This window comes from Pyrus communis, chromosome 5 (assembly GCF_041283825.1).
Source record: "Pyrus communis isolate YQ-2024b chromosome 5, ASM4128382v1, whole genome shotgun sequence".
Classification (NCBI taxonomy): Eukaryota; Viridiplantae; Streptophyta; class Magnoliopsida; order Rosales; family Rosaceae; genus Pyrus; species Pyrus communis.
The window spans coordinates 34,758,384-34,828,926 of NC_142569.1; the positions used below are offsets into that span (position 1 = coordinate 34,758,384).

The 70,543-nt window shown below is 37.7% G+C and overlaps 7 protein-coding genes across 32 annotated transcripts in view; 4 read left to right on the top strand and 3 right to left on the bottom strand.

Moving 5' to 3' along the window:
- The first annotated feature begins 16,987 nt into the window (after positions 1–16,987).
- Positions 16,988–20,394, top strand: LOC137725269 (scarecrow-like protein 1). 10 transcript variants are annotated; one of them, XM_088695095.1, is made up of 4 exons: positions 17,057–17,617; positions 18,084–18,159; positions 18,390–18,695; positions 18,789–20,394. In XM_088695095.1, the coding sequence occupies exons 3-4, from the start codon at positions 18,449–18,451 to the stop codon at positions 20,180–20,182; spliced, it is 1,641 nt and encodes a 546-aa protein (XP_088551221.1). In that variant the 5' UTR covers positions 17,057–17,617; positions 18,084–18,159; positions 18,390–18,448; the 3' UTR covers positions 20,183–20,394. The 10 variants fall into 10 exon arrangements, with proteins under 10 accessions (XP_068320002.2, XP_088551224.1, XP_088551221.1 ...); XM_088695097.1 differs by having other exon boundaries at positions 17,100–17,617; positions 18,409–18,695; XM_088695096.1 differs by having other exon boundaries at positions 17,157–17,617; positions 18,103–18,159.
- Positions 20,395–20,776: 382 nt separating this feature from the next.
- Positions 20,777–28,001, bottom strand: LOC137725270 (small RNA degrading nuclease 5). The gene is made up of 14 exons (XM_068463902.2): positions 27,794–28,001; positions 27,334–27,390; positions 27,126–27,191; positions 26,674–26,807; positions 26,474–26,586; positions 25,512–25,619; positions 25,334–25,404; positions 25,045–25,104; positions 23,943–23,998; positions 23,096–23,156; positions 22,635–22,902; positions 22,113–22,294; positions 21,735–22,030; positions 20,777–21,347 (listed from the first exon to the last, which is right to left on the bottom strand). Exons 1-14 carry the CDS (start codon positions 27,905–27,907, stop codon positions 21,224–21,226), a joined length of 1,710 nt encoding a protein of 569 aa, XP_068320003.2. The 5' UTR covers positions 27,908–28,001; the 3' UTR covers positions 20,777–21,223.
- Positions 28,002–29,057: 1,056 nt separating this feature from the next.
- LOC137726395 (sequence-specific DNA binding transcription factor) lies at positions 29,058–34,272 on the top strand. Of its 3 annotated transcripts, none has more exons than XM_088695100.1 (7): positions 29,058–29,365; positions 31,472–31,553; positions 31,849–31,992; positions 32,301–32,430; positions 32,518–32,718; positions 33,186–33,353; positions 33,504–34,272. In XM_088695100.1, the coding sequence occupies exons 3-7, from the start codon at positions 31,859–31,861 to the stop codon at positions 34,005–34,007; spliced, it is 1,137 nt and encodes a 378-aa protein (XP_088551226.1). In that variant the 5' UTR covers positions 29,058–29,365; positions 31,472–31,553; positions 31,849–31,858; the 3' UTR covers positions 34,008–34,272. The 3 variants fall into 3 exon arrangements, with proteins under 3 accessions (XP_088551226.1, XP_088551225.1, XP_088551227.1); XM_088695099.1 differs by having other exon boundaries at positions 29,060–29,365; positions 31,857–31,992; XM_088695101.1 differs by having other exon boundaries at positions 29,078–29,365; positions 31,808–31,992.
- A 43-nt stretch (positions 34,273–34,315) lies between these two features.
- On the bottom strand, positions 34,316–43,355 carry LOC137726394 (phosphatidylinositol N-acetylglucosaminyltransferase subunit C). 12 transcript variants are annotated; one of them, XM_088695110.1, is made up of 6 exons: positions 43,180–43,349; positions 39,529–39,601; positions 37,761–37,879; positions 36,760–36,832; positions 35,129–35,438; positions 34,316–35,038 (listed from the first exon to the last, which is right to left on the bottom strand). In XM_088695110.1, coding segments are annotated over exons 4-6 (864 nt in total). In that variant the 5' UTR covers positions 36,762–36,832; positions 37,761–37,879; positions 39,529–39,601; positions 43,180–43,349; the 3' UTR covers positions 34,316–34,486. The 12 variants fall into 12 exon arrangements, with proteins under 12 accessions (XP_088551236.1, XP_088551229.1, XP_088551238.1 ...); XM_088695103.1 differs by lacking the exon at positions 37,761–37,879 and adding an exon at positions 40,783–40,965 and having other exon boundaries at positions 35,129–35,488; positions 43,180–43,348; XM_088695112.1 differs by lacking the exon at positions 37,761–37,879 and having other exon boundaries at positions 35,140–35,488; positions 43,180–43,350.
- A 1,352-nt stretch (positions 43,356–44,707) lies between these two features.
- Positions 44,708–49,898, top strand: ERS (glutamate tRNA synthetase). The gene is made up of 14 exons (XM_088695114.1): positions 44,708–45,068; positions 45,192–45,310; positions 45,512–45,633; positions 45,993–46,175; positions 46,357–46,475; positions 46,630–46,678; positions 46,787–46,888; positions 47,071–47,173; positions 47,331–47,394; positions 47,682–47,796; positions 48,138–48,238; positions 48,864–49,020; positions 49,121–49,399; positions 49,686–49,898. The coding sequence occupies exons 1-13, from the start codon at positions 44,824–44,826 to the stop codon at positions 49,349–49,351; spliced, it is 1,710 nt and encodes a 569-aa protein (XP_088551240.1). The 5' UTR covers positions 44,708–44,823; the 3' UTR covers positions 49,352–49,399; positions 49,686–49,898.
- Positions 49,899–64,877: 14,979 nt separating this feature from the next.
- On the top strand, positions 64,878–66,644 carry LOC137725803 (uncharacterized). The gene is made up of 2 exons (XM_068464597.2): positions 64,878–65,429; positions 66,197–66,644. Exons 1-2 carry the CDS (start codon positions 65,201–65,203, stop codon positions 66,514–66,516), a joined length of 549 nt encoding a protein of 182 aa, XP_068320698.2. The 5' UTR covers positions 64,878–65,200; the 3' UTR covers positions 66,517–66,644.
- A 1,824-nt stretch (positions 66,645–68,468) lies between these two features.
- The window catches only part of SEU (SEUSS transcriptional co-regulator), a 9,067-nt gene continuing 6,992 nt past the window's right edge, over positions 68,469–70,543 (bottom strand). For all 4 annotated transcript variants that reach the window (XM_068463330.2, XM_068463331.2, XM_068463332.2 and 1 more), the window contains exon 10: positions 68,469–69,623. In XM_068463330.2, the coding sequence (XP_068319431.2) occupies positions 68,674–69,623 (950 nt within the window). In that variant the 3' untranslated portion in view covers positions 68,469–68,673. The remainder of the gene's footprint in view (positions 69,624–70,543) is intronic.

A 70,543-nucleotide genomic window follows, 5' to 3' on the forward strand; every position in this document is an offset into this window, starting at 1 on the left:
CACTCCCAATCATACATAGCAGCACTAACAAAATTAGCATATCCATGGAACGTTTATATCAATAATATGACGTTAATTCCATGCTTAAACCTGCCAATTCTGAACCGATCGATTCATTCCCATATTTTGCATAATTTGAAGCTGCTAGGAACTGCCAGCTGTTTGTTAATTGTTTTCTTGGGGTTAATTGTGGGTATATATATCTGTGGGAATTGGGACATGATGAACATGCATGCATCAGCTTTCCAGTCAAATTAGGTATATATTAATTTAATTGTACAATTGCGCAGCCTTTCAGTTGAGCATTGCTTGAGAATTACCTATATATTCTGTCTTTGAAATAAATAATAAGAATCTGAAACTTGTAGATATGGCTATGTAGCTTTGTGGCATGCTTACTGGAAGTCCTATCATTTCTTTTGTTTTATTTTATATAATATCTTATTGTGAGGAATTGCTACGGTTATCATTTAGTGATACTATGACATCCTACCTACTAAATTACTAATTAAGCCAATTTACAGTTCTTTATGGCCACATAAAAAATTGTATTAGATTATGCCTCTTTAATTGAAGTGATATAGAGTGTGTTTATCATGATAAATAAAATTAAAAAAATGCATGTTTTTAGTTGTAATCTTACCCACCACCTTTAATAATTTGTTTCATGAAGCTCACTTATGGTATGTAACTTTCTCAGTATGGATGGATTATAGTGCAAATTAATATCCATAAGGTCAATTAGTTGTTAATGGTTACGAATAATATGATACAATTGAGAGAAACTTTCAATTAGAGAAACTTTAAATTTTCAGTTTAATAATATGATATAATTGAAATAAAACTTTTAAAAGTTGTTTAAATAGTTTTAATAAATCCTAGATACGAAGAAAAATTAAACGGGAAAATAAAATTCTGAAACTTGAAATGTGTTTTTGACCTCCTAAATGTTGTTAAAATGCTAATTATTTGTCCATCCATTCCAATAAATTCATTGTATCGGTCTATTCTATTCTATTTTTTTTTTTATAAGAACCCTTTATGTCTACCAATTTAGTATTGAGGGTGGGCAAAAGAGTTCTAGACCCACAGGTCGGGGTGAATCCACGTGGTTCAGGGGGGTACGGGACAGGTCCAAAATTTATATATACAAAACGAGGCAGGACGGGTAGGGGTGGGGAAAATGGCGGGCTGGGGTGAGTCCAAAAAACTGAGGCAATGATGCCCTAGCTCGGACTGTTGCTACATATATTAGTGATTTACTTCGTCCTATGATGGCTCTGCCTCTCATGAAGAAGGATGACGATTTTGCAGTGTGCTTGATAAATGTTATGTTGCAGAATCAAGATCGTGGATGAACAAATTAAAACTTGTTCAAGTCCTAGCAGCTAGAAAAGCATCGTGACAAATGTACACAACATTTGAAGGTTAGTGTAAACTCCCCACCCACTCATGTAAATACCTTTTGCCTTCTCCCAATTCTAATAATTGAGATACTTCAGGAGGTTGCAACACGCCCTCTCTCTCTCTCTCTCTTCTTTATTGTGACTCCAAATCCTTATCCCTCGCTCTCTCAATGTCGCCTTCCGCCGCCTCCAATCTTAAAACTCACAAACTTCGTCGAATCATATCAACGACTGATCTCGCTCTCTCCCTCTTTATTTCCTTGTGCGACTCCAAAACTTTCTCCCTTGCCCTCTTAATATCGCCTTTTATTGCCTCACATCTCAAAACTCATAATCTCTGTTAAGTCCAGATTGACGACCGACACTTTTGGCTTCAAAATTGAGAAGAAAAAAAATTTTGGACCCGTGAACCTGTAGGAACCGGCCAGTTAAAAAGGGCTTGGTTAGGGGTGGGCATAAAAACCGCCAAACCGCAAAACCGCATCGAACCGTAAGAAAAAAAACCGAAAAAAACTGTGTTGACCGGAAAAGTCAACTTTGAGTAAAAAACCGAACCGAACCGTTCAAACCGGTTCCGGTTCCGGTTCCGGTTTCGAATGACCAAGAACCGGCCGAACCGAACCGAACCGTTTTATTAATAATAAATAAATAAATTATATATACACACACATGTCATGGTATAATAGGTTGAAAAATAGGTTGAAAAATTGTGTACAGGAGCTGCTGCTTCTTGCTTGCTCTCTGAAGTCTGAAAACTTGCAATTTGTTTCATCATTTTTTTGTTTGTTGACTGATTGACCAGTGCATATGTATTTTAGTTGTCTCTTTTTGTTGACTTGGTGCCATTACCAAAGACATTTGCATTAAAAAAGATGTGTTGTATGCAACTTTATGTAATCAGTTTTAGAAGATGTATTTGAATGCATGATGATTTGGTGTTCAAATAATTTATTATTAGGAACCGTAAACCGGCAAGAACCGAATCAGAACCGGTGTAGACCGAACCGTAATGTTCTAGTCATAAATTTAAGTGGAACCGCACCGAATCGAACCATTAATATATTTCGGTTCGGGTTCCAATTTAGGGGTGGAACCGCACCGAACCACACCGTGCCCACCCCTAGGCTTGGTTAGGTACAGTTTCATTTTTGAAAATATGATGACCCATCTTGTAATAACCCGTCCCTAATTTTACGATTTTATTAATTTTAAATGTATGAATTGACCAAAATGCCTCTAGAGGCAAGATTGTTAACTTTTGTTGACCGTTATTTCGTAACGCGTATGAGCTATTATTTTACCATATTCTCGAAGTTCTCGACTAGATGTGTGGGTGCAAGTGGTTTTGTGAGCCAATGGGGCCTACACCACATTCTCTCCCATCTCCCCCGTGTCTTCCAATTTATCGGATTCCCTCTCTCTAACTCTCTCACCTTTCTAACTCACTCTCCTCCTTAACTCTCTCCGACACCGTCTTTCCTCTGTGACACAGTAAACCTACCACTATCCTTATGACCTCAAGTGTTCGCTTTCAAAATCCTCAACTTCCTCTCGTTTCTCTCTTTTGCAAATGTAGAAAATGCACAACTGCAGAACCGTTGTCGACATGATTCACGATGAACCACACAGTACCACCATCTGTGTGCCCTCTCCTTTCTCCTTCACATCACTCGTTCTTCCCTGAGCTCAAGAACCATCACTAGCGTCATGTTTTTCGACGAACCGCAACAACTCGATCATGGTGAGCCTCCGGACCCCCAACCTCAAATCCTTCTTATTTTGAACTCCTGATAATGTTGTCAACCTTGAAAGTGTGTTTTGGGGGTGATTTAATGCAGGAAGCATCTCGAGGAGTTTTCCTCATATTTCTGGAAATTTAACCGTGGCCATCAGGCTGTTTTTTTCAGTTGTCTCCAACCACGTTTTGGCTTTGTGTTGGTATGATTCTATTATCCTCCTTACAAGCTTAAATTCCATAGGTAGAACATTGAAAAGGGTTGGGTATCGAGCTCGGAATGAGCTTTGGAAGTTGGAGAAAAAAACTGCAAAATCTGGAAATTTGTGAAGAAGGCGCATGGGCGGCACGTGCAGTGTGTGGGTGCTTGTACAACCACCTCATGGCTGCACGTGCGGCAGCGCATGGAAGAACCCAAGGTCTCTCCTTAAGTTTCTCGACGCGCCGAACCCGAATCTGCACTCCGTTTTTTGAAATTCGACCGTTTTAAAATAGTTTCTATATTAGTCGTACTTTGTACGAATACGCGAATTTACGTTAGTACATTATATATTTATGTAAATGGTTTTGTTTCTAGGTGAAACGCATCGCAAGGATCTTCGATGCCCGCGATGCGGGTTCGACTCGACGACATGATTTGTGAGTAGGCCTTTACTTTTAAATATTATATAATTATTTAGTTTCCATTTATATATTTAATAAAGAAGTTTCTACGTTATGGCTAGATTAGATTAACGTTTATGAGAATTAGCGCATTGATGGAATTTATGAAATTATGCTACGTCCTACGGGATGCATAGGTATGCATACTATTATGGGATGCCTTAATTATATTTACAATCACGAATATTATTATTTTAATGTTGTGAATTAAATTTCCATAGCATGGTCATATTTATATTACTACTCATCATGCATGATACACTAGTGTTTGTACACGCTCGAACTAGGCTAGTCTTTACGTGTATGTTCACATCCCACCGATACGCTCACTTTGAATCCATTATAGATGCCAGTCTTGTTTGCTATAGGCAATTAGGACTCGTATGTGACGTGCGTCAATCTTCACATGATTGTAGTACTATAACATAAATCATTATTACACCCAATCCTGTTGAAATTGGTACCAGGTGGAATAACTTGCAATTTAAAATCTATATACATGCTTGTTTGACTAGTCAGCAACACTCATCAACTAAGATCAGATATGTTAGTTTACTCACAACGAAAGTAGTCAATTCAAGGCTCAATTTACTGAAGTGTTCCTAGTTAACTAAGATCCAATTCAGTGCACAATTTAACTCTGACAATCTTAGTTGCATGGACTTATCTATTTGCTAATAATGATGAACATATATCATAAGCCAAAAGTAAGATAAGTAAACTTGAAAAGCGATAAATTGCATAGGATATTTTTGGCCAGAAAAACCCACCTTTGGCTTAAAAAACCTAGGACTCTCCACTGAGTCCAATCCATTAGTGTAAACAAAGTTGATACAAAGATCGCACAATCTCAATTCCTAGATCCCTATCTACGGAGCAGCTTCACAAGGAACACAAAAACAACCTCATCGACGTCGATCCGTGCATGCAAAGGTTAGTTTGAGAGTTGTCCGTACAGTTGTACGGAAATGGAAGAAAAATCCGAGAGGGAAGTAGAGAAATAGAGGGTCAATAAGTTGATGTGTGTGTATGAGTGTGTGGTCCAGGCTGCAGCCAACCAAAAACAAAGAAAATCTAAGTTCTAATTAGGTCCAAACCATTAAGACTTAACATATTTGGTCCACATCCAAAGATTAAACTATACAACACCACATAACGTTCAAGGGCAAAATCATCATTCCACGCTAGCAAAGATAAAATAGATTGTATTTCGGGATGGGTTGTCACAACCTACCCCCTTAAGAAAATTTCGTCCCCGATATTACACAACAACAACAACAAACAAACCACTAGTGATCATAAAACAGGCGTGGATACATCTCTTTCATCTGTCTCCCAGGTAGCTTCCTCCACTGAGTAATTCCTCCACAAAACTTTCACTAAATGCACGGTCTTATTCCTTAGAACTTTATCTTTCCAATCCAGAATAGTCATTGGCTCCTTATCATAAGTCAAATCTGGACTAATTTCCAAAGGTTAAGGAGGTATCACATGTGACGGATCTGAAACATAATGACGAAGCATGGAAACATAGAACACATCATGCACTTTAGACATCTCTAGAGGCAACTCAAGCTTGTAAGCAACTTCATCGACTCTTTCAATGATCACATACGGTCCGATGTACCTAGGACTTAGCTTACCTTTCTTCCCGAAACGTACCACACTTCTCCACAGTGAAAGCTTTAAAAATACACAATCACCCACTTTATACACCCTGTCAGTGGCATGTTTATTTGCTAAACTCTTCTGTCGATCATGAGCCGCTTTCAGATTAGATTTAATCACCTGAATATTCTGAGTAGTCTCCTCCACTATCTCAGGGGCCCACCAAAACTCTCTTGCCGACCTCTGACCAACACAAATGTGTATGACAAGACTTGCCATAAAGTGCCTCAAAATAGGTTAGCGTGACAAATATACAATTTTGTCGCGCAACTTCGTCGGAAATAATTAAATGGGACTAACAACTTGCGCGACGCAATCTTTCATCACACAAAACTACTTTGTGTGACAAAAAAAAACCTTTCGTCACACAAAGGTTCGCAGAAAAAGTGTGATTGCATGTATTTTGGCGCCAAAAACAGATACAACGTATGTCACTTTGCATGACCAATATTTTGTCGCGCAAAGGTTCACACATTTACTAGATTTTCAGTTGTTTAGCAAAGTGTTGAATGCGGTATGGCTCCATGGTTTTGCACGACGAAGGTTTCGTCGCGCAAAGAAGCCATAATTCCTTTAAATTGATAGTTTCGCTTAGTCTCAACACAATTCAATCTGAAAACTCGTTACCTTCACTGAATTATTATTCCAATTTTTGTTTGTTTTTTTGTACGCGATGGCAGACTTTGGTAATCCTTCGTAAAAGAGAGTTCAAGGCGAAGGTTCTGAGAAAGGTAATATGTGCTAAATTTTGTTGGTTGTGTAAATTAATTAAATATTTGAGTAACTAATATAAGGTTTTATTTTGTTGGTAGACAAGAAAAAGAAGAGAGTTGTGACATGCATTTGATACATTTCTTCTGCTAAGAGCCGCTACTGAATCACTTACGCATAATTAGTAGGATATAAGAAGTCAGATATAGTGAAGAAGTTTAGGGGCGGCGTTGAGGTATTGGTGCGTGACCGATACGGAATGAATTGGGAGTCTTGGGAAGACGTCCCCGAAGAGATAAGGATGGTCATGATCGATGCGTTAGCAGTACGTGTAAATTATTAATTAGTTAAATAATAATTTAGTACATTAGATAAAATATAATAGTGATTTGTATAATTTATTTATTTTTGCATATCAACTTGATTGGGACATTGACAAAAATGACACAAATCTGATGAAGTGCATCGATGTTGTGTTCAAGTATCATTTTCAGGAGTTGAAGTTTGATGTTGAATATCACGCAGAGCGACACGGAGTGGCTGGACCAGCAGATGATTAGAATAAATTTTTTTATTAGTCTATTTATGATTTATTAAATAATGACACTAAATTATTATTAATTTGAAAGAATAAATTTATATGGATTGTATTTATTTTGTTTCGTGTCAAGAATAGATTTCTAAAATACTATAATATTAACATTAGTATTTTGAGAAACTCTTTTTGAAAAGGAATAAAATAAATATTTATGTCGTCACGCAATGATTTACACGACAAAATGTTTGTTGCTAACCTTTACAGGGCGAGATTTCGTCACGCAAAGACAATGTAAAATGGTCAGTTAGCATTTAAGTCGTCTTATTTACTATATATTTACCGTTTAATTACACGACGAAAGTATTGTCGAGCAGAACATTGAGGGATGAGATTTCGTTGCGCAAAGTGATGGTCGGTGGTGTTGAAGTCATGTCATTTATTGCGTATTTAATTCGTATTTATTTTGTACTTTGTGTGACGAAAGGTTCGCCGCATAAAGGTTGTAGTCCTCAACGCGTGACGAACAGTTCATCGCATAAAGTGTTACGTGTTCTTTATAAGCACATATTGTGTTGCAGTTTTCTTCACATTTTTTTGTAGACATGATGGCAGATAATAAGAACAGTAGGAGAACAGCAGTTTAGGCTCGAATGGAGGAAAGAAACTGGCAGCAGAGCATGCCCCCCGGGCCCTATGATATGACGAAATATGTAGAGTTTGGGCATGCGATTAGTGTAGCAATGCGGAACAATTGTCCTTCTACTAAGTGGCGCACTTGAAAATATGTGTCCGTGGACGTGAGGAAGGCGGTGATGGATCAATTATTAATAAGTGTGACAAATGTTGAAAATAATTAATTGTGTGAAATTGTTTGTTATATGTTGTAATTAGTTATTTGCATATATGTGTAATAGTGTAACTATACTCTTGATGATACGAACAAAGAGTTGATGAAGTTGATGGAGGAGGCATTGAAGAAGGGTTACAAACAGTGGCTTTATGACGTGGAGCAGAATGGAGGACCATCGGAACAGTAGTTTTACATTTATGTTTTTTAGGACAATATTTAATTTTAAGGTTTTATTCTAAGTTATGTATTTGGACTTAATTAGGCTAAACATGTTTTGTTGTTTAATTAGGTTTTATTCTATGTTATGTATTTGGACTTATTTAAGTTTCCAATTATTTTTAGAATAAATTTGAGGGTAAATCTCAGTTTATTACCCTCAAGTTTAGTGGTTTTCAACATTTGGTACATGATTTTTTCATCCCTGAATCATACCTAAAGTGTTAATTTTGGGACAATCTTATACATCCGTTTGTCCAGCTGTTAAGTCTCCCGTTAACTAATGACGTGGTGCCTATGTGACAATGATTGGGCGCCACGTGTCATTAAGGGGTCCATGTGGAAATTAAAATTTCAAAAAAAGAAAAAAAACCCACCTGTCTTCTACCTGTCCCAACCCCTCCCTCCCTTCTTTCTTCTGCAACCCCCATCCATCCCCCCTCTCTTTTCTCCTCTTCAACTCTTACCTTCCCTTCTCTCCTCCGCAACCACATTCTTCATCTCAGCCCTAATCTCTCTCTTGCCCTACTACTCTCACTCTTTGGCCGCCTCTCTTAACTGTCTCTCTTGCAAATTGCCATGGCCATCATCTTCTCAGATCTCTACACCGATGCCGATCTCAAAGCCCTCGACAAGTTCCAGAATCTTCTTCACCATTGACAGAATCTTCTTCATCGTTGACAACCCAACCACCATCTTCATCCTTCTTCCTCTCCTCCGAACGTAACTCTCTCAAACTACCCATTTCCAATTCCTCCCCACAAGGTTCCAAACTCAGCCATGAAGGTTGCACAATTGAAGTAGTCAGGTTATAGTAGACCTGTAAGTGTGTTGTTGTGTGGGGGAGAGATTTTGATCTTCAGGAGTTTTAATTTTGCAAAGAAAAAATGAGGAATTGATGGGGTGAATGTTGCCCAGCTCTGTCGCTTCACCATGGTTGATTGGATCCGAAATGGAACATGAGAAAGAATCGATGGGAATTTTTTGGGTGGAAAATTAGGGTACAAAAAGGGCTGATTCAATGGTGGCAAGTGGGTATCAGGGAAGGGAAGGTGGGGTGGGTGAGGGGCGAGATAAAGATTTAACCCAATTTTTTTTAGTAAAACTAATGAAAAGGGCTTGAAAACTTTGAGTTGTAACGATAAGGACAAAATAAAGGGTAAGGTGAATAGTATCAAGATTGACTTTTTAGTGTAAAAATGTGGTTTTTCGTTAAAGTGAACAATACCGGGACCTCTTCGTTAAAGTTCCCTTTTTTGTTCTTTTTCTATTTTTTGAATTTTTTTTTTTTGCATTTTTAATTTTCACATGGACCCCTTAATGACATGTGGCACCCAATCATTGTCTACATGGGCACTGTAGGTATGACTCTGGGACGAATGTATGAAACTTAATAGCCAGACTAACGGATGTATAAGACTGTCCCAAAATTAACACTTTAGGTATGACTCTGGGACGAAAAAAAACTTCATGTACCAAATGTTGAAAACCACGAAACTTGAGGGTAGTAAATTGAGATTTGCCTTAAATTTTATAATTGAATATTTGTTTGTAATTATGAAGTTTACGTAAATATAAATACTAAAGATCTATGTTTATGTAAACTTCATAATTATAATCAATTATGTATTCGTTCGTCGCTATAAATTTTGCGCGACGAAAACTTAGTCACATAGAATTTATGCGACGATCTCCCACAAACACACTTGCATGATGAACATTTTGTCGCGCAAATGGCGTAAAAAACGCAATTAAGTTTACCACCATATTTTGAATCTATATGTTTTGCGCGATTAATTGTTCGTCATGTAAGGTGTAAAAAACACGGGTATATTTGGTGCCATGTTTCGAACCTATATGTTTTGTACGACAGCTTGTTCGTAGCACAAATTCTTCATCTTTATAATGAAATTCTTCAAGTGCAGAGGTAGAAACTACAAATTTTGCAACTGCTACCTTTGCCACCTTTCCTTACTATTGTATTCAGTAAGTGTTTCCGTAATATATGTCAAAAATTTGTTGTGAATTCAAACTAACGCCATTAAATTTGTTGTGTATAGGGTTAGTGTGCACGATTATCACTCGGTGAACGACAAAATTAGATGTATATAGTTTGGTTTTTAATTAGGAATTAATTGAATTTACAACAAATTAGATGTGTTGTTAATGAGGGTCGTTAATTTGTTTGTTAATTAGAGGTGTATTGTTTGTATTTCGTTTTTGGATGAAAACCAAAAGTGTACGTCCCGTACAAAATTGTTTTGTGTTGTACTGAGTTAGTCATAATTAACTCTGTACACGTATTTTCAATAAAAACGTAGTCTCCCATTCGACGATTAGTTGGATTTCGTGCATGCATGCGAAAGCATGACTGCGGTCCAGTTGATTCTTGAATTGTCTCATTATTTGGACAATTTGGGAATTTTATAGAGCGTAGTTTACGGTTGAAGGATTAGGTTTCGATCGTGGAATTTCGGTCACATTTCTTTACGTTCTTCAAGTGCCGAATAGGTATTTTGATATCTACATTGGCCACTTGAAGAACTGTAAGGAAATGCTGCCGAAATTTTTACACATCGAAATCTAATCTGTTGGAGTCGTAAATTGCGTCACATAACTGTGCATTCTCGAATGGGTTTAGGGCCCTAACTAGAGACATAAGGTGACAATATCTAGCTGGAGTTATGTATTGATTGCAATTTTATTATGCTTGCAAACATCATGGACAGACAGTGGATACAGAATCTAACTAGACGTGCACTCGAGTACTTAGATGGAATAAATGGGTTTATTAAGTTCGCATCTAGACACAACACGAGGGGAACTAGAATCTGATGTCTATGAAAGAGGTGTAACAACACCTTAAAGAAGACTTTTGAAAATGTTTGATTCCTTTTATTAAGAAATAGGATGAAAGACACATGTACGACTTGAAATCACCATGGGCAACAATTAGACTACGCTTCGTCGTTAAACGTGACACGAATGGAAAATGTTGAACCTAATGTAAATCCTAACGAACAGGTTATCAATATTATAAATGACACTTTTCCATTCCCCTCGATTAATACGAACGAGGGAGGAGATGATGATGTGCCTGAACCAAGGGACAGTGAAGCTTTCGAACAATATGAAAAACTGTTAAAAAGTGTGAACCAAGAATTTTACCCGAGATGTGAAGACTATTTGGTGCTCACAGCCATTGTGGAGTTGATGCGTGGCAAAATAAAGTATCGAATTTCCAACCAGTGCTTAGACTATTTTTTTAGGGGTTATCAAGAGAATGCATGGCAAAATAAAATTCACGCTTCCAAAAACAATTGTATAGTGTTCTATAAGAAGAATGAAACGTTGGATATATGCCCAGTATGTAACGAGTCGAGGTTCAAAATGATATTGCAGAATAGAATGACGAAGATTCCACATAAAGTTATGCGTTATTTGACACTAAAGCCGAGGTTGCAACGATTGTATATGTCAACACATACTACAAGTGACATGAGATGGCATAAAGAAAGTCGGGTGGATGATGACATGATGAGGCATCCTGCAAATGGAGAGGCATGGAAAGATTTTGATTGGATGTACCTTGATTTTGCAGCTGAGACTCGTAACGTTAGGTTGGGACTTGCCACTGATGGATTCAATCCTTTTTGGGTTCTAAACCAATACCACAGTAGTTGGCCGATATTTTCTTTTTTGTAATTATAAACCTGGATAGATTAATGTTAAAATGTAATATGTAGGATTGATATGTGATTCAATCCTGGTTCTTCACAACAAAAAACAAAACACAACAAATTGAGAAAATAAACGAAGACAAAGTATTTGTACAAAATCTTGCATGAGGAAAAAACCCTCCACACAGGCTCCTCATTTAACGCAAGCTCCAACCTTTGCATGTTACAATTAATCCTAAGACTAGAAATAACCAACATACAAACTCTTTACATTTGCTAGGAAATAACCAACTTAATTACACTTTCATTTTTCCTTATAATTTGTCGCCTTGGAAATGCATGAAGAAAGAATATATGATGATGTCTATTTTGATCACCGAGGATCCTGGTAAGTCTATTGATGTTTATTTGCATCCGTTGGTTGACGAGTTAAAAGAATTATGGGAAAATGGTGTACACCCAAACGATAAGTCCGCTGGGAAGATGTTCACAATGCGGGCAACTTCTACGTACATTTGTATTTGATATATAAATGTCATTTTTTTTCCTCCATTCATTATAGTTGCAATTTTAATAAATAAATAAATAAATAAGTAATTATTATTTAAATAAATTATGGAATAAAAAAAGAGAATAAATTAAATTAAATTAACAAAAATAAATTCGTCGCGCAAACTTACAGGCCACCAGACCTACCATCCCATGTATTGTATCCCATCCAGCTCACTTTGTTGCATTAGGTTACGCGCGACAAACTCATTTTGTTCCCTTAAATTTTGCGCGATAACATCTCTATCGTTGCGCATGTTCATTCTTGCGCAACAAATTTTTTTTTCTCATCACGCAAAGTCTGCTTTCATGACCCTTGCGCGACTGCGCAACGAACTTTTTGACGCATAAATTCCATTGCGACGCTATGCCACTTTACGCGACGAATTGCCCTTCGTCGCGAAAAGTGTTAAATGTAGTAGTGTCAGTACAGATACCCCGAATGATTAACATCTAGGCATTTGTTTGGTACGGTGAATTGGATTGTAATGGATAAGTAATTTATTTTTAAGGTATGCTAACAGAAGAAATGAAAAATTTATGACTAACTTGGAGATAAAAGATGGATTACTTAAGAAAAGTTATCTCTTGCAATTCTCTTCAAAATAGGAGAATTAGAGTGCGATACCGTCATTTTCTCACCTACAACCCCTTAACATTTCATATAGGTTGCGAATCTAACGTCTAATTTACCCTCAAAGTTAACTTCATACACAATTTCTTTATTGGTAAACCCTCCAATGTGTATCACATACAAGTAACGTGACTTAAATTGACATAAAATTGAATATAGTAACTTCAAATCTAATATTAGGGATGTAATTGGCAAATTTTTATAATTCAAAGACTGATTTTTCTGATAAAATAGTTTAGGGACATAATTTTCACTTAGGTGATAATTCAGGGATTAAAGTGACAGTTCATCCAATAATAAAAGAAGAGAGAAATTTAAGAGAAGCAAAAAAAACGATGACATACGAAACTTAAAACAAACTATTTATTAACATCTAAAACTGAAGATAAAAGATATTACGTGTGCAAAAATCTAATCAAAATAGGAAGAATTGCTCTTGAACCGGCATGTGGGACTCGAAATTCATATTCAAAAGAATTGTTAAGACTCCAATAGAATAAGAGGGTACCATATGGACGAAAAAATTTATGCGAATAATTGCTAAATGTATCAACCTCCACATGTCATACTGAAAATCTTATATTTAAATATGGATATTTTATCTTCAAAAGTTTTAGAAATTGGAAAAGGATCATTTTCCTAAGGATCTCGCGATCGTGACCGTTCATCATATATCGTGCGGTCATAAATCATTTTAAAATTTAAAATTAAATATAAATAGCACTTTACAAAAACTGACCGCATGGTGTACAATGAACGGTTACGATTGCAAGATCCCTAAGAAAATGATCCGACAAGGATCCTTGTCCTTAGAAATAGGACAAGGTATAAATGGTTGTTTAATCAATATAAACAATATACTAAAAATCATACAAGACATTGAAGAAAAAGTAAGAAAGGTTCAAACAAAATGGTTTGTGATAGGGAGGAAAAGTAAAGTTCAAAACCCACCAAACCTCAACTCTGATCAGTTTGGAAAAGGGATCCTCACCGGATCCTTTTTATGAGGATCCGGGGAATCCCGTGATCGTGTCTGTTTATCGTAAATTGTGCAGTCAATTTCCATTAAGTACTATTTATATTTAATTTTAAATTTTAAATTTCAAATGATTTCTGACCGTATGATATACAATAAATAGACATGATCATGGGATCCGGATCCCTAGGAAACAGATCCGGCGAAGATCATTTTCAGCCCATTTTGTCTGATTAAACCCTGGATTTGTTGGTCTTTTTCTTTTTGGCCTGGATCTCCAGACATCTTTGGGCCTTATTCTACTACTCTTGGACTTTATCAATGTACTTCTAAAATGCATGTTGCTTTCTACGGCCCCAAACTAGCCCAACTTAACTTTGGTTTAGAATCTGACCCAATATGACTATGTAATTGGGCTCCAGCTCAACATACTTTAGACCAATTTATCAGAAATCCTTGTTCGGTCAGTTATGTATGTATGAATAAACTCCGTATAGTAATATATGTCAATAAGTCCAAACAATGCCACAAATAATTGTTGAAGTCAAAATATCTTTAACTTCTCAAGCATGTTTACATTTTTTAGTCATGGGATTAAAGGGACTAGGTGTCTCTCGTCTGCTACTGATGTAGTTCTTTGTATCCATCCAACTTTTTTATAAGGAAACTTTAACGAAAAACTTCTGGTACTGTTTATTTTAACGAAAAACCACATTTTTATACTAAAAAATCAATTTTTATACTATTCACTTTACCATTTATTTTGTCCTTATCGTTAAAGCTCAAAGTTTTCAAATCATTTTCATTAGTTTTTTTTTTTTTTTTAAAGGATAACTAATTGTAAGTGTCGATACACTATGATCGGTTTATTTTTTAAAGATGAATGTCACGTCCAGAATATCTCATATGCGTGAAAGCAGCACGTTCCTCAAGAATCCTAAGAATACAAGGCTCACCTATCCAAGCATTGTATTCCCGAGTGTTTTCAAGATACGTTGTTGAACCTTTTTTGTTTATATTTGATCAAAGTATTTCAACAGCAGCAGAAAGTTTAAACAATAAAATAATACATGTTTAGGTTCAACAGACCTCAAGCCAGAAGACTCGTTTATGTTTTACAAAGTACAAGAGAAGTGATCAAGTCTCAAAAGTTGATACACAACCAGATTTCCGAAAGAAAAAATAAATACTAAGAAGCTTATTGATCTGCCCTTAGTATTATGGTCTAATCGTATTCATCTTCACTTATAAGTGAGATATTTTAGATTCGATTCTCGTCAAAGGTGAATTTGAATCACATTATTGCTAGCACATTATGAGGCTTAGCTCATTCCCTCACCCTTTATGATAGATAAATCGTTTTCTCCAAAAAAAAAAAAAAAAAAAAACAAAACTCCTTGATCTGCTCGAAAACATGAAGACAGTGTAGTATCAGACTAGCATGGGGGATTGGGATTATACTTCCATAATGGTCCCTTACTCACGAAAACAAACTTAAGACATTTTGTTTATAAATAAAGAAAAGATGAATGTTAAGGAGATTATTTGTCATCTTATAGTTTAACCTTAACTTTTATGCCATCATTATAAATTAGGTTTTTTAACCAAAGTAGTTCCTGATATTTGCATAACTCATCACTTTGGTTCCTGAAATTTGAAATCAATATAAGTGGTCTCTGAGTTTGTCCACAATCAATTATTTTGGTCTCTTCATGAAAAATTATATTAAATAAGGACCAAAATAACAAAAACACCCTCAATTTAATAAACAATGGGCCAAATGATTTGACAAAATTTGAGGGCATTTTTGTCATTTTAACCTTATTGAATGAAGATTTTTCATAGACCAAATTATTGATAGGAGACAAACTCAAGAATTACTTCTATTGGTTTCAAATCTCAGAGACCAAAATAAAAAGTTATACAAATCTCAGAGACTATTTTAGCTAAAAAAACCTTATAAATTATTGTGCCAAAAGCATAAAATCCTAAAAAACGATGAAGAATTTCATTTTTAAAAGAGCACTTCTCATGAAAAAAAAGAGTAACTAATTAGTATTAAATGACGGAAACAACTTCAATTCCCATGTATCTGAATAACTGTAGTAGTTATGTCTTGGATAAGATAAGGATGATAAGGAGGAAGTATTAACATTGTACAAAACATTGAAATGCATAGTTTTACTCCACTAGTTAGTACCCAACCCCATGATTGATGACACGTATTTGATTCCTTTCTCATTCTGTAGTGAGTATTTTTGTTTACCACCTTAAATGTTTATTATACAACTAATCATCTGTCATGGGTCATTTTATTTAACTTTGGTTTTTTTTTTTTTTTAAATTGAAAAAGTAACATTTCATGTGAAAGTTAGCTGGAATTAAGTGAAATGACACATGACAAATAATTAGATGTATGGTGAGCATACATCCAAAATGCTCCCATACAAGTTTAAACTGATTTTCCTATTGTTATTATTGGACTATTTTTTTTTATACCAAATTAGGTAAGATATGGTGTATAATGAAGGAGACTTTATGCTTTAATTACACGTCTTAGAGACGTTTTAATTGATTTTTTTAAACACTGTTTGCAACAAAAGGTCCGAATATAAACAGTAATGTTAGGGAAACTAAAATTTTAAACCAAATTTTACAAATCAAATGATGTGATTGTTGTTTATTAAATTATTACTTAAGTGTTGATTAACCTGCTTATTTTTTATTAATGATACATCATTTAATTTAAAATTTTGATTTCTTTAACATTATTAGAATATAGAACCTTTGACTGTGTCATACAAAAGCTATAGTTCTTCCATGCGGAATGAGAAACTGAGAAAAGCAGCAGCCCCACCACGAAGTGTTTTTTCTAATTATGTACCGATCAAACATCACTAAGGACTAAGCACAACAAAACATGAGTACCATATTTTTCAACCGCTGCCGTACAAACAATTGTTCATACGAGTCTACACGACCACAAGTCCATGTACTTTTTAGCCAACTCGCTTAGACTTTTGAAAAATCATTCTGCCACCCTAGATACATTCATTGGTTTCCACTTTGATGCGTCAGGATTTGAATTCCAGCGCTCTTCTATTATCAAATTAAGACTTAATTTTACTAACATTATCATATCAAGAGTTCGTTTGTGCATAATATTGAAGAATGCATTCTACGTACGAATTTTAACACTACTTATATCGTTGTCGTCCTCTTCAAAAGCTAGTGCTCAAACACCGTCAAGTGGTTAAAATTCTAAAGGTAAAGAAGGATTCAAAATCTTTTAACACATCAAAATTTTAACAACTTTCAAAAGACCCCATAATTGTGGTTTTGAATCAAGCAATGTCACAACAAGGTTAGTCAGACAAAGTAGTCAGACAAAGTTGGCATAAACATGCAGACTGACTGATGAACAGAAAATGCAAAAACAAAAGCTAAAAGCAAATTGGAGGGAAGTTTCCTCTGAACTCTGAAGGGAATTGTTGGCTGGATTTCTCTTTCCTTACTGCCTTTTTTTTTTCTTCATCAAATTCCAGAACGTTGGAATTTTCTGCACCAAAACCAAAGTCTCCTCTCAACAAATGGGTCTTTAAGGAACACTATTTTCTCTGGTCAGATGCTTCAAATAGGTGGTTAATATCCACCCAAATCACACACAGTTTCTTAATATTTAATTCTTACTAATCTGGATCATTTTTCATTTGTTTATGTTTTTGGTCTTCAAATTTGCTTTTTGGGTTGTCTTCTCTACCTTGTTTGTTGCTTCTCAACCTAACTACCTTCCTCACAACAATCTAAAAATTGTTTAATTATTTATATTATATTACCAATAACCACAAGGAGGAATTTTGGCCCCCTTCCTTTGTCTTAATCCCAAGGTCAAATCCTCAACTCTTTCCTCTTTCTTCAAAGTTCAGACCAAACCCTCAGCTTCCTCTTCATTTTTGTGTTCTTCATCTTTCACTTGCAGCAAGCAGAGCAGGTACATCTCTCTTTTTTTCCCCTCCTATTTTTTATATTTATTTACTTTTGTTTCTTAAATCTCTCCTCTTATATGTGAACTTAATTGTCATGAATTATATTTGCATATATATTATTGTATTTACAGATAGTTAATTGTTTATGAAATCATTGGTTCAGGTAGGCATGGATCTCTGTCTCTGTCTCTCTCTCTCTCTCTCTCTCTCTCTCTCTCTCTCTCTCTCTGTGATGACGATGACGTTTATGCATGTTGTTGTAATCTCAGAAAATTTCTGTCATGATGTTTTGACAACTTTGTTCCTCTGCAATTGCCAGCTGCCATGAAACAACAATTTTGTTTGTTTTTTGGGTTCCTTTGGAGTTCCCATGTTGTTTAAAAGTTTTCTTATTTCAGAATCAGTTCAGCATATTTCAGAATTTGTTCAGCTCGTTCAAGGTTTTCTTAATTGCAGCTTGTAATTGTTTAGGCTCATACAATTTCAACAGTTTGATACAAGCGATATTGGGGGAGGGGGAATTGAGCTTGGGACCTCGAGCGCAAGGGTGAATGCTCATACAATTCCATTGATTTTTCTTTCTTGCACAACTTTTTTTACCTGCTATTATTGTTCTATATGTATGCCTTCAAAACGGTTTGGTAGACATTACTAATTTGATGTAGTATTACTTGTGTTTATGTCTGCGCGTAATTTCTATCTGTTGGGTCAATTTTGCTAGTTTCCAGGTTTAATGATTGTTTGAAAGTAATTTACCCTCTACAAATTGTAATACAGAACTCGAATTGTGTGATAGAACTTGTCTTCCTCAACGACCGAAGAAGTAACCAAAAACCATGTCTTTAGTTCGGCCAGCAGAGCTCTCCACATCGTACAGAAATCCCAATTTCTACTCTCTAAAGGGCAGCAATGAAAGTTCCAGCTTGTCAACTCAAATATTTGGCTCTGATAAGCCCAAGGTGGTGTATTCAGATGATCCCTACATCGCTGAGAGTTATGAGAAGTACTTCCTTGACTCCCCAATGGAAGAAGTTACACATCCATCCAGCTCCGGCGTTTCTGGGAGTTCAACTAACCCACAAGGTGCCTCATCTTACCAGCTAACAGCTGGATCAGTTTCCTCCTTGAATACTCAAAATCCATTTAGCACTTCTTTAATGTCCAATTTTGAATCAGATTACTTTGAGAGTCAAAGCCCCGATGCGGATAGCTTTGATGAAGATAAGATGAGATTGAAGCTTCAAGAATTGGAGAGAGCACTCCTTAATGACAATGCAGATGAAGACGATGGGGAGAGAAATTGCAGTAGTCAAAGCATGGAAGTGGATGGTGAATGGATTGATCCAATCCAGAATGAATTGCTCCATGACTCACCCAAGGAGTCTTTGTCCTCTGACTCTAACGCGAGCAGTACCAGCAGCAACAAAGAAATATCACAGGTTTCTCCACGGACACCCAAGCAGCTGCTTTTTGAGTGCGCTGGTGCACTCTCGGAGGGAAATGTCGAAGAAGCATCAACAATGATAAATGAGCTCCGACAGATGGTATCAATTCAAGGAGATCCTACACAGAGGATTGCGGCTTACATGGTGGAAGGCCTAGCAGCTCGTGTGGCTTCCTCAGGAAAATTTCTTTACAAGTCTTTGAAATGCAAGGAACCCCCGTCCTCTTATCGCCTTGCAGCCATGCAAATCCTTTTTGAGGTGTGTCCGTGCTTTAAATTTGGATTTATGGCAGCAAATGGAGCCATCATAGAGGCATGCAAAAATGAAAAGAGAGTTCACATCATAGATTTTGACATAAACCAGGGGAACCAATACATAACCCTCATACAAACACTTTCGAGTCTGCCAGGCAAGCCACCACACTTGAAGTTAACAGGGGTGGATGATCCCGAGACAGTTCAGCGTCATGTTGGAGGCCTAAAGATCATTGGACAAAGGCTTGAGAAGCTAGCAGAAGCGCTGAAAGTTCCATTCGAGTTTCATGCAGTAGCCTCGAGGACTTCAATCGTCAATACCTCAATGCTTGGCTGCAAGCCTGGGGAAGCACTTGTGGTGAACTTTGCCTTTCAGCTTCACCACATGCCAGACGAAAGTGTTTCAACAGTTAACCAGAGGGACCAGCTTCTTCGGATGGTGAAGAGCTTGAGGCCAAAACTTGTTACAGTTGTAGAACAAGACATGAACACCAATACGACCCCTTTTCTCCCAAGATTTGTTGAAGCCTACAACTATTACTCTGCTGTTTTTGATTCCCTTGATGCAGCTCTCCCCCGGGAGAGTCAGGATAGGATGAATGTCGAAAGGCAGTGTCTAGCACGGGACATAGTGAACATTGTGGCGTGCGAAGGAGAGGAAAGAATAGAGCGGTATGAGGTAGCTGGAAAGTGGAGGGCAAGGATGACCATGGCAGGATTTACTTCATGTCCTATGAGCACCAATGTGAGTGATTCGATTCGGGATCTTAGCAGACAGTACAGTGAGAGGTACAAGGTGAAGGAGGAGGCGGGGGCTCTTCTTTTCGGGTGGGAAGAGAAAAACTTGATTGTTGCTTCAGCGTGGAGGTGATGATCTTCGGCTCCTAACTACTGCTATGCTTTCATTCAGTTTTGTACTTTGATTTTGTGTGGGGATCAAGACTTATGGCTATATATCGGTAATTTCGGAGTGTTTATAAATAAGGAACGTAGGGAGCTGCTAGTTTTCTAACACTGATAAACGATCTCGATGCTTGTAATAGAATAACTTTATATAATCTCCTATATAATTTTGTGTGGACATGTCGCCAATGTGTCGATACTGTTTGATATTGCAAATTTAAAATTCTCAATATGTTCCGCGATTTTGTATTCATAAATGGAACAAAAGGTTAGATTGACGGGGATTCTCAAATTTTGCAAAATAAAATGTGATTAAGATGGGATAGAAACAAAGACTTCAGATATAAATTTGCTTTTAACCAACTTAGCTACAATCCCTCGCATCATTTGGTCATTCTTAAGGAGTCATTTGACCAAATGACGATGGAAGGGTTGTAGGCTTGTAGCTAATTTGGTTAAGAACAATTTTACATCCGAGGCCCTGAGTTCAATTCTCGTGCCCCAGGATTGCTTCTATAAAAAAGAATGACCAAAAACTAGATAAAAGTATATATACCATGAGTTTCTGAAAACCCCTGGAATGGGTATGCTAATAGAACACTATTAATCATTTCTTTCTTCGTATATCAAACAATTGACTTCAAATATGATGGATCGTCAAAATTGTGAACACTAAATAAATTACAAGATCAGAAAATACAATTAGGACTTCCCTCTGGCAAGTAAGCGAGTTAAATGCTCCGACATTTCTACAACTTTCTCGTCCCCTCTTTTAAGAGATATCCTTGTTTTCTTCCCATGCATTCCTCCTTACGTTTGGCGGGTTTTTGTTATCTGTCCAAGCCTCCCAACTAATCATTCCGACAATAATGCTGTTTGAAAATTGTAAGACACCAAACCGCCTTGCTCTTGTGAGCGAAGTGGTAAAAGCAGCCGGAAAGCTCAATTTCGTCCAGCTCTCCTCACCTAATACTTGCTGGAAGTCACCCCTACTAGCCCTTGAGATTACTCAACTCTTCACACCAACAAAACACAATGCTACCTCAGCTTGGGCTTGGAGCTCTTCCAATACCTTTACAATGCTCTCACGGCACATTGTTGTTTCACTACGATCCATAAGCATTTTCTTTAATCTTTGTCCATGTACAAGAAAAGTTAACAGGGTCAGATGTGAATCAACTCTAATTAAGCAACTTGGCACGCAACAATCCAGATAAATCCATATTATTCTATTACATGTCAACCAAATAGCTTCTATCAAAGCTTTAAACTCCCTCGTAATAAGATGTCCTAACGACGTTTGAGTTTTTGAAAATTCACACTCACGTTTCATATAACAAATTACTACTTATAAGTAATACCAACATTCAAAATCACTAACAATCTGACAGTGGCAATAGGTAAATTCCACAAGCAGAGTCAACTAGTCATCCATTGCCCTATAAATATATTTTCAAGGAACAAAAGAACAATAACAATGTAAATAATTAATAATTATCGAAGTGAAATGTAGTACATACCTAGAGACAGTTGCTATATCTCCATGACCAGTGCAGACAATAAGCATGGCATTAGTGGGCAATGCGGCATACAAGGTACGTATTCTAGTATCCAGTCGCATAAGAATTTCCTTTAGTTCAGACGTTAAGCTGCATCTAATACCTTTTTTATTTCCAGAATTCTTATGACATGTAAGCAAGGATATCAACTCCGCAATTTTTCCATTCAATTTCTCTGCATCCTCTGCTTGTTTAGTGAAATAACGATTCAATTCAGAAAACTGGGTCCAGATGAATTGCACTTTCTCATTCCTTGCCTACAATCAAAAGTAAATGTTACATAGCCAAGCCAAATGATAAAGACGAGAAAATAAGTGACCACAGCAGTTACAAGTCTACCTCCTTTTGAGCTTTGGAAAGAGCTTCGTCATCAGAGAACACAGGCACTGCATGGGATAATTCAGAGGCATGACGCTTCACAATGGAAATATCATCAATGATAGAAGAGGTATTTCCGCTCTCACTCAAAACAGTTAGGAGCCTTTTCCGTACCAGTGATGGTGCTGTACCAAAGTCAGGTCCTAATCCAGCAAAAGAAGCATTCTTATAACAGACATCAACAGATTTAAGGACATACTAATTATCAGATGCAGAACTATACCTATTTACTATTAGTTATTTAATTACTCTTTCCACCTCAGGCTCAGACAATGTATCAAATTCTGACATCTGGAAGCCACTAAACTTTTGAACCAACAGTGTTCTATTTTTCATATAAATTAAGAATAAATGTATGCTGGCAATGACAAGGTTCAATATAAGTTGTACATTAAGGAGGTGATAGATACCACACTAGTTGAGTTCCACTATTTTCCATAAATTGGTCAATCATACAATGTAATGCAAAAGATAGTCACGTACCATGTCTAATCTTTAAAAGTGCCAGGTCCATAGCAGCTCTTGCATCTTCAATACTGTCATGGCCAAGCCCTGACTGCTGTATCTCTTTAGAAAGAAATTTCTGGGCAAGATCTCGAAGTTTAGATTTGTAAGACCTACCACGGGGGTACTTGTACAACACTGCAGTATCGATCACTAGATTGTGGGAGATTTTTAATGCTAACAAGTCATTTTCCAAGGAATGCCCCACTAGCACGGTCTCTTTGTGAACCAGCTTTAGAAAGTCCTCCTGAGCATGGAAAGCAACTGTTATAAATTAGAATCGAAGAATTTCTAAACGGGAAATGATGAAATTAATAGTGAAGCAGCATCTCACGAGTCACAACCATGGAAAACACAAAGCGCAAATGTAACACATTTATATATATATATATATATATACACACACACACACAAATAGCGAACAAGACCCAAGGATTAACCTGAATTTCTTTAAGACTTGTAGTCACCCCATCTAACATCTCACTTGTGATTCCGCTAAACCTGAACAGGAAATTGATTGTTATTCTTTTAATCTTTTTAAAAGAAGCGGCTTGCCGTTCATACCGCAACAAATTCAAATATTAAATCTGCAATCAAATTACAGGGATGAAGCTTATCCAGAGAGAGCATCAACACTAAGAATCACCTTTATCCAGAAATAAATCATGAAAAGTGATGATTTCTTAAAGATTTACAACTTTCCCAGAAATGTTTTATTTCTCATAGAGTAGAAAACTACTAAAAGCCCAAGTGTGGTTGAGTTATTAACGTTTAAACTCACTCCACTTCGGGATTCCAACCTTGCAAAGAAACTAAAATTGATTTCGAGCCTGCTGCTAGGGTTGGGTCTCGTTGTAGAAGACACCTAGGGGATCATCATTTTAGTTTTTTGAGTTGAGATGTACTGGTGGGACTCAGTTGGAGAAAGAGGGGGTTTTTCTGGAAGAAACTTAAGGCTGCAGTATTGGATGGGATTTGATTAGAGATGGAAGAAAAGATGTGGACACAAACCCAGCATGTGATAGAGGGTTTTTTTTTTTTTTTTTTTTTTAATTTTAGAACACTAAAATTGAGTTGCTTTAAAATATCCTTGGGCAGCTAAGGCAAATTGATGTATGTTGCATAAAAATATATAAAAGAAGAAAAAAAAAAAAAAGCAGAGCTGCCACTGCAGCGCCCCAGATCACGTGACAATAAGTATGAATTCCAAGAAGCAGCTCTAACTGCTTCAACACATAGAGCAACATATCAAAGGAAGGACTAATGCAAGCTAAAATGATAACATACCTGGTATTATAATCAGTGATAGGATTTGTTGGTTTAACCAATTTATCTAGCACAACCTGAGATTCATTAAAAGAAAAGTTCAAACAATGAGAAGAAAAGTTATTTAGGTGGTAACACAGTCATTTATACAAGACCATGTAGAAGAAATTTAAGACTCTAGGGGTCGCATAAAAGTTTCAAAGCATTCAGAATCCCAAACACTAGTAAAAAATTCAGACAAAATCTTGATAAGCAAGAATTTGATATCATAGATATGAGGATTCAAAAAAATCTATATGATTCAGACGTGGATAATATGTTGACCCTAGTGAACCAGAGATTTCTAGCTTCAAGATTGTGTCATTAGCGGGATGGGATAAGGTGTGAATTAGAAAAGAAGCTGAAGCCCTGATATTTGGAAATGATAATCTAGCAACACTAGGAATGAGCATCTCCAGCAGTTTCTTTAAAAAAAATATTTAGTTTAGCTAGTGTAAGCAAAAACCATTTTAGCTTAGCCCAATAATTTAGTATCTCCAACACTACAAGCTCTAAACAACCCATCTTTCTCATCATTCTTATCCTTTGACATCTCTCTCCAAAATTAATAAATTTTTATGTTTAGCTAGCTCTCTAAATTCTCTCTCCTCTTTAAAGTTAAGAGCAAACATTCACAAAAACTAAAATAAAGAGTGGGATATAGAGTCTCTTGCAGCTTGATTTCATTGGTTTGGCTCTTTAAAATAGCTATCCAAAGAAGTTTAAAAGTCTATCGGAGATGCTCTACAAGTGGACCAGAGAAAACCTAATGTTCAGGGATATTGACAATGGTTTAGGGACTAAAATGAGACAAAACCTAAGTTCAGAGACATTAGCAAGATTTTCTCAAACAAGAAAGTTATGCATAAATCACTCAGATATTAAGTTTTATTCAACTGAACTTACAAGTTTTGAAACATTCAAGTATAAATAAGACCACCAAACCATTGCCAAGTCAGAAAACAAATGCAACTTGTCCTTTAAATAAATTCATAAAGAAAAAATTGCATGAAACTCGTGCATCCTTACAGATTAACATCCAGTTCCTTTTGCACAATTAGGAAACAAAATAGTTAAAACTTACATCTCCTTTCATAGTCACCAGCGTTGCTCTTGTTAGCTCAAAACCCTCACTTGTGACACACTAACAAAACAAAATGGATCAACCAAGATGACATCAGTACACGGCTACTCTGTGGGAACAGAATAACAAAAATGAACTAAATTTACCACTATCCGAACAATTCAGCTGACATGTATGACGAATACACCTCAACAATGAACTTCCCACAAGATAACAGTTATTTAGTACTATATGTCAAGTTGTTAACAAACTTCTTTCTTATCTTCAGAAATTGATATTTAAGGATTACCATCTCGCAATCAAGTGCCAGCATTTGATAGTGGGATGATCCTGAAGGGGCCGGAAGAGTAGAAAGAAAACCTGCATTGATAAAAAATAATAATCAATAATAATAAGAGTTTAAGGAACTAGTTAGAAATTAAAAGAGAAATTATAATTAATAATCTAAGCAGCATTTGTCTTGTTACCTGGCAAATTGAAGCAATATCCATTATCTTCAAGTTGTTTTGTTGTAAGCGTGTAAAATGTAATAGGGAAAGGTAGATCTTTCATGAGGTCCACTGAGGATAGATCATCTAAACCAGAAAAACATGTAGACATAACCCAGAAAAAAAAAATTAAAAGGATCCTCATGCAGTGTTAAAATAATTTTACAGGACAGATGGGACGCATACTTGTTATAAAATTAGTTTACAGCTTAAGAAACACAAACTGTATGGCTAAGCAATCAATACAAAACCGATATCCAAGATATGAGAAAGCTGGCAGAAATCTTGATTCTATTCATGCTGACAGAACTGATGTTGTATCAAGTGCATGAATTACAAAAGGCAAACCTTTTCTAGACTTCCATATGCAAAAACTTTTACGGTCTACTCCGATGTTGCACGCTGCAACAACCTTGACGCTACACTCCAAACTTTTATGTTGTATGCATGCAAAGACTTGGTAATACTAATATGAGAGTGAAAGTTGACAGCAGGAAGACAACAACACCAGCTCTGGTAGCAACAAAAGTTGTTCTGCAAAATCTAGCCCCATCTAGATTGGCATGCAGCATTTGCTTTTGTAATTGTTAATCACAACATTGTAGATAGTTTCCTAAAAGTTCGAATCCAAGAGAGACTCTCCAAACGTAGGACATTTTTCTGCTCTTACCTATTGGTAATGAATTGAACATGGATACACCCACTCATATTGATTCAGAAAAGTACAAGAAACTAAAACAACCAATGTTACCAAATAAGGACCGCTAGCCATAATGGAATGGAGAAGTTTATAAATACACAGAACTTCAGGTTACTTGTGGCTCTCCTAGTAAAGTATCCTTGATTTCCGTACAATTACTAACTTTGACATGCAAATTAGCAAAGTTACGATAAAAGCAAGAAATTCAGTATGATCAATGTTCTGCGAAGATGTCACATACCTTGTTTAGATGCCAGGTTAGATTTCTCCACAGTTAAACTACTTTCTTCCCTCTTTCTTTTCACTTTGCTCGTCAGGAGTGCATCAATCGTCTGCATCCCATCTGACATACAGCTAGCATGGGCAAAAACATATAGCCATATAAAGTGGAAGTACAGGGAAATTAAAGGCAGATGAAGCAAAATCACATCTGTGACAAACCTGAGAGCTAAAACTGGCCTTGGCTTGCTACATAAAGCTTTGAGACTCTTAAGAAGTTGACGATGTGCTAAGTACAATGCTGCATCCAGTCCTGGGACATAAAGCATAACCACTTTGGGAATGAGGGGCTTGTTCTGCAAAGTGTAAGGTTACAGTATTAATAACTATAAGAATTCATGTTTCTTTCAACTTCATGTCTATAAATTAAGCACGGAAGCCAACAAGATTGAGAAACATACATGGCTCCGTAACAGTTTCACAAATCTGCCTATTTGTGAGATGTTTTAAGATTATCTATGGTTAAAATCCCCACAACCATTAATGGATATAATATTTTTGTATGATCAGTATCGAGTCTTCCACCTGTTTTTAGGAATACTGTTTGTTATGGTTTCATTGATCCATAACCATACATGCATTGGAATTATTAGAAAAGAAGATACTCCTTTTACCTTAATAAAAACCCATGACGGCATGAAACCTTCAGCAAGCACCCATGTCACCAGTTCTTGAACCTCCTGCATCACAACACAAACTCCATCACTCACTCACTCACTCTTATTTCTGTGACAATAAATGTTCAAATCGAACAAAATTTCCTATCACCTCTCAGAAAAAGAACAAAGAGTTCATAAATTAGGGGTGAATAAGAGTACCCACTTGGAAATTCAGAGTTGTGTTGGCTTCCGGTGTCTTAAAAATCACCTCTGCTTTACTCTACAAGGGAAAATAAGATTAAATGTAATGCACTAGAGTTCAATTGTTTCAATAAAAATCCCATCAGACCGCACAAAGTATTTCGATGAACAAGGATTACTGGTATAAACCAAAATCCAAGTGATACATACATATGTACGTAGTACAGCTAACTTAACCATCCATGAATCGAATCGAAAGCTATAAGTCAGCAGACTTGTTCTTCATACAAGAATACATGGTTTGGCCAACATCACCGAAATTCGAAACAAAACTAAAAGATTGCAACTTTCAATGCTAATGCTAATACAATTAAAGCATCAAATACTTTTTAGCCGCAAAACGAATTCATGGCAAAATATAGAAGGCGATGAAATTTAAAAGAAAACAAAATTAGAGAGAGAGAGAGAGAGAGAGAGAGTACTTGAGGGCCGTAGACATCGAAGAAAGTGGAGCGGTTGCTATCATTTGCGTTGCTGCTTGAGCTCACTTCTTCCTCCGATGCTAAAGTTTCGATTTTAATGGGGGAAGAAGGCATGGCCTCTGCAACACTGTCTCTGTGAAGCTTTACGAACCCAGAGAGAGGACGGGGACAGGTTATAAACCCTTTTATATCTTTTGGGCCGACCCATGTACCCAAATAGGCTTACAATTGAGAAGCCTTTTTAATACGAGTAAACCGCCGATTCTCTGTGAACTTTTACTTAGTTTTTTATTTTTACCTCTGAATTTTTTAATTGAAAAATTAAGGATTGAAACTAATGTTTTTGTCCAATTTCTCCTTGTTGTTAGTTTTTCATTCGTTCTATCTAAATTTATGTTAAATGAAAATATGTGTACAACATATGAGAATAGTTTGGTCGCTTCGTTCTTTAAAATAATTAAAAACCTTCGATTATTAAAATGTTGCCTTGTGCAAATTTATGTGAATCTATAGCTTTTGTGTCTAAATGTCTAATGATGTGACGTTTTTGTTATCAAAGAGAGTCAAGTGGTATGCACGTGATAAAAATTAATATTAATTTGGATTGAATTTAAAAAAATAAAAAAATAAAAACTATGGGTGGGGGAGATATCGGCAGACAAAAAAAGTTTAAGTCCTTATTTTTTAAAATTTAAAAGTTTAGGGTTTAAATCAAGAATTGGGTGAAGGTTCAAGAAAAAAAAAAAAGGCCAATTTCTCTTGTTAATATTTGGGTAAACCAACTAGGGATGGAAAATATTACCGAAAATCTCGAACTGAATCGAAAAATACCAATCCCAAATTAAAAATGTCCCAATTCAAAATTTTCGGGATGTTATCTCGAATTGATTCTGAAATTTCGGAACGTGATTCAGGATTGTCTTTTCAATATTTCGAAAATCTCATACCGAACCAAAAATATATATTATTAATTATTATTATATATATGTATACTGTTGCATTTATAATTTACTGGACAATTATGGTTCGATATAGAGAGAAGAGAGATGTTTAATTGTGAGATATGTACCATTCCACTCCGGTTATGCCTTTATTTGTTGTGGAAGGGAAACTTAATTTTTTACCCTTTTAGGGTTACAATTCTAATAGGATATTAACTACTAAAGGAAATATAAAAGATATCTCTAAATATGTTAAGATTTACACAATCACATTCCTATTTGGACTGCAACATATACATATATATTATTTTTTAATTATAGTTAAAATTAATCTGTGTTGTCCATTCATTGTTAGGTTTCTCCAGGCTCCAGCCTTCGTTCATTTAATTTCAATTGAAGCCACTCTCAGCCGTCATCCCACCAAGCCCTCTCCTCCTCTCCGGCCAGTCACCGGCCCACCACCACACGGAGTCACCGCTTTCTCTCTCCGACGGTGGAAGCTTCCTTCACCACACAGAGCACCGCTCTCTCTCTCTCTCTCGTGATTCCCAGATTTCAGACACTCAAATTCTGATAGTCTTCGACTCTTCATCCAGTGCACTCACTGTGCACCGATTCTCCCCCAAATCAGGTAAACTTTGGAATTAATTTAAGGTTTGTGAAATTTAATTTTCAAATTCTAGATTAGGGTTTGTAAATTTAGGGCTTGTATAATTTAATTTTCGAATTCTAGATTAGGGTTTGTGAAATTTAATTTTCGAATTCTTGAAATTTAATTTTTGAATTCTAGATTAGGGTTTGTGAAATTTGTTCATGTTTTGGATTGGATGTTCATGATTGATAGCAGCCCTAATTTAATTTCTATATTTATGCTTACAGTTTACCATTAGGAATATAAGGAAAATTGATGTTCGAATATTTACAAAATTAATGTTTTGGATTGAATATCAACTGTAACAAGCTGAATTTATACTCAAATCTCAATCTTAATCGTTAAATCCAACCCCTTTGTAATAAAAATAAAAAGTTGGGTCGAGAGTTCGGACTGGCCTTAATTGGCCGCATGCCAAATGATGATGACTCATTGTCAAAAGCACCGGTGATCAAAACAACCCCACCACCAATCTATATTCTATTGTCATATATATGACATAATGACCGTAAAAAGATAGATTAAAGTTGAGCATTCCTAAATCCTAGGATATGTGGATGAGTTTGGCAGGTTAAAGACTTTCAATTGAGGTTCATTTAGGAGTTTGGCAGGTTAAGGACTTTTTATGAATTTTTTTTTCGTTTTAGGAGTTTGGCTAGATTTGGCAGGTTAAAGACTTTTAATTGAGGCTCATATATATGTTAATCATTTCGGCATTTTATATGTTTAATCATTTCGGTTTTGTAGTGTATTGAATTGTGCATGTTTTGATAGTTAGTACAGATACGGTAGCTATTTGCTCTAGAATTAAGTAATTCACTTCATCAAGAATCGCCACAAGTCCTTTAAATTATAATGATACAGTAGCTATTTGGTCTACAATACAGTAGCTGTTCAGATGAGATTAGTGGCTTGTTTTTCTTCCCTTTCTATAAGAAATGCTCATGATTTCATTTGAGGAGTTGAGTAAATAAAAATGTATGTTGATCAATGTTTTAAAAAACTAGCCTCGGGGCGCGCCTAGGGCGCCTTTGAGGCTGGGCGCTAAGGCTAACGCCTATGTTTTGCTGGAGTGGGCGAAAGGCTTCGCTGGAGACGCCTTGTCTGCCCTTTTTTTATTTATTATTATTTTTTTTTAAACGCTGTTTTGGTAAGGGTTTTTAGTCCAGATTCCACTTTTAATCCACATTCCACCATACCTTCGATCCTCTGCCTTCTTCACCCACTTCTCCCGTGCGCCAGAACACACAGCCGCCGTCACCCTAGTCGATCGTCCTCTCCCAGTCGCCACGCCACCGTCATCACCCTGCCACCGTCACCCCAGCGTCGTCAGCAAGCCCACAAATCCCCAATTTTAAAGATTAGGGTTTCTGAAATTCTGAAAAAGTTAGGGATTTGATTTTTTGATTTTTTTAAACTGGTGTGAACTGTGGAGCATTCTGGGATAGGGCTGGGTGCGATATAAATCTGGAGCAGTGGATCGGGGAAGCTTTTCTGGAGTAGGAAATAAATCTGGGCGATAAGCTTTTCTGGGGAAAGCAGAAAAACAGAGGAGGGAGGAGGCTAAAGGCTTAAGGGGATGGGAGAAGGATACCAATTTAATGTGGGTTTGATGTTGGAATGTGGGACCCGAGTCGGGACTTGTTTTTTTTTTTTTTTTGTTTTTTTTTTTGTCAAAGAGTCGGGACTTGTTTGGAAAGTTGTCCAATGAGGGAGAGGAGATGAAACTGACAAATGAGGTTGCCTATTTAATGGAAAATGGGATATAGGTCTTTTTGTTTCAGATTTATAGTAAGGTTTCCAATTTTAAACGAATTTGGATGATATTACCTTTGAATGATGAATTTAGATGATATTATCTTTTGAATGATAAAATTGAGAATGGATGTTTATTTTACATAGTATTATTTTTTATACAATTATATGTATAATATATAAATCATATATATAAAAAAAAAATTTAATCCTATAAGGCTTCGCCTCACACCTCACGCCTCACGCCTTACGCCTAGGCTGGGCTTCGCCTCCGACGCCTTCCTCACGCTTTTAATACATTGATGTTGATTCACTTTTTCTGTCATACAGGTTGTTGCCTCCGCAGATTGTGCTGGAGCCTTGGACGTCACCTTAGGGATCGCGTAGCGTCTTCAATTGAATCCATAAACAGGTATGTTTTCCTGTAGCAGTGACACTATTTTTAGTGCAACGGGTGACACGATTTTTATCTCACTAAAAGTATAGTCTCTTTATGAATAGATATGAATTCTCTAATTCTTGATAAGAATGGTGGCTAAACTTTTAAATTGCCAAATATTAAAAAGAGAAATTGCAGATTTTTTTCTTGAACCTTCACCTAATTCTTGATTTAGTCCCTAATATTTTGAGAAATCGGCAATTTCTCTTTTTTAATATTTAGTGCAGGTTAATACAAATCCCAATTCCTGAACTGCAATTTGTGTTAGTTCTGCAGAAATGTCGAGATCACTGGTGCAGCCGGTAGGGCAGAAGAGGCTGACAAACGTGGCAGTGGTGCGTCTGAAAAAGCGCGGCACCCGCTTTGAAATTGCCTGTTACAAGAACAAGGTCCTCTCATGGCGCTCTGGCGTGTAAGCTCCCCCTCTCTCTAACTCTAATCTCTTTTGTTAGAAATTTGTATTTATATGCGAAATTAATATCAAACCAAGATTTTCTGCAAGTGCTTTTGAATACTGTGAAGAATAGTGTTGAGAAATATGTGTAATAAATTTGCATAATAGTGTTTTGTTTATGCAAATTTGTTCATGTATATGTGAAAGTATAACTGAGAAAACAAAGAACGAAAATGTCAGTGAAAGTTTTGTAGTTTGAATTTGAAACATCTTGCAGGAATTAATATGTATATATGAAAGTTGTGATGTTTTTTGTTGTGGGACAGTGAGAAAGATTTGGATGAAGTACTGCAATCGCATACCGTTTACACAAATGTTTCAAAAGGTGTTCTTGCCAAGACAAAAGACTTGAAGGCTGCATTTGATTCCGATGACCAGAGCAAGATTTGTTTGGAGGTCAGGAAACAAATTTGTTTTGGTTGTTTATCTGCTTGGTTAGTTTCGTAAATGTGTTGTTGAGTCGTAAGCTTTTTCTTGTTGTAGATTTTGGACAAAGGAGAGCTTCAAGTGGCTGGGAAGGAGAGGGAATCTCAGTTGTCCAGTCAGTTTCGGGACATAGCCACCATTGTTATGCAGAAAACCTATAATCCTGAAACCCGACGCCCTTACACTATTAGCTTGATTGAGAGTCTAATGCATGAAATTCACTTTGCTGTAGACCCACATAAAAGCTCGAAGAAGCAGGTGATTGAATCTCTCTTTCCCTTCATGTTACATACGAATATACTTGTTTGGAGTTCACTAGATGCATGCATCCCTGATAGATGTGGTTTTTGGCACTTTCGCTTGATATTTAAGTAGATTATCTTAACAGTTCATATGTAATTACGATAGATATGACAGATTGGTGGATTCTAAAATGAGTCTCCCAGCTTGCAAATTTTGTTTCACGGTGTCATGTTGTTGGAAAATAAGTATGCACATAGTTTATGTGTGTGCACGTGCATGATGTTACCGTTTGGCGACTTATATGTATAATAAGTAGGCTTATGTATGCATGTGCACATTTCCGCAGGGTGTTAACCTCTGTAGGTTATCCAAATATATGTGGAGGTATATCTGTGTGTGTGGAGTGCAACATATGGGATTTAGGTTATACTGTGCATTGTCTCATTGTGTTGAATATGTACACTATACCATTTCTTGTGCAGGCTCTGGAAGTTATTCATGAGCTTCAGAAGCACTTCCCAATCAAACGGTCTCCAATGAGATTGCGACTCATAGTTCCTGACCCTGAATTTTCATCTCTTTCGGAGAAGCTGACTGCCTGGAATGCTAGCATAATTTCTAAAGATCAATCTGGAAGTCAGATATCTACTGTAAGTCGAAGTACTTTGTCCGCCTTATTTTGCTTTGTAATCCTAAAGTACAATAGAGGTTGAAGTACTTTTTAAGCATTCTACTTACAAACTACCATTGTTGGAGTAATCATGATCTTCCTGTTTAATCTTGTGTTTTATGTTGTGCAGATATGTGAATTGGACCCTGGTTTTTATCGTGAATGTGAGGGATTGATGATGAAGTTGCATGGTAGATATGAAGTTCTTGCACTCTCTGTGCATGCGGAGGGTGACACTGTTATCGATCAATATGATGATCATGAGGATGAACCGTCACACTCACTCAAAGATTCCTCAAACATCAGTTCATTAAAGAAAAAAGAATGTACTGATCCTGACTTGTCGAAAAAAGAGTCGGCTGATCCTGTGCTAAAATTGAGCGATGATTTGCAGAAACAGAGCATCTCTGCTGGGAGTGGAAATGCTGCAGCGGAGGGAAAGCAGAACAGATGCAGCACATGCAATGCATTCGTGGGCGATTCCAAGCAGTATAGGGATCACTTCAAGAGTGAGTGGCACAAGCATAACTTGAAACGCAAAACCAGACAACTTCCTCCCCTTACCGAAGAAGAGTGTGCAGCTGACATGGAAATGGACGACTACAAAGCCGATTTGAGGGATTATTCCTTCTAACAGACTTACATATTAAAGTCGAAAGACTCGAGTTGATTGAGAAAGATCCGACTAGTTTTGGATAAATTTTGATTAGAGCTAATGAATGATTTCGTAAACTGTTTTACAACTGTTTGTGAATAATTTTTTTACCCAATATCGTGTATTTCGGTATGTACTCAAACTCAAATCCAATGTATTAAGGCTGTGTTATCTACGAACTGAAAGTCCCTGGACACTGTATGGCAATATTCTCTCATATATACATACGATTCTCGATTGCTTAGCCTTCAAATCTCTCCAAAGCAATGGAACTTACACATTCGTAGTTGTATGCTAGCGAATTAGAATAACCTAACCAACGCCGATAACAATCAGAATTAACAGCGGTAACAACCAAACGTATGATAGTTCTCCAGATAACAGCCACTCGCTTTAAGTCGTAATCCTAACAACGTAATATGACAATGTTCATACTTCATAATATAAAGACATCCGGCTTATTTTGCAGCATATTCATAATTAAGCCAATGGAGCTTAATGCCGGGATCTTTCATGCATGCGAACATCTCTCTCTTGCCTTCAGACAGGAATAACTGAGTTGTAAAGAACCACAATTCGCTCCCGGTCTCTACCCCCGGTAAAGCTCCAACTGCTTGCATCACTTCGGCAATGCTACTGCCATGTGGACCACCCTGTGATATCGGTGTTACAGAACTACTACTGTCAACTGACTCCGCAGGTTGGTCATTCTGTTGTGACAATTTTGCAGCACCTCTCACCTTCCCCCTACCTACGGCGACTACTTTTACCTTTCCTTTCCTTCTAACTTGAGTCTCAGGTTCTTCAACTTTTCTTCGTTTCCCCCTCCCTGATGACCTTTTTATGGCTTGGGTCATCACAATTGGGATTGCCTGATCTGCATCGCCACTACCTTTGAGTGTAACGACATTATCCCTGTTGATTGTGGTGTTCATGAACATCATATCTAGCTTCTCCTCCAACTCTGGATTAATGCCCTTGTTTCGAAATTTCGCATAATCACAATCCAGCTGGCATTTTAGAGAGATATGACCTATTAGAAAGGACTCATGATGATATAATAAAATACAACATTAAAAACTAGAGGGAAATTTGCAAACCTGAATTTTACCATGCCACCATTCCTTGGATGCATCGATGGTATTCTTGGCGGAATTCCACCCCAGACCAGATTCCTTTCCAATCAGCTCCTTCCACATTTTCCATTCAACTTTAAGTGAATCCCACTTCTTTTGCAGTTGTACGATGTCACACTCTTTTCCCGTCTCTTTACTGAAGTTCTCAACCAAACTTTGCCATCCAAGTTTGTTAAAGTGAGTGCGGGAACAATGTCCTGCCTGAACCTCCTTAATACACAAGTCACAGAATATACCTGCCCTTTGATCATTCCATATGGTTGCAGCTCGTGACCTAGTTCCAACATTTTCAGCACCCTTGAGCTTATTGTTCTTCTTTCCCATCTGTGTGAATGTGTATATATACATGTATACAATTGTAATTAAATGTGTTTATTAAGAATATCATGTATATACGTACAACTGTATACATGTGTATAGTCAGAAAGTGATATGAGACAAACATTACAGCTGTAAAGGTCCTTTCCAACGTTGGTTGTTTCTTTCTAAGTTAAACAGTTTTTCTTGTACTAAAGTCGCAATGCACTGCTTTGTAATAAACAAAATAATTATGCTCATCACATAATTGTTCCACCTTGCAATAACATTCGGCCCTGCGATCTCATTTTGCAAAAGTAGTGAAAGAGAAAAGAAAAAGAACTAATCACACCGTCTAAGATGGACATCTGCAAAGTGTTATGAACTTATGATTGGTTTCAACGAAATCTTTGCATTTTACTATTCAAGACTGGTGGCTTCCTTCTAATGTCTAGGACACTTACTTCTTCTGCAGGCTCATGACAAAAAGACCTGAGCTATGTACTACGTCTGAGCAGGGAATTGCTCACGACAGATAGTGTTAACATAATATCTGCTATTGCTAGATCAAAAAAAGGGCCACAGGTAGGGAAGGAAAATAAGTTCTTGAAAAGAAAATAAGGCATTTATTTCAATTCAAAGATGAGACATATTAACGTTTCATTAACGGAACTCAGTGTTAGCATGAACTATTCCAACTGAATGTGATTGCTTATGGTTTATAAGAGAGTGGAACTGTATATACCTTTATCTAGCTCATGCGTTCTTGAATACAAGGGGGGCAATTTCACTTTTGAATTAACCACGCTTGAACATTGTTTCTTGCTACTCTATTAAGCGGAAAATTAAAGTAAAAGTAGCAAAGAACTTTAACCCTTTTTTTTTTTAATCTGGATAGATCAGTTCTTTAACTTACTGCAACCAGAAGGAGCAGTAAAAGTTTTTGCCGAGCAGTTATCAACTATACTAGCTTTATTCACTTTAGAGAACAAGCATTGCCTATAAATATGAAGATTTTTCTGAGGCCATGTATTTTGTTTCTCGACTGTCCAAGTTGAGAAAGGGATATACGAACACATAAACTACAGGAGCCATAATTTACACCAAGATGAAAACTAAGACTTCATATGAGACAGATATGATCTTTATGGTCATGTAACATGTCCAAAACCACAAGCAGTATGATCTTCCTGAGATCTATCGCATTGCAAAAGTACTTTTAAATTTTAACCTACTGTTACAACAACATTAACCATGCACAATTCTTTTTAAGGACACAAAAATACCAAGGTACTTACATTTGTTGGGTCCCAAGAATAGATGAGTACGTTCTTCGAACCAGAAGAATAGCCACTTCTTTAGCTCACTTACCTAACATTAAAAATCAAATTCAAAATTATAAGAATCCCTATTCTGGAACTTTCATTTTAAACACTAAAGCAACTTTAAAGCATCCATCATAAAAGAATTCAGATATGGTGGAAAAATCCCAGAACAGTTTGGGTCATCAGCATTTATTTTTCTTTTTATCTTGAAAATGTTGGAGACACAACTTCAGAAAGAAACATTGCATAAAATTAAAGGGAAAGAGAATAAAACTGTACTCAAACTTATTTACAAATTCGTATTAACTGTAATATCTCGGTGAAAGAAAATTGGTCCAGGGGCCATGGCACTGCTCGACTTGGTTCCTAATGATTTCTTTACAATGTTCCTTCTACGTAATAACTAGCACAACCAAAGAAGTATTTGCTAAAGAATTGCAGAAATCTGGGACTTAAGCAAAAGCAACGCACCAAAATTTCAAATTTCCATAGTTTCATCATACAGGGGAAAAATACTGAAACTTTTGCAAGTCCTTATGCCTAATATCTAAACAAGCCATAGTTTCTAAACCTCAGAGGCATTTACTTGCTAATGAAATTAGCTTCTAATCTAAACCTCAGAGGGGACTCAAACCTGGAGTTGTTCTCTTCTTGCTCTAATCTTTAAAGCTAGGAAGTAGGACCCTTTGCAGCATGAAACAAATTTCAAGTAACAAAATGTGACAATCACATCCTGCAGGGGAGAGGTACTGGAAATCAACACTTGGTATTTTTATGTTCGTTCTATATTTTCTTATGGTATGAAACGAGACTGCCATTTTAAAAGTAAAAGGTAGGAATCGTTTAGACATCCCCCAAGTAAAAGGCACATGAAATATGGTATTGACTTCAGATAAGTAAAAATTTAGTTGTAAATTGTTGGACTGTTGTACAGAGATGTACATATTGTATAAAACCCAATATTGCACACATACAAATGTTATTGTTAAATTTGTGATATCCCCAGAAAAGACTTCCTATTTCCCAATGGCTTTTTGTTTTCTATTTTTGTCTTTGAGCTCCTGCTTCTTGGCATTTTTGAATTTATTGGTACCTACCAAATAGAAGAGCTCATCAAAAGGTTTTAAAAACAGCATAGCTATGAAAACTTTGTGATGCATAAATGCTCACAGCCTTAAATTTTAGTGAAATTTTATTTTGCACACAGAATAACAATCACATTTGGGAGGGAGTAATCATAGGACCAAAACTGAGCTGAGAATGAATTGGATTACAACTACTAAGATGGAAGATGGATAGATGTTGTATGCAAGTTTTCAAGAAAATGGTATTGAGAATCTGATAATTTGGTAGTGAGTAATCCGAGGACCAAAAAAAATCGGAATTGTTATTTTTGACAACACTTCTTTATTTCAATTTCAGGCCTTTCCTAGCTTAGAATATTTCTTAAGAACCAAAATGTAGTTATCGTTCTTAAAATATCGTTCTTAGAAGATGCGACTACGAGACAGAGGTCCACGGCCGAAGGGGTAGAGAAAGACCTAGGAAAACTTTGGAAGAGACTCTAAGAAAAGACTTAGAGTACTTGGATCTAACAGAAGACATGACACAGAACCGAGCGCAATGGCGTTCTAGGATTCATATTGTACTAAAGTCGCAATGCACTGCTTTGTAAATAACAAAATAATTATGCTCATCACATAATTGTTCCACCTTGCAATAACATTCGGCCCTGCGATCTCATTTTGCAATACTAGTGAAAGAGAAAAGCAAAAGAACAAATCACACCGTCTAACATGGGCATATGCAAGGTGTTATGAACTTATGATTGGTTTCAATGAAATCTTTGCATTTTACTATTCAAGACTGGTGGCTTCCTTCAAATGTCTAGGACACTTACTTCTTCTGCAGGCTCATGACAAAAAGACCTAAGTTATGTACTATGTCTGAGCAGGGAATTGCTCACTACAGAATAGCGTTAACATAATATCTGCTATTGCTAGATTTAAAAAACGGCCACAGGTAGGGAAGGAAAATAAGTTCAAAGTTCTAGAAAAGAAAATAAGGCATTTATTTCAATTCAAAGATGAGACAAATTAATGTTTCATTAACGGAACTCAAGTGTTAGCAAGAACTATTCCAACTAAATGTGATTGCTTATGGTTTATAAGAGAGTGGAACTGTATATACCTTTGTCTAGCTCATGCTTTCTTGAATACAAGGGGGGCATTTTTACTTCTGAATTAACCACGCTTGAACATTGTTTCTTGCTACTCTATTAAGCGGAAAATTAAAGTAAAAGTAGCAAAGAACTTTAACCCTTTTTTTTTTAATCTGGACAGATCATTTCTTTAACTTACTGCTACCAGAAGGAGCAGTAAAAGTTTTTGCCGAGCAGTGATCAACCATACTAGCTTTATTCACTTTAGAGAACAAGCATTGCCTATAAATATGAAGATTTTTCTGAGGCCATGTATTTTGTTTCTCGACTGTCCGAGTTGAGAAAGGGATATACGAACACAAAATCTACAGGAGCCATAATTTACACCAAGATGAAAACTAAGACTTTATATGAGACGGATATGATCTTTATGTTCATGTAACATGTCCAAAACCACAAGCAGTATGATCTTCCTGAGATCTATCGCATTGCAAAAGTACTTTTATATTTTAATATACTGTTACAACAACATTAACCATGCACAATTCTTTTTAAGGACACAAAAATACCAAGGTACTTACCTTTGTTGGGTCCCAAGGATAGATGAGTACGTTCTTCGAACCAGAAGAATGACCACTTCTTTGGCTCACTTACCTAAGATTAAAAATCAAATTCAAAATTATAAGAATCCCTATTCTGGAACTTTCATTTTAAACATTAAAGTCACTTTAAAGCATCCATCATAAAAGAATCCAGATATGGTGGAAAAATCCCAGAACAGTCTTGGGTCATCAGCATTTATTTTTCTTTTTATCTTGAAAATGTTGGAGACACAACTTCAGAAAGAAACATTGCATAAAATTAAAGAGAAAGAGAATAAAACTGTACTCAGATTTATTTAAAAATTCGTGTTCACTGTAATATCTCAGTGAAAGAAAATTGGTACTGCTCGACTTGGTTCCTAAGATTTCTTTACAATGTTCCTTCTACGTAATAACTAGCACAACCAAAGAAGTATTTGCTAAAGAATTGCAGAAATCTGGGACTTAAGCAAAAGCAACGCACCAAAATTTCAAATTTCCATAGTTTCATCATACAGGGGAAAATATACTGAAACCTTTGTAAGTCCTTATGCATAAGATCTATACAAGCCATAGTTTCTAATGGATGTCCCTTCTAATCTTCTAAAGATCCATACAATCAAGTACACTAATTATAACAACTGGATGCTTCCAAAATCTCTCATCCAATAATACATGCAGTACAATACCACAGTTTGGTCATGCTATCTGATCAGAATTCCGAAATGACGTCCACTGACATGCTTCCTAATATGGTTGCTCTTGAAACTTTGATTGGTTTGTCCAGTTAGTGGATATCTAGTGCATCAGATGGGCGATGACAAGGAGAAGGTACTTCTGCATCCTTGTTTTCAACTGTTTTGGTGGAGTTAAATTCGATGATTTAAGCAAAGACATGGTTTCTATGTCGCATATAAAACATATTGAAGTTCAGTTGTACAAGTTGTAGTACGTGACTGAAGGGAAAACCAGATGAATAGGTGGAGAATATTACTATGAGGCCTTCATCGCTCTTAAAGATCTGACTAGTCTCATCAGATAATCTTCATCATCTAGGCAAGAACTATTTGTATTGTAATGGACTGCTTAACCAAACTAGTAATAAAAATTTACATTAAGAGAAAGAAGAAAAGTGCAAAGACTTTTAAACTTTAGAGGTTTAGGGAAATCATCTCAGATAAATACAAGTAGCCCAACAAGTAATGGCAAATACTGATATATTTCTAATTATTATGCATCACAATGAGGGCAAACCTTGGCACAATGGAAAGGTAGCTTCTTTGTAACCGAAGGTCATGGGTTCGAGTCATGGAAACAACCTCTTTGCAAGGACGATAGACGTTATCCCTCCACCAAAACAACAAAGTGGGAGCCTTGTTGGCTCAGGGTCGCCTTTTTATGTTCAGAATCTATTTCAATTCATTTGTCTGCTTCTTTCTTTGGCCAATGAAAATTAACAAGTGATGGTCAAAACTGATATCAGCACAATTACATGTGTGCACAGATGATTAACAGACTGACTGACTTTTATCTTCTTTATAAGAAACAAGGATAATATTATTAAAAAGCAATGATAATGTACAATCACACTGACAAGTAAACACACTGCACTCAAAACAACAAAACCCATCAGACTTCTTACCATAATACAAACCCCGTTTAAAACTAAACTATTACATAACTGCTGCTATCCAATCTGAATTGTAAAAGAAAGTGGAACAACCTGCATATGGATGAAACTAAAGCCCAAAGTCAAGATCAAATGAAACTCCACCCCAGCCTACTCTAATTCTCAAAAATCCACTTCTTACTATCCAATCAAATCACCTAATTAACCATCAGCACACACCAGTTCAATGCCACTTTTACCTTTTTCCCGCCAGCCACCACCTAATGCCTCTCACAAAAGAGAGAATAGCATCCATCCAAAATAACCCAACCCAGATGTACTTCTTTGAACAACCTTACACATATTGTACCTCCACATTGATTATTGGACAGATGGTATTCAAAAGATTAAAGTTTTATAGAAGTATACTTTTTACACTCTACCATTGAATGTCTTTCAACAAAAGTACAGCGAATCACATCATGAAGAAAAACTAAAGTGCCCACCAAAATACCCCATGAACTATGAACATAATGGACTATATCAAATTACCGTGTGAACTTTCCTGCCATTGTAATGTCCTTCCAGAACTTTAGATTATATCCCAGCCCCAGGCCACCAAAAACAGAGCACAAGTGTGCATGAATCACTTGAAAGTAATGACTTTATTTAATAACATCAATCTAACTTATCCCAACTTTAATCTCCTTGAAAGTAAAGATATTTGAATACTCGGAAGTCTATCGGCGACAAATGATAGAATGCATGTTGCTATGCAAATTAAAATGGCTGAAGATAATGAGTCAATTGCTTCCTTTATTGATCTTCAAAAGCTATCAGAAATACAGCACAAAAGTCTCAATCAGTTATATCAAAACAAAGTTTAGCCTCATCCCAAGGACCATTGATCTCAAACTTGTATTCTTGCATCCGTATAAGCCAATACGGACAAACCACAGTTACAAAAATCAACAACCCTAACAACATCACAAAAAGTAACAGATGCAAGGTATAAACAAGAGTCAATGTCGCAATCATCAGACCAAAAGAAAACCAAAGGTGCAGACAGAAGGAATACTTCTTGATACAGTAAGTAACCAAAGGAGCGAAAAGGAAAACTTGCAAAGAGAAAAGCATGATAGCGAAAACAAGCAGCCTTGACCGAAGGCACGAAGCAATGAATACTGAGGCCACAACTGAAGCATTCAAAGAGATGCAACTCGTCAAGGTTGGATTGTGTAGAGCACCGGGAGCTCTTACGGTGGACCCAGAATAGTCATGGAGGAAGAGATGGAGCACAATGAGTGACACTGTTACTGCCCAAATGGAGTTTGAGCTGATGGATGTGGTGAGCGTTTGATAGATGGGAGCTAAAACATATAAGCCACTGATGAAAAAGGAGATATTGAGCAAGTAACGAAAGAAGAGACTAAAGGAAAGCATTTCTTTAGTTAAAAGGAGAACAAGAAACCCCAATCCAAGAAGCGTGACATCGAGAAGCAAGAGCGAATTCTCATTAAGAATCGATCTGAGAGTGTAGGTCCAAACCAAACCAACAAGAGCAACAATGCAGAGGTATTGAGATATCGAAACGGAATCCAGCATGACTTTAAGAATGTCCCTCTTAACAACATTGGCATTCATAACCATATCTTCAAGAAAAGAGTCATCCGTGTGATTGTCATCAAACCCAGGTTGCATCCCTCCATACGCCACTTTTCGCCATCTGGGTCGCGTCGGAGACAGGATTTCACTCATGAATGCATCCATCACACTCGTATTTTCTGAGCAAAAACCAAATCTTTTCACTCAAAATCCCGCCTTCGAACTCTAAAGTGTCAAAGTGGGGTTCTCCTCAACGATCAATATTATAACAAAACAAGTATGTGCAATCTGGACAATGGTGAACAAAATATGCGAAGCCAGACGCAAACAAGAGAAGAACAAAACTCAAATTTCAGAGTTGAACAAAATATGGAAAGCATTGTATTTCATATGGGAAAAAAAATGAAGGTGGTGGAGAGAAAAAGGAAAGAAAATACCTTTAGAGAGGAAAAGTCGGAGTGTTGGTTGTGGATGAATGCATCTCCACCGGGAAAATCTCGTCAGAAATGAACAAGTCTGTCTAGGTTGGCGCTGAGTTGGGATTCTGAGTTTCGCAATGTTCACTTCGTTTCTTTCCGCCAACCAGAAATATGAGCATGGATTGATTGATGGGGCTTTTAGATCTAAGTCCAAAAACGTAGAGTATTTTTAGGAATGAGTCCAGTTATTTAATTGTATGTTTTTATTTCTTTTATACTCATTTTATATTTTCTAAAAATATTAAAAATCAATTAAAATCTCCTAATATTATGCATTTTCCAACTCCAAAAAAATATATTTAATATCTTATAACAAAAAAAACTAATATACTAACATAAATTTATCTGTAAAACATTCTATCCTAACTCAAGTAACAAATATATGAATATATATAATACCTATACATGAGATATGAAACCTAACTAAAAGGTAGAAAAAACATAACATACCTACAAGCAAGACACATTAATCTGTGACGGGTTGATTATAAAAAAAAGAATGTGTCACATAGGTAGATAAATATAATTAACCTGTGATATAGGTTGATTATAAAAATTAAAAATAAAATCTATAAACGGGGTTTAAAGCAAGAGGAAGAATGAGAAATAACAAAAAGATAAATAAAAAAAATAAGTAAAGAGATAATTGGGAAGAAATTTGATTTTTATAATAAATCTTATTATTGAACAGATAACTATTGATAATTAAATAATTAAATGTAACAAATTGGATTTATTTTAATAAACTGGACTATTTCTACTATTGGTTCAAAAAATTAGACTTATATTAAGTTTCCCCTTGATTGATTTACCAAAAGAAAAAAAAAAAAACAACTTTATTCAGTAAAAACTTAATGAAATCTTTCTTAATTATATGTAGCTATAAAAATTATTTTTTTGTTATTTGTAGTTTGTTTAGAAATGCTTTTCAAATGATAAAAGCATTTTTAGTGAAATGTTTTTTATAAATAAAAAAAAAAACGTTTTTAGTTATTTTAAAAACATTTCCAAACGAACTATTAAAAAAAACTTACTTTAACCCTTTTATTTAGAACAAAATTTGATATGAATCCAATTTGATTAATGGATTAATGGGTTTTGCTCATTTCCTTTTGATTAATAGGTTTAGTCCAGTAATTAGGCTTTCATGTTTGATTTTAGTGTGATGATTCATTTAATTCTTTTTTCAATATCTAAAATACTCTTAAAGCTTTTTTAACCTCGACAGTCCAAGCCACTTAGTACTGTAGTTTGCATTTGAAAGATGTTAAATTCGATTTTCGTCAAAAATTTCAAATATTTTGATAGAAGTACTTATGAGTCAATAAATTGGTATCGCCCAGGATTTCAAATGCTAATAAATCCTCCAGTCGGAGTTTAAACTCCGGGGTAAAATTTACATACGTGGCACCATCAAAACGGTTGTGCTTATTTTAAGGGCTGGGATTTAAAATCCGGTAAAAACTGCTTTCCATTCCCCTACATGGACTCTGTTGTCAAGAATCAAGAATCGAGATAGCTTGCTGAGCAAAAGCACAAACAAAACGAAGGCCTTCACTGCATCTTCATCTTCATCTTCATCCTCCAAATTGCCGATTAAAAATGGCAACTTTGGTTGCAATGCCCAAGATCCGGATGAAGATTAGAGCTTTCCCAGCAGATGTTTTCCCTCCATTTTTCCCTCAATCCCACAACAAATCCTCAGTCTTCCATGGGAGGAGGAGGAGTTTCTCGGTCTCTGCTAAGTCGACCCAACACCCAGTACGCGTACGCTTCGCCCCTTCTCCCACCGGGAACCTCCACGTCGGTGGAGCTCGAACTGCGCTCTTCAATTATCTGTTTGCCAGGTTCCTTCCTCTTTTTGTTTCCCGTTTGGTTTCAGGTTTCGATCCCGAAACGTTTCGGGTTTTTGCTTACTTGGTTGAGCATTGATGCGATATGAGTATCTGTGTTGTGTTGTGTTGGGTCAGGTCCAATGGAGGGAAGTTTGTTTTGAGAATTGAAGACACTGATTTGGAGAGGTCTACTAAGGAATCTGAGGAGGCTGTCTTACATGATCTCTCTTGGCTTGGCCTCAATTGGGATGAAGGTATTGTTAACTTTTTCTTGTTTGATTCTTCTCCTGTTCTTAAATTCCTAAATTTTGATCGAACCCGGTTTTGTGCTCCTCTGTATATGTGAAAGCATTTGGATATTACTTGAATTATAATGCCTTATAGTTTGAGCTTTGAGATGGTAGGATTAGTACCTTTCTCAACTGGGTCATTTCATTTTTCGGTTAACTTTGCAGGACCTGGTGTGGATGGAGAGTATGGTCCATACCGACAATCAGAAAGAAATTTGTTGTACAAACAGTATGCTGAGAAGCTTGTAGAATCTGGTCATGTCTATCGCTGCTTTTGCTCTAGTGAGGTGATTCCCTTCTATAGTTGAGTCTTGAAACATGTCTTCACTTGCCAATTATATGATCAGAAACTGCCTAGAAACAAAACTATGCTTGTAAGAGATTTTCAAATGGAACTTCAGATTATTAATCATGAATGGATTTATTACTTTTCCTTGCCTTTTTTTTTTTATCTTTTCCTTTAATTTATTCTGTATGTCTTGTTTTTGGCTAAACGAGTGCGAGATTATTGTTCAACAAAAAGACTTTGCTTCATATATTTTATGGGGCTTTTTTAGCATTATGAATCCTTTTCTTTTCTGATTCTGAATCCCTACTAAACCACAATGCTATTTTAAGTAAGCATTCTTAACATTGTTCTATTCAGGAACTAGAGAAAATGAAGGAGATTGCAAAACTAAAACAACTGCCACCGGTGTACACAGGGAAGTGGGCCAATGCAACAGACAAAGAAGTACAAGAAGAGCTGGAAAGAGGAACTCCATACACATATCGTTTTCGTGTGCCAAAGGAAGGGAGTTTAAAAATCAATGACCTTATTCGAGGCGAGGTTAGTTCATCTTTTTGTTGTTGTTGTTGGGTTGGGGGCGCTTAGGAACTCCTAGTATGGTAAAGTGTGCTGTTCACTATCAAAGGAGGGAACTTCTAAGAAATTTTAATTAGCTTCAACCACTATCAAACTTTTATTCAAGTACGTGTATAGAGTGTTAACTTTATATGTTGTCATGAAGGTCAGTTGGAACCTGAACACTCTTGGAGATTTTGTAATTATGAGAAGCAATGGTCAACCAGTGTACAATTTTTGCGTCACAGTTGATGATGCTACTATGGCCATCTCACATGTTATTAGGTAATATGAACAGCCTATTTAACATGGTTAGGATGAGCTTTTTGCCAACCTCGTGGTTTCTTCATTCACTACTATTGCTTCTTGGATTTTTGTTTGATGATTTTTTGTACGTCCATTTATTAATGTCGTGTGATCTCTTAAAACTTGCATTCAGAGCAGAGGAGCATTTACCAAATACTCTAAGGCAAGCATTAATATATAAGGTAATTTTTTAAACTCATGCCCTAATTTTTATTACTGGTAGGGTTTCAAATATCTTTCAACATTTACAGTGAAGCTGATATTGTTTTATGAATGCCATTGTAACACAGGCTCTAGGATTCCAAATGCCAGACTTTGCACATGTTTCCTTAATTCTTGCCCCTGATCGGAGTAAGCTGTCAAAGAGGCATGGTGCAACTTCTGTAGGCCAGGTGGTTATCTATAAATATGCTTATTGTTACTTGATAAATATGTTGGACTACAGGATGTTTCATCCATGGTTTCCTAGAGGTCAAGCCCCACCGTTCTCTGTTCTGATTTCCTTTATTTAAGAGTTTCTTTGTCAATATTGATTGATAAATAGTCTTGACATCTAATAACTAGAACACAACAGTACAGGGAGATGGGCTATCTACCCCAGGCAATGGTGAACTACTTGGCACTGTTAGGTTGGGGTGATGGCACTGAGAATGAATTCTTCACCCTTGAGAAGCTAGGTTAGTGTACCCTTTTCTTTAATTGTCACTTTGTCACTCTCTTGCTCTCTATCATTCTCTCCTCAGAAATCACCTGCTCACCTTCTGCATGCTGTTTAAATATCCTTGTGATTTGTTTGACTAATTTCTTACTTGAATTTTATCATGCAATTCATAGTTGAGAAATTTACAATTGGTCGCGTCAACAAAAGTGGTGCCATTTTCGACTCGACCAAATTAAGGTAATTTTGGCTTTTAATCTACTATATACCGAGAATGGTTGCTAATTATTGCTTCTATGTAGCATTCCCCTCCCTGGAGAAGCAGATTGAATGAACATTTTTCAGTTGCATGGTTGTTTTGCATTATATCCCACATCTAGATTTTTATTTTTATGATTTTATGATTTTAATGTGGATCGTGTCTGAGAGAATTTTGGCTGCTTATTGAATTCTTGAATTAATTGCGTTGTTGAAGAACTGACATTTTTTTTTGATATTTTCCTCTAACATATGCTTACAAACTAAAGGTGGATGAATGGTCAACACTTAAGAGCACTTCCATCTGAGGAATTGACAAAGCTTATTGGCGAGCAGTGGAAGAATACTGGCCTCCTTACTGATTCAGAGGGCTCATTTGTTGAAGTAAGACTCATTTAATCCACATTTTCATTTGGCAGCTTATTTTTTGTTTTCAAGATTGATTCTTCCGCATTGCTGTAGATGATACCTCTCTTACAAACAGAATTGTTTGTGGTTTACGATCTTTTAGAATAGATCTGCTGTACTGAGATAGTTCTGTTACAAAGAGTGGATGCATATGCCTCCAGAGGAGGCTCGTTACTTTCTGATGATTTCTATATTAGTTGAAACTCTCCTTAAATGAAAAGGCGTGGACTGCTTTTGCTATACGTTCAATTTGACTTCTCTAGAGATATTCTATATTCATGACAAGTGAAGCATGTGTGCACTTTGCAATTTTGCAGGAGGCAGTAGAGCTGCTCAAAGATGGGATCGATTTAACACCAGATTCAGATAAAGCCCTCTTTAACTTGTTATCTTATCCTTTACATGACACTTTATCCAGGTGATTTTTAATTGCACTTAAACTTTGGCTTTATGTTTTTATCATTCTGCAGCTCACTGAAAAAATCAACTTGTGAATGGTACTGTGAGAATTTCCTAAGCATTTGAGATATAATTTTCTCTAATCGAATATGAAAAAATGCTTGCCCACTTGTCAACTTTGATATGCGTTTCCTCACTTTTCGGATAACCATTGATTTCCCTATTGAGTGGTATTTTTGGAAATTATGTTTTGAATTGGGTGAAGCGAAAATGACTTAGAGTGCTCCATATGAAACATTGGCATCAAGCAACAGCTGAGTATTGTAAAAGTATACAGTTGAATTTATGATCAATAGATGACATCGCTCTTTGGAACCTAGTTGGGCTAGGCCATATTATATCTTGTATAAGATTTTGCTCTCACTCAGATGGGAAAAGATATGGATTTATTTCAATGGAAGGGTGGAAATTCCTAAATCGAAGGTTTCATTTAGGTTAAGCCACTTCTAGTTGTATAAATTATGGCTTGCTGTTCATAATATTTGGCTTTCTTGTAACTTGTAAGTTAAGCTGGGGATGGTTGTTGGCTACTGATGTTAACAGAGTGCTGTATGATAACTAGATTTTGTCTGTCCTGGCTGCAGTGCTGAAGCCAAACCAGTCTTAGAAGACAAACTTTCTGAGTTTGCTGCCAGTTTTATAGCTGCTTATGACAGCGGTGAGCTCGTTGGTGCACTTGAAGAAGGCCATGCTGGTTGGCAAAAGTGGGTTAAGAGCTTTGGCAAATCACTGAAGCGCAAGGTGACCTCATTTTCATTCATTTTTTTTCACCTTTGGTAAACATTTTTCCATTTCTGGGAAATGGACTGAAAGTTTTGTTCATTTGAAATTCTAATTGCAGGGAAAATCACTGTTTATGCCTCTCCGAGTGCTGTTAACAGGAAAGTTCCATGGCCCAGATATGGGGACTAGCGTGCTTTTACTGCACAAAGCGGGAAAGTCTGGTATTATTGCACCTCAAGCCGGGTTTGTGACAATAGATGAAAGGTTCAAAATATTGAGGGAAGTTGACTGGGAAGCATTGATCAAGGATCAGCCTCTCCAGGAGACTGCCACCATTGTATCAAACTGAGAGTACGCAGTTTTCACCGGCTTTTTTTTTCTTTGGCTTCAAAAGAGGGTAACTATCACATTCCTATTGTTAAGAAAACACGAAATCTTTACTCAGTTACATGAATTTTACCCAAATCTGGGTGTTTCTGTGCTTGCTATGAGTCTTATGACAAGTACTTTGGTTGTAACATAGACAATGAAGAAAAGCCAGACTTAAATAGAGTTTTACGAGGTCGTCTCCTTGGTCGTGTGTTTGCTCCACATTGAATTATGTCTTTATTTTCGTAAGAAATTTGGTGGGATGATGGTACAAAATCGGGTTCCAATTTTGCTTGGTTTTCACTTTTTATCAGTTTCGGTGACTCTGTTAGGAAAAGATAGCGTCTTCCCGTATCAGCACAATTCAGGGAAGCCACAAAGCCCTTCACAGATCCGATGGAGCGATGTCTCCTCGTGTATGTGCTCGATTTCCGTCGTGTTATATATTTGTGAAACAGGTACTGCACCAATAGCTGCATAAAAGGATCTGAACACAGATAGAAATTGTAGAGAAAAAGCTTTATCTACTGCTGGATAACTTCAATTTTTTGAATTTAAAAACATGTTCACTTGCTAAGTTACAAGATTGAAAGTTGCCCACTTAGAAAAGAATTAAAACAACAAAGTCTTATTTCTCTTATTTGACTAAGTGGGGTCAATTGTATGATGTTAGAATGCCACAACGCTAAATTTTGCATTAAGTCTTCTATTAGCTCCATGCCTCTTGATTTTCCCTACTTTTAACTATTTTTATGCCTTGTTTTCATAGGATACAAGATATATAAGTTGTCATTTTGATGTCCAATTTTTGTAGCTCAATTCGAAGCAACCTCTCCCAATATCGCTTATATCAAACAAACAAAAAAACTAGGGATCTTGGTACGTATACTCTTCAAACTCCAAGCCTCTCTCTCCTATCCCATTAGTAACTAGTGCATGAACAGTAAAAAGTTTGGCTACTATGAGTGCCCAACATGGTGCCCAAGCCTGCACCAAAAACCTTGGATTTGTTCGGTGTCGAGGCTCCATAGTTTCCGGCCAACCTACGAGCTTTGACGGAGGAACCTGATACAGTGAAAATCCGGCCCATGGTATCGTTTTATCCTTCATGCTGGATTTGGTTGACGACTCCATTGTTATTGTGAAAACCCCACCCCCATAATTAAATTGTAATTCCATTTTGCCCCTGAAAGTTTATAAAAATGTGCAATTTGGTCCCTTATCCTATTTTAATCTAGACCCTTAATCTAGATTCTCTTTCTCCCCCGCGCTGCCACGTGGCAACCCCTAACTCCTCTCTATCTCTCTCTCCTCGGATCTCACTCCCTTATTCTCTCTCTCAACTCTCTAACCCTCTCACCTCCTTCTTTCGCACACCCCCCCCCCCCGTTCGACACATGCACGCACGCCGAGGAACACCACCATTCCCGACGTCGACAACACCATCACCTTCAACATCGCTAACACTCCCTTTCACTCTCCCTCATCTTCGTGAAGCACATGACACCCAGAGCTCACTCAAAAACCCCGGTGCACCCCAAGGCTTTTGAGCCCAGATCTCTACCACTTACGGGCTTCCCACGGTGAATTAAGGGTGAGAAAACATTTCCCCTCACCTTGCACTTCATTTTTATACCTAAATCATAGTCTAGGGATAAGTGTTGGCGGTGACCGGAGCTCGGAAGGCTCCGGCCTTCTTCCCTGGCGAGATACCAAAAACCTAGGCCCTTTTGGGCCATGGAAAATCTAGGCCCTAGGCTCGTTGCCCTAAAAAGCCCGGCCTGTTTCCTTTTTAATTTAAATTTTATTTATTTGTTTAAAGCCCAAAAACAATCGGGCCAGGCCTAAGTGCCCAACCAATTGGAAACCCAAAACCCCTTTAGGTCTTAGGCCTTAAGGCCAGTTGGGCTTAGGCCTTCGGGCCTTGGCATCCAACCCACCTAAAACCTAAACCTAGCCCACCTAAATTCCCAAAGCACAATCCCAAACCTAACTAAACCCTAAAGCCCGAAACCCATAGGGCCCTAACCGGCCCAACCCAAACCCTAGAACCTAACTCGGATCCAAACCCGGCCCAGTTGACCCGACCCGAGCCCGTTGACCATTGACTTTCAGGTTGAATTTTCTAGTTTCATTGGGAACTTCTCCTAGGCTAATTTCGACGTCCTGGACCCGCTTTTTATGTCCATTTTCCCAAATTCAACTGTTTGGATATAGTTTTTATAAGGGGGTAGATTGTGAAACCCCACCCCCATAATTAAATTGTACTTTCATTTTGCCCCTGAAAGTTTATAAAAATATGCAATTTGGTCCCTTATCCTATTTTAATCTAGACCCTTTATCTGGATTCTCTTTCTCCCTCACGCTGCCACGTAATAGCCCCTAACTCATCTCTATCTCTCTCTCCCCGAATCTCACTCCCTCATTCTCTCTTTCTCAGCTTTCTAACCCTCTCACATCCTTTTCTCGCACACCTTCCCTATTCGACACATACACGCACGTCGAGGAACACCACCACCCCGACGCCGTCAACACCACTACCTTCACCATCATCGACTCTCCCTCGTCTTCATGAAGCACGAGACACCCGTATCTCACTCAAAAACCCCCGTGCACCCCAACGCTTTCGAGCCCAGAGCCCGGCCACTTACGGCCTTCCCACGGTGAATCAAAGGTGAGAAAACACTTCCCCTCACATTGCACTTCACCTTGGTACCTAAATCATAGTCTAGGGAGGAATGTTGGCGATGATTGGAGCTTGGAAGGCTTTGGCCTTCTTCCCTGGCAAGATACCAAAAACCCAGGCCCTTTTGAGCCGTGCCAAATCCGTGCCATAGGCCCGTTACCCTTAAAAGCCCAGCCCGTTTCCTTTTTAATTTAAATTGTATTTATTTGTTTAAAACCCCTAAACAATTGAGCTAGCCCTAAGTGCCCAGCCCAATTAGAAACCTAAAACCCCTTTAGGTCTCAAACCTTAAGGTCGGTTGGGCTTAGGCCTTCGGGCCTTGGCATCCAACCCACCTAAAACCTAAACCCAGCCTACCTAAATTCCCTAAGCCCAACCCCAAACCTAACTAAATCCTAAAGCCCAAAACACATAGGGCCCTAATCGGCCCAACCCAAACTCTAGGACCTAACCCGGGTCCAAACATGGCCCAGTTGACTCGGTTTGACCCGACCTGTTGACCGACCAGACCCGTTGACCGTTGGCCGTTGACTTTGACTTTCAGGTTGACTTTTCTGGTTTCGTTCAAAACCCCTCCTAAGTTAATTTCGACGTCCTGGACCCGTTTTTTTACGTTTGTTTTCCCAAATTCAACTGTTTAATTATAGTTTTTATAAAGGGGGTAGATTGTGAAACCCTACCCCCATAATAAATTGTAATTTCATTTTGCCCCTGAAAGTTTATAAAAATGTGCAATTTGGTCCCTTATCCTATTTTAATCCAGACCCTTTATCTGGATTCTCTTTCTCCCCCGTGCTGCCACGCTGCAGCCCCCTAACTCATCTCTATCTCTCTCTCTCGAATCTGACTCCCTCATTCTCTATAACTTCTTACCTTCCTTTCTCGCACATCCTTCCCGTTCGACACACACGCACATCAAGGAACACCACCACCCCAATGTCAACAACACAACCACATTCACCATCACCGACTCTCCCTCGTCTTCGTGAAGCACAGGACACCCAGAGCTCACTCAAAAACCCCGGTGCACCCCAAGGCTTTCGAGCATAAATCCCAGGCCCCCACCACATCCCGAGCTCGACTCTACTGTAGCACGATATTGTCCGCTTTGGGTCACCCATCATGGGATTTCTTTCGCGCGAACTCACTTAACTTCGGAGTTCCTATGAACTCCGAACCTAGTGAGCTCCCAAAAGACCTCGTGCTAGGTAGAAATGGGAATATACATATAAGTCTTACAAGATCCACTCCCCTGAGCGATGTGGGATGTTACACTTGTGGCCCTCCCACTGTGAATCAAAGGTGAGAAAACACTTCCCCTTACCTTGCACTTCATTTTGGTACCTAAATCATAGTCTAGGGAGGAATGTTGGCGGTGACCGGAGCTCGGAAGGCTCCCACCTTTTTCCCTGATGAGATACCAAAAACCCAGGCCTTTTTGGGTCGTGCCAAATCCGGGCCCTAAGCCCGTTACTCTTACAAGCCCAACCCGTTTCCTTTCTAATTTAAATTGTATTTATTTGTTTAAAACCTTAAAAAAGTCGGGCCATGCCTAATTGCCCAGCCTAATTGGAAACCCAAAACCCTTTTAGGTCTCAGGCCTTAAGGTCGGTTGGACTTAGGCCTTCAGGACTTGGCATCCAGCCCACCTAAATTCCCTAAGCCGGACCCAGACCCGGACCCATTGACCGTTGGCCATTGACTTTGACATTCGGGTTGACTTTTCTGGTTACGTCCGGAACTCCTCCTAGGCTAATTTCAACGTCCTGAACTTGTTTTTATGTCCGTTTTCCCAACTTTAACCGTTTGAATATAGTTTTAATAATTGTAACCTTTATTGCTTAGGTGAAATTACTAGCGGCAATTCTGGTATTCCTATTTCATACGGCTCATCTACGACGGAGTATTTGTGAGTGGACCCTTTCTAAAAATGCATACATGAAAAGCATGATCTAATGATTACGTGTTATGAGAAATTGATTATCATGCTACACTGAGCTTATTTTGGAATACCATATTTTCTATCGAACTCATGTTCTTGTAGAATATCTGATGGATGACAATATAATATTTAGAACATGTTTTCACACATTTCTTTATAGTATAGATGATGGATGACTTTGTACTATGAAGTTGCGTTTGAGATATATGTACATATGTTTGGAAAGATTATGTTCAATGGCTTTGTACTTACCTAGTGGTTCCTATTGTGCCTGCGGATGAGGTTTACAGTGTTGGCATAGGGCCAAGAGAAATAATCTCTAGCTACGGGCTGAAAGGCACGCAGCTGGCATATGGCCTGAAGCAAGTTCCTTTGGCTACTAAGCAGGGACAGGAAGCGGGCATAGGGCCTGGAGTTGAGAATGGAGACATACACTAGTGATTACACTTTTTTGAGATGGCTTTTTGTGATGTTTTATGGCATGCTAGGGTTTTTAGAAACCTATCACATATTATGCTATTAGTTAACTTTGGGGGTTAGTATTTTGATAACTGTTTCAATATTACACACACGCGCGCGCGCGCGCGCACGCACACACACACACACACACACACACACACACACATATATATATATATATATATCAACTTGGTCCACTCATGTTTGTTTTACGCCCTCATCAAGATATAGGAATGAAGACTACGATCCGACGTACAAGGCATTCCCATACTAGTGACATCGTGCTAGATCCTCTCTGCTTTGGCCTTTATTGTAATATCACTATTTATCTTACCTTCCATTGTAATCTGATTTATAATATGCTCTGAACATGCCATGCATCTTTATTAATTTATTGTTGATAGTTGAATATTATTTTAAGTATATTAGTATTCGTATGAAATTTATATGTATGATTCCACATGTTCCTTAGCATTTACATTCAAAAATGGCTTGTGTCACCTTCGGGTGTCGGCCAGCACGTGACCATCCCAATGTCATGTGAGACACCGGGTTCGGGGTGTGTCAGATTGGTGTCAAAGCATATGTAGGATTTCATTCTTCCATTCAGTAATCATAATCCTTTTTGTGCCTATAATCTTCCGTTCTTCTAAATCTTGTTTGTTTCTTATCAGAATCATGGATAATCCTGATGAGCATGTGCCTCAACGAGCTCGTTCTGCTGTACTAGGGGGAATCCAACAATTAACTGCCATTATGCGGAATGCCTTTTCGAGCGGTAACAGGCCTAGCCACACCTATATGGAAATAGCTTGTAGCCATGAAGTTAATGAACTAAGGGTGGTTGGAGCATGTGAGGAGGCTGAATATTAGCTAGAGCCAATGAAGGATACTTTAGAGGCCAAGAAATGCCTAATGACTGAATGGGCGAATACAGCTGGTTACTTTCTGTAGTGGGACGTGAGGACTTGGTGGAGATCAGCAAATAACTCTCGTCCACCTGGTTCTTATATGACATAGGCTACTTTCAGGAGACTATTCAGTGCACATTTTTTGAGCCCCAGCTATAAGTTAAGGAAAGAGTATGAGTTTATGAAGTTTCGTCAAGGTGACTTGAGTATCATAGAGTTTGACAATACTTTCCGACGCATGTCGAGACATCATGAGGGAACTTATGGGAATCCGCTGGAGATGAAGATTCAGGCGCTGATTGCGCTAAACCTGGACTATCGCGAACTTGTAGCCGTGATAAGGCTTATATCCTACGAAGATTTGATCGAGATGGCCTTGAATATGGAACAGACAAGGTAGGATAGTCATATTTAGGATCAACTTCAGTTTCAGAATCAACCCTAAAGACAGAACCAACCTCAGAATTAGAATCAGCGGGGTCGTAATTTCTGATCTCGGAATACGAGGGAATCAGCTAACTCTTCTAACCCATTTAGCCCTAGACCCTTACTTTCTTTCAAATGTCAGGGCCAGGGTTCGGGATCATCGAGTGACAGCTCAGGTAGTGAGTCAGCTAAACGATCGTTCAGTCACTTTGGTTCAACGGTCGCGCCTTGTGTGCATTGTGGGTTGCGTCACCGAGGAAATTACGTAGTAGTTACAGCCACATGCCACATATGTGGTAGCACTGGGCACTATGTTTGGGATTGCCCTTTAGCACCACCACTTGAGGATTTTGCTTCTAGATTAAATTACAGTGGGCGTGGCTTTTTGACCATTCAGAATTTTGTTGGTAAACATAGTTATAGCGTTAGTGGAAGTAGTAGTCAAAATTATAGCGGCAGTGGTAGTTAGAACTACGGCAGTAGTAGTAGTCAACACTATGGTGGCAGTAGTAGCCAGGGTTACGGCGGAAGTGATAGCCGGAGTACCCAGTTTTCTGCATAGCGACAACCACAGTAGTCCGAAGTAGCTTCGAGCAGTCGTGCACAGGGAAACAAAGTGGGTCGTAACAGCCAGGGCCCTAGGACTCGTAGGGGCCGAAACAGTGGTACAGGACGACAGATCCATAGGCGTGTCAACGCCTTGACACAACATGAGGCTGAACAGGATCCCCGAGTCATTACTGGTACGTTACTCATTGTGGTATTCTAGCTAGAGTTTTGATTAATTCGAGTGCCACATTTTCGTATCTCCATCATTTGCACAAGTTATAAATTCGCGACCTTCATCGCTTGGTTATGATATGCTAGTACAAGTAGAGCACATGGAGATCTCTTCTGTGCACAGTGGAAGTATAAGGATTGCCCAGTAATAGTTGAAAGGGAACTCATAGCTGCTAATTTAATTCCCTTCCAACTTGCAGGATTCAATGTCATTTTTGGAATGGACTGGCTATCTAGGCACCACGCTTATGTCTCATGTTAGGAAAAATTTATGACGTTCATTAGCCTGGACAACCGTCAATCACATTCCAGGGTGAACGACGAATCCTTCCTAAAAGTATCATTTCTACTATCTGAGCTACTAGGTTGTTGCATAAGGGATGTGTGGGATTCTTAGCCTATGTAGGGACGAAGGATAAACCTTCATTAAGTCCTAAAAATGTGCCAGTGGTGAAGAAATTCACTAATGTGTTTCCCGATGATTTGTCAGGGTTACCACTTGCGAGGGAGATTGAATTCACCATCGATTTACTTCCAGGTACAAACCCTATTTCTTTAGCACCATATCGAATGACACTAGCAAAGTTAAGAGAACTGAAGATTCAACTCCAGGAGTTAGTGCATAAGGGTTACATCTAACCCAGCGTGTCTCCCTAGGGCGCTCTTGTCTTGTTTGTTAAAAAGAATAATGGGTCAATGACACTTTGCATCAATTAAAGACAGTTGAATCGGTTGACGGTGAAGAACTGTTATCCTTTACCTCGGATCGATGATCTATTTGACCAGCTGAAAGGTGTTCAGGTATTCTCTAAGAATGATCTTCGATCGGGTTATCATCAATTACTAATTCGTGAAGAAGATGTGTCAAATACTGCATTTTGCACCAAGTATGGACATTACGAGTTCTGTGTCATGCCTTCTGGTTTAAAAAATACACCTGCAACATTTATGGATTTGATGAACAGAGTTTTCAGACCGCACATGGATTGGTTTGTGATTGTGTTTATTGATGACATTCTAATTTATTGCAAAAGTGTTGTCGAGCACAAGGAACATCTAAGTGTGGTGTTGGAAAGGTTAAGAAACAATCAGCTATATGCCAAGTTCAGTAAATGTCAATTTTGGGTGAACCAGATCAATTTTCTCGGACATGTAGTTTCGGCTGAGGGAATTAATGTGGACCCTCAGAAGGTTTCAATAATATCTAATTGGGATCAACCAAGAAACGTTACTAAAGTGAGAAGTTTTCTGAGTCTGGCTGGCTATTACAAACATTTTATGCAGGACTTCTCAGTAATTGCCCTGCCTCTTACTAAGTTAACTCATAAGAGGGTTAAGTTCGAGTGGGATGAGAATTGTGAATAGAGTTTCCAGGAGTTTAAACAGCGTCTTACTTAGGCTCTTGTCCTTGCTCTTCCAAATGACGGTGGCAAGTTTAAGATTTACACTAATGCATCTTTGTCAGGTTTGGGTTGTGTGCTAATGCAGCATGGGAAGCTCATCGCTTATGCTTCTAGAGAACTCAAGAATCACGAAAGGAATTACCCTACTTACGATCTGGAACTCGGAGTAATGGTGTTTGCTCTTAAAATCTGGAGACATTATTTGTACGGCGAGAAGTGTCGCATATTCACTGATCACAAAAGCCTGAAGCATGTATTCACTCAGAAGGAACTGAACTTGCGGCAAAGAAGGTAGATGGAACTCATCAGTGATTATGACTGCTTTATCGAGTATTATCCCAGACATGCCAATGTAGTGGTGGATGCACTCAACCAAAAGTATCATGGACAACTTGCCTCCCTTCGAGTTATCCATATCTCGTTACTATTTTCTCTTAGAGAAACTAGTGTTACTGTGGTACCAAATAAAAAGGGAGCTTGGTTAGCACACTTCCAAGTTAGACCTGTTTTGGGGGACATGGTTGGAAAAGCTCAAGAACGTGACCAAGAGTGTGTTGACCTAAATATACAGGTGTAGGAGGGAAAAAGAAAAGATTTTAACATCCGAAATGATGAAGCCTTAATGATAGGAAACAGATTGTATGTGCTTATGGATGATGAAGCAGTGAAAAAAGAAATCCTTGATGAGGCTCACATTTCAGTGTATGCCATACACCTGGGAAGCACCAAATTGTATCACACCATCTGCCTGTTCTATTATTGGGTTGGAATGAAAAGAGATGTGGCGAATTATGTGAATAAATGCATAATTTGCCAACAGGTAAAGGCAGAGAGACAAATACCTGAAGGGCTAATGCAGAATCTTCCGATACCAACATGGAAGTATGAAAACATCACTGTAGACTTTGTGTATAGGTTGCCGAGGACGCAGTCGAGATTTGACGGCATTTGGGTGATTGTGGATGGACTCACTAAGATCGCTCATTTCTTGCATGTTCGCAGACCTACTCATTGGAGAAGCTGGCAAAGTTGTTCATTGTTAATATTGTAAGACTTCATGGTGTACCCGTCTCCATTGTTTCAAACAAAGATCTCAGGTTCACCTCTAGGTTTTGGAGAAAGTTTAATGTTGCCATGGGTACTCAATTGTTGTTTAGTACTGCCTATCATCCACAAACTGACTGCTTATCATCCACAGACTGATGGTCAGTACAAGGGGACAATTCATACTTTGGAGGATATGTTGAGAGTGTCTGTTCTTCAGTGGAAAGGTAGCTTGGATACCTATTGCCGTTAGTTGAGTTTACATACAACAACAGCTACCGCTCTAGTATCGACATGGCATCTTTCGAGGCATTTTATGGGAAGGCTTGCTGGACACCATTATGGTGGATATAAGTTGGTGAACGGATATTAGTGGGACCAGAGATTGTGGACACTACAAATACTAAATCTGAAGGCAGCATAAGACCGACAAAAGAGTATTGCAGATCGCCATTCCAAGGATCGAGAGTATAAGGTGGATGACTTTATTTTCCTGAAGTTGTCTCCCTGGAAGGGTGTGGTTCGATTTGGTAAACGAGGAAAGTTGAGTCCTCGATACGTTGGGCCCTATTAGATTACAGGGAGGATTGGTGCAGTTGCATATATATTAGAGCTACCACCAGAGCTGGCACAGATTCACAACGTTTTTCACGTTTCCATGCTTCGATAATACTTGTCAAATCCCTCTCATATCATTTAGCCGAAACAACTGGAAATAAACCAGGATGCGAGCTATGTCGAAGAACCAGTGACTATCATTGATTGGCAAGATAGAATGCTAAGGAACAAAGTCATCCTGTTGGTGAAAGTATTGTAGAGGAACCATGCCATCGAGAAAGCGACATAGGAAATGGAAAAGTTGATAAGGAGCCAGTATCCGTTTTTATTTGGTTGAGTTATAATTTCGGGACAAAATTTTTATAAGGGGGTAAATTGTGAAACCCCATCCCCATAATTAAATTGCAATTTCATTTTGCCCCTGAAAGTTTATAAAAATGTGCAATTTGGTCTCTTATCCTATTTTAATCCAGACCCTTTATCTGGATTCTCTTTCTCCCCTACATTGCCACACGGCAGCCCCCTAGCACATCTCCATCTCTCTCTCCCCTGATCTCACTCTCTCATTCTCTCTCTCAGCTTTCTAACCCTCTCACCTCCCTTTCTCGCACACCCTCCCGTTCGACACACACACACACACACATCAAGGAACACCACCACCCCGATGTCGACAACACCACCACCTTCACCATCACCGACTCCCCCTCTCATTCTCCCTCGTCTTCATGAAGTACGGGACACTAGAAGCTCACTCAAAAACCCCGGTGCACCCCAAGGACTTTGAGCCCAGATCTCGGCCACTTACAACCCTCCCACGATGAATCAAATGTGAGAAAACACTTCCCCTCACCTTACACTTCATTTTGGTACCTAAATCATAGTCTAGGGATGAGTGTTGGTGGTGACTGGACCTCGGAAGGCTCCGACCTTCTTCCTCAGCGAGATACCAAAAACCCAGGCCCTTTTGGGCTATGCCAAATCCAGGCCCTAAGCCCGTTACCCTTAATAGCCCAGCATGTTTCATTTTTAATTTAAATTGTATTTATTTGTTTAAAACCCAAAAACAATTGAGTCAGGCCCAGCCCAATTGGAAAATCAAAACCCCTTTAAGTCTCAGGCCTTAAGGCCGGTTGGGCTTAGGCCTTCGGGCATTGGCATCCAGCCGACCTAAAACCTAAACCCAGCCCACCTAAATTCCCTAAGCCCAACCTCAAACCTAACTAAACCCTCAAGCCCAAAACCCATAGGGCCCTAACCAGCCCAACCCAAACCCGGCCCAGTTGACCAGGTTCGACCCGACTCATTGACCGTTGATCATTGACTTGGTCAACGTTGACTTTGACTTTCGGGTTGACTTTTCTGGTTTTGTCCTGGACCTGTTTTTGAAGTCCGTTTTCCCAAATTCAACCATTCGAATATAGTTTTTATAAAGGGGGTAGATTATGAAACCCCACCCCCATAATTAAATTGTAATTTCATTTTGCCCTTAAAAGTCTATAAAAATGTGCAATTTGGTCCCTTATCCTATTTTAATCCAGACCCTTTATCTGGATTCTCTTTCTCCTTCGCGCTGCCATGCGGCAGTCGCCTAACTCACCTTTATCTCTCTTGTCCTAGATCTCACTCCCTCATTCTCTTTCTCAACTCTCTAACCCTCTCACCTTCTTTTTTCGCACACCCTCTCCATTCGACACACACACGCATGCCGAGGAACACCACCACCTTCACCATCGCTGACTCTCCCTCGTCTTCGTGAAGCACGGCACACCTGGAGCTTACTCAAAAACCCCGGTGCACCCCAAGGCTTTCGAGCCCAGATCTCGACCACTTACGGCGCTTCCACGGTGAATCAAAGGTAAGAAAACACTTCCCTTCACCTTGCATTTGATTTCGGTACCTAAATCATAGTCTAGGGAGGAGTGTTGGCGGTGACCGGAGCTTGGAAGGCTCTGGCCTTCTTCCCTGGCGAGATACCAAAAACCCAAACCCTTTTGGGCCTTGCCAAATCCAGGCCCTAGGCCCGTTACCCTTAAAAGCCCAGCCCGTTTCCTTTTTAATTTAAATTATATTTATTTGTTTAAAACCCATAAACAATAGGGCTAGGCCTAAGCGCCTAGCCCAATTCGAAACCCGAAACCCAAAACCCTTTTAGGTCTTAGGCCTTAAGGCCGGTTAGGCTTAGGCCTTCGGACCTTGGCATCTAGCCCACCTGAAACCTAAACCCAACCCACTTAAATTCCCTAAGCCCAACCCCAAACCTAACTAAACCCTAAAGCCCAAAACCTATAGGGCCCTAACCTGCCCAACCCAAACCATATGACCTAACTCTGATCCAAACCCGGACCGGTTGACCAAGTTTGATCCAACCCGTTAACCGACCTGGACCCATTGACCGTTGACCCGGTCAATGTTAACCATTGGCCATTGACTTCGACTTTCAGGTTGACTTTTCTGGTTTCATCCATAACTCATCCTAGGCCAATTTTGATGTCATGGACCCGTTTTTCACGTCAGTTTTCCCAAATTCAACCGTTTGAATATAGTTTTAATAATGGTAACCTTTATATGCTTAGGTGCAATTACTAGCAGTGATTTCGTTATTGCTATTTCGTACGGCTCATCTACGACAAAGTATTTGTGAATGCCCCCTTCTAAAAATGCATATTTTACTGCTAGAAATGCATACAAGAAAAGCATGATTTAATGATTACGTTTTATGAGAAATTGATTATCATGATATACTGAGGTTATTTTGGAATACCATATTTTCTATCGAACCCATGTTCTTGAGAATATCTTATGGATGACGATATAATATTTAGAACATGTTTTCACACATTTCTTTATAGTATAGATGATAGATGACTTTATACTACGAAGTTGCTTTTGAGAAATATGTACCTATGTTTGGAAAGATTATGTTCAATTGTTTTGTACTTACCTAGTGGTCCCTATTCCACCTACGGGCGAGGTTTACGGTGTTGGCATAGGGTCGGGAGAAATAATCTCTAGCTACAGGCAGGGAGACAGGGAGCTGGCATAGGTCATGAAGCAAATTCCTTTGGCCATAGCGCAGGGACAGAAAGCGGGCATAGGGCCTGGAGTTGAGAATGGACACATACACTAGTGATTCCACTTTTATGAGATGGTTTTTTGTGATGTTTTATGGCATGCTAGGGTTTTTAGAAACCTATCACATATTATGCTATTAGTTTTCATAAAACTTTGGGGGTTAGTATGTTGATAACTGTTTCAATATATATATATATATATATATATCAACTTGGTCCACTCATGTTTGTTTTGCGACCCCATCAGGACATAGGAATGAGGACTACGATTCGACGTATGAGGCATTCCCATACCAGTGACATCGTGCTACATCCTCTCTACTTTGGCTTCTATTGTAATAGCACTCTCTATCTTAGCTTTCATTGTAATTTGATTTAGAATATGTTATGAACATGCCATGCATCTTTATGAATTTATTATTGACAGTCGAATATTATTTTAAGTATATTAGTATTCGTATGAAATTTTTATGTATGATTCCACATGTTTCTTAGCATTTACATTCAAAAAGGGCTTGCATCACCTTCGGGTGTCGACCAGCACGTGATCATCTCGATGTCCCGTGGGACATCAGGGTCGGGGCGTGTCAGTTATAGTGTAATAAATCAAGGGATTAATTTACTTCTTTTTTTTATACAACAATATATTCACACTATTTAAAAAAAAATCTATGAAAAAATATTTGTATTATCACCCATAAATATAAGAGCGTTTAAACATCAAAAACAAATTAAATGAAATAAAGAATTTATTTGTACATGTTGTGAAACATGGGTTTCAAATTAGATATATGAAAATTTCTTATTAGCATTAATGTTGATAAATAAAAATCTCTACAATAACTTAAAACGAATATCGCACACACTTCTTTTGAGAAAGATAATCGAATACAAGATAATAAGTAGGCTTCGGAATGCTATTTTGACTATATTGACTGCTTTTTTAGTACGTAAGAATCTTTTATATATATATATATATATATATATATATATATATATATATATATTATGTTTCACTTATATTAAAGAGGTGACCAATAAATATGGTACAAATATCATTAAAAAAATAAACATTGTAGGAGTGATAGTTCACGTAGGATTATCAAAAATCTGAGTGGATATTTCGTTTTGATTTTTGGGTTTTCACTTGGAATGGCACCTACATGGTTCTAAGTAAAATTAAAAAATCTAACTATTCTCTCGACCATCCAAGATCTTGAAATGAAATTTGGGCCAAGAGACATGGAACAATCCCCTACATGGAAAAAGAAAAAAAATTAGTGTATGGACAGTTACATCTGTCACATATTTTTGAAGTGCATAAATTTAACTTTTTTGTCAATTTTACAATCTAATTAGACATTAAATGCTAATATTGCATAGACTTGGCCCACAACTTAAACACTTGTTTACCATCAGTTCCAATGTTTAGTACTTTTACTCTTTAACTTTGTTAAACCTTTTACGAAATACGAAAACTAATGAAAAGGATTTAAAAACTTTGAGTTTTAACGATAACGACAAAATAAAGAGTAAAGTGAATAGTACTAAAATTGACTTTTTAATGTAAAAATGTGGTTTTTCGTTAAAGTGAATAATACCGGGATCTTTTCGTTAAAGTTCTCTTACGAAATTGATAGTTACTGTTAATTTAAAATGTGGGTTTAGTCTATGCTACATCAACACTTAACATCTACTTAAATGGTAAAATTATTGGTGACGTTAAATTGGTGCAACCAGAAATCACGTGGTGTAATGGACAAAAATTCATTTTATAAATAACCCCGAAATCTTATGGTGCAAAATGCAATTAGCCCAATTTACAGGAGATATTTTTGGATGAAGTCGAAGCATTGTTCATCATGAAACGGCAGTTAGTTTTTGTTTATTTGGTTAAAATTAAATGGGCCAATCCTGCCAAAGCTGTCTGACGGATAATGACCATATATTTTAGGGCGGAAGATGAAGAAAAGGAGCCGCCTAATTGATGAGATATCTATGGTCCACCCACCCGTAAGATCAGATGAATTCTAACAATTTTACTTTTGGTCCTTTATTTGGATCTTTTTCAAAGGCGATTTTTTGAATATTTGTAAAATGATCACTTGATTTGGCGTTTCTATTTTACTCAAATTACAATTTTATCATCTACTTTTATTATAATATATGAAATAATACACCTCTTGACATATTACTAATGCCAATAAAATTTCTCGCAGTTTTCTTGTATTGAAATTTTCGAGTTTTAGAGAATTTTTGTAGAGGGCATCAAGTGGGGGCATTTGGACAGTTCAGTACATGAAAATATTATCCACATACATCTCAGCACACTTAGCACCTTACAATCTTTGTATAATATCCACACTTTCAAAAATATTCAAAATTATATATACAAACCTTTAGCAAATAAGAAATTCTCAAAGAAACAAATTCGTGGAAATTTACAGAAAAACAAAAGCCACATTTCAGCAAGTTCCATTGTTTCACTTGTGAAATTAGAGCTAGCTAGATAGCTCCCACACCAGATAAAGAAAGAAAGAGAGAAAGTAATGGCTTTGGAGAACTGCTTGCAGCTGAGCACAGTGTGCACTACAAGAGTTGGTGCTGCTGCACAATGCTACCATCCATTTTCTTCCATGGGCAAGTTTATTGTGCCAATTTGTAACGGTTTGAAGAAATCTTCTTCGAAATTCTCTTCATCGTCTTCATCGTTTCCTCATTCCAACAAATCACAGAAATCCCGCTTCATTTGCAAAGCTCGTGAAGCTCTCAATGAAGGTAACTCTAACTTTATAAATATAACTTTATTAGTCTTGTAATTTCTGCGTAGCTGCATATAGATATATATGGAACAAATTTAGTATTTTATATTTATATATATATATATATATATGTGTGTGTGTGTGTGTGTGTGTGTGTGTGTGTGTGTGTGTGGCGATTAGAATAACAAATAGCAACACATTTAGGATAATGGACAATTAGAGGGGTATTGAAAGCAACAACAATCATTAATCACTTAGAGCTACCCCAAGCCAACAAGGCTCTCCATTTTGTGAGGATTAGAGGGGTGGGGAACGTCTATCGTACGCAGTCTTACTCTTACTTTGCAAAGAAACTGCCTCCACGACTCGAACCTGTGACCTTTCGGTCACAAAAGAGCAACATTTCCATTACGTCAAGGCTCGCCCTCAATCATCAATCATTACAAAAAGAAATTTGTTGTACATTCTTTCTTGTAGTTGATTTGCAATGTTCAACTACACGAAATTCTTTAGTGTATATAGTTCATGTGTAGACTCATGCTGGTCATTGACCAATTATTTTAATAAAGATGCATACACTCATCGCACAAGAATTTTTCATTCGCTACACATCTAGATGTTCTTCACTTAAGTTCAACTATTTGTATACAAGTCAAAACCAATCCCCAAATTACTACTGGGAGAAAAGAAAATGCAGATATATATGTATATATATAGTACGAAGAGCATGCATATATAAATGGAATTGGTGAGTAGACTGAAATGTGCAAGCTTTGCATGCAGTTCAAGTGGTGAATGATTCAAGTTGGAGTAATCTTGTGATTGCAAGTGAGAACCCAGTTCTGGTGGAGTTTTGGGCACCGTGGTGTGGACCGTGCCGGATGATTGCGCCGGTGATCGATGAACTGGCAAAGGAGTACGCCGGGAAGATATCTTGTTTCAAGCTCAACACAGATGAGAGCCCCAACACTGCCACTCAGTACGGTATAAGGAGCATACCAACTGTGCTCTTCTTCAAGAATGGGGAGAAGAAAGAGAGCGTTATTGGTGCAGTGCCAAAGTCCACATTGTCTGCAACCATTGAAAAATATGTAGATCTTTAATCAAATCATGTATATAATAATAGACTTCCATTCTTGTGCTCATGAAGCTGTTCTTCTTAATCTTAACTTCTCCCTTCGAATTATTCATATAATTTCCATTTTTATTGTATGCAAGTTTTTCCCACAAATTTTCATTGAAACAATCTCCTAGAATATTCTCTTATGTGAAAATTCTAACGTTTAACAAAATATTACGGGTGTTGTTATTGACAATCTAAAATAGTTAACCCGCTCTCCGATGAAGAAGCTTAGGAGAGAAAATAACACTAAGGAAATTATTTGCAAAATGATTTTTGAGCGTCCCAATAACAACTTCCAAGATTAAAGGCGGTTAGTAGTCTTAGTTGTACTAACCACTTCCGAGTGAGAGGAATTTAGAACTTTATACATTAGCAAAAGAATGCATTACTAGATTAAGAGATAGCTAGTAGATACATGGTTAATCAAAGTTGAAGTAAAAACTCCGTAAACTCTTATTGCTAAGCACTTTTTAGATTTGGAGCTCGTTTGTTTACCATTTTGTTTTAGTTCTGTCTTAGAGATAAAGAGAGAATATGCGGGTGAAATTGGTCTATACAGAATAGTTGAAGAATGATGCACAACTAACGTAGAAAATATACACAAACTGAAAACTAAACACCAAAAACGAAACTATTACTTTCATTCTGCTTTGTTTTCACTTTCACAATTTTATTTTCATTCATTCTTGCCTCTTCCTGAATTGAGATCCTCCCCGGATCTTTATGTCCGAAGCCGACAGACCCGGAGATCTAGAACACTCATTTTACACTGACCCATCTCGCACAAACCAAATGTCCAAATCTCTACTCTTCAGCAACTCAAATCTCCAAGTCCTCGAGCTCCGTACAAAGATCAAGGATGTCCAGATATTCACTGCCACCAATACTCGTGATATTCATTGCCCTGTCACTTAAAGCAGGTCAACGAACGAACTTACATGTAACCAAATCCAAGAAAGCCTAAAAATACACTATCACGGTAACAAATTATTTTCGACTTTCATGGTAACTAATGACTTTTGACATGTATAACCGAAACCCCAGCTCCCATCTGAAATTTGGAAATAACAAAAAAACATGCCCGACGAATAGGTCAGAAATACAATTCTAGGATTGGAAGAAAAGATCAACAGCCAAGTTGAAATCATTTGCACCCTTTGAGCTCCTCTACTCGAGGGGAAAAAAAACGTTTTTACTACGAAAAAACAACGTGCCGTATGCTTACTATGATGATATTTCGAAACGGAAAAAAAAAATGAAGTACATTCAGTACCACAAGAACATGAGCCTCATCAGCCACAACCAGCCACCAAATTTCCTTCTTTTATGTCCGAAGCCGACAGATCCGGAGATCTAGAACACTCATTTTAAACCCTACAGTCCTCATTAGGCTATTACACTGACCCATCTCGCACAAACCAAGGGTCCAAATCTCTACTCTTCAGCAACTCAAATCTCTAAGTCCTTGAGCTCCGTACAAAGATCAAGGATGTCCAGATATTCACTGCCACCAATACTCGTGATATTCATTGCCCTGTCACTTAAAGCAGGTCAACGAACGAACTTACATGTAACCAAATCCAAGAAAGCCTAAAAATACACTATCACGGTAACAAATTATTTTCGACTTTCATAGTAACTAATGACTTTTGACATGTATAACCGAAACCCCAGCTCCCATCTGAAATTTGGAAAGAACAAAAAAACATGCCCGACGAATAGGTCAGAAATACAATTCTAGGATTGGAAGAAAAGATCAACAGCCAAGTTGAAATCATTTGCACCCTTTGTGCTCCTCTACTCGAGGGAAAAAAAAACGTTTTTACTACGAAAAAACGACGTGCCGTATGCTTACTATGATGATATTTCGAAACGGAAAAAAAAAATGTACATTCAGCACCACAAGAACATGAGCCTCATCAGCCACAACCAGCCACCAAATTTCCTTCTTTTATATATAAATAACAGATTAGTACACAGTGGGAGCGAAAGCCCCTCTCAACTATTTCATTCAATCGATGCACTGCCATCTTAGACGAGGCCAGAGGCAACTCCCACCATTTCTCACGCTGCGCAAGCACAAGCAGCTAAATCAAGAACCGGTGAAATGAGTCATCAACATGATCAATGGAGCCTTTCAAGGTGAATGTTTCCAATCAAATTGAAGATTATTAAAGCCGTTCACCGCTCCAAGGCCACTAAGTAACTGGTTCCCCAGATCCTGTTGTTGATGATGCATACTTTGTTCTCGAGCCATTGATGCCATTCCGACCCTTCCATTCATAACAGAATTATTTCCCATTGCTGCTCTTATTCCATTCGCCATGCAAGGCTGCTGACCTAGTCCGCCACCCATACTCCCAAATCCAGCACCGCCAATTCCTGAGTTATTGTTAGTCATGCCATTCAATCCTGTGTTGTTGCTTGTTGACAAAATCCCATTCATGTTTTTCACATCGTTGCCCAAAGAACCAGCACCAACCATACTACCTGGGCCGCTAAGCTGGTTGGACATCATCATTTCCTGTATAATTTTATGGACAGAGCTCTGGGAATCACTTGGATCAGCCTCGCCCGAAAGGGTTGGCTGTTGCATGGATATATTTGCTGGTGAATTTGCTGCACCCATGTGATTGGCAGCTGTCATGACACCTTGAGATGTTTGAGAGGGATTATTTGATGAGGGTATTGGTGACTGGAATGGAGAAGGGTTTGGTTGTGTTTGTGGGATTGTACTAGAAGAACCAGGGGATGGAATCTGAACAGAACTTCCTCCATATGGACTGTTTGCGTTATTCATAGAACTTTGTTGTCTGGGGTTCATAGAATTCTGATGGAGGAGCCCAACAATGGTGCTTGCAGAAGTTGATGTGGATGCTGTGTTCAGAGCATTATTTACACTTGCAATACCATTATTGGCAGCAATTTGCGTAGCGGCGGCCTGAACAGAGCTTGGATCTCCATTTGAATTCTGGGCGACCGTTTGTTGTTGCTGCTGCTGCTGCTGCATTTGCTCCTCGGACTGTTGTGCTTGACAGTGAAACCCAGATGAAGCACTCGTCCTTCGAGGAAACTTGGCCAAGCTCTCTGAAAGAAAACAATAGTAATGAACTACTGCAACCCAATCCTATACTATGACGGAGCTGCTAACGTAGAATGAATTGTAAGTATTGAGCCTAGCGTAATAACTTGTAACACTATAATGAATTGTAACTACCATGTGGCCCACAATATAATTCTTTAAACTGACATGATATCGTGCAAAGAAACAGTTTTAGGGATCAGAACACAAGTGCAATAATTTAGAGTATATAAATGTATGTCTGTAAACAAATTTATAAGGTAATTGTAAAAATCAAAAACCAGATTGCGGGGGCCCTATGGCCTATGGTACTAAGAAAAAATGAATCACCCCAATCACTATCACAACTACAATCTAGAATCTAGAGCCCAATTAAAGACCCAAGTTTACATCTTGGTTTAAATTATTAAATGGCAAGGGACCACCTGGATCCTGATTGAACCAATTCGGATTTTCTACATTTACTGGAACACGTTTGGGATAATTTCATCTAGATTTTACAGTTGCAAGGGCACAAATATTTAGATTCAATATTCTTTAGCTTTTTCTTCATTTCCTATGTTACAATTCCAAACATTGATATGGGGTATGAAGCATTTGGGAATTTCTTCAAACAAAACTGTGAAGAAGAGTACAGGAAAAATCACTCCTGTGCACACAAAAAATGTATATTGTAGAAGCTTGGTGATCCAGCAGCAGCCTCATTCACTCGCACAAAGATAAACTTTCAGTCTTCTTTGTGCTCTCTAATCATTGTTGTTCACCAGGACACTCTTTCCTCAACACCCTTCCCCTATCTCATAGAGTCTTTTTCTAGCATAATTTCAGCAAAAAACTTTATATATTTCTTGGCTGCTTTTCTTTCTCCTTATCCGTTCTGAACCTTCTGTTATTCTTAGAAATTGTATTTCATTTTAAGCCTCAT

Bases quoted from the DNA above. Each gene is read 5' to 3' on its own strand.
- LOC137725270 (XM_068463902.2), bottom strand. From the start codon at position 27,907: ATGCCTTCTTCCCCCATTAAAATCGAAACTTTAGCATCGGAGGAAGAA. The intron at 27,192-27,333 runs GTGGGTACTCTT...GTTGTGATGCAG, and splicing joins ACACAACTCTGAATTTCCAA to GAGGTTCAAGAACTGGTGAC. The intron at 23,999-25,044 runs GTAAGTTTTAAC...AATGAATCTCAG, and splicing joins TGGTGACTATGAAAGGAGAT to GTTGTGCTAGATAAATTGGT.
- ERS (XM_088695114.1), top strand. From the start codon at position 44,824: ATGGCAACTTTGGTTGCAATGCCCAAGATCCGGATGAAGATTAGAGCT. The intron at 45,311-45,511 runs GTATTGTTAACT...TTAACTTTGCAG, and splicing joins TGGCCTCAATTGGGATGAAG to GACCTGGTGTGGATGGAGAG. The intron at 46,176-46,356 runs GTTAGTTCATCT...GTTGTCATGAAG, and splicing joins ATGACCTTATTCGAGGCGAG to GTCAGTTGGAACCTGAACAC.
- LOC137725269 (XM_068463898.2), top strand. From the start codon at position 18,449: ATGTCTTTAGTTCGGCCAGCAGAGCTCTCCACATCGTACAGAAATCCC.
- LOC137725803 (XM_068464597.2), top strand. From the start codon at position 65,201: ATGGCTTTGGAGAACTGCTTGCAGCTGAGCACAGTGTGCACTACAAGA. The intron at 65,430-66,196 runs GTAACTCTAACT...CTTTGCATGCAG, and splicing joins TCGTGAAGCTCTCAATGAAG to TTCAAGTGGTGAATGATTCA.
- LOC137726394 (XM_088695107.1), bottom strand. From the start codon at position 35,488: ATGGGAAAGAAGAACAATAAGCTCAAGGGTGCTGAAAATGTTGGAACT. The intron at 35,039-35,128 runs GTTTGCAAATTT...CTAAAATGCCAG, and splicing joins GGTGGCATGGTAAAATTCAG to CTGGATTGTGATTATGCGAA.
- LOC137726395 (XM_088695100.1), top strand. From the start codon at position 31,859: ATGTCGAGATCACTGGTGCAGCCGGTAGGGCAGAAGAGGCTGACAAAC. The intron at 32,719-33,185 runs GTGATTGAATCT...TTTCTTGTGCAG, and splicing joins ATAAAAGCTCGAAGAAGCAG to GCTCTGGAAGTTATTCATGA. The intron at 33,354-33,503 runs GTAAGTCGAAGT...TATGTTGTGCAG, and splicing joins CTGGAAGTCAGATATCTACT to ATATGTGAATTGGACCCTGG.